The 72,089-nt window shown below is 39.1% G+C and overlaps 1 protein-coding gene and 1 non-coding gene across 2 annotated transcripts; both read right to left on the minus strand.

The window, feature by feature from the left end:
* Window positions 1–27,244: 27,244 nt before the first annotated feature.
* LOC133792743 (uncharacterized) lies at window positions 27,245–30,875 on the minus strand. Its single transcript, XM_062230655.1, has 5 exons — window positions 30,760–30,875; window positions 29,070–29,927; window positions 28,175–28,990; window positions 27,552–28,069; window positions 27,245–27,463 (listed from the first exon to the last, which is right to left on the minus strand). The coding sequence occupies exons 2-5, from the start codon at window positions 29,925–29,927 to the stop codon at window positions 27,322–27,324; spliced, it is 2,334 nt and encodes a 777-aa protein (XP_062086639.1). The 5' UTR covers window positions 30,760–30,875; the 3' UTR covers window positions 27,245–27,321.
* Window positions 30,876–40,861: 9,986 nt separating this feature from the next.
* Window positions 40,862–40,968, minus strand: LOC133793271 (small nucleolar RNA R71). The gene has a single exon (XR_009874723.1). It is a non-coding gene; the product is annotated as a small nucleolar RNA R71 (small nucleolar RNA).
* Between the last annotated feature and the right edge of the window lie 31,121 nt (window positions 40,969–72,089).

A 72,089-nucleotide genomic window follows, 5' to 3' on the forward strand; every position in this document is an offset into this window, starting at 1 on the left:
TCCACTGAGGCCACTCAACCAACTGAGGCGACTCCAGCTACTGAAATGGCCCAGGCATAGGGTTCCTTGAGTGTAGAACCGATCATTGTACTGGTGGAGAAGGTCCCGAAGGACTGTTCCTAATTTTCATACTTAGGACTGCATGCCATAATGTGTTAGGGTATAGACAAACAACGCTCGAGTAGTTGTAATTACTTTCCCATTTTATGAATTATGCAGCTTGCCTTGCTTTTTATTTTGGTTTGGTTCTATGAATTCAACGTAACCTACCTACCACAAGAATAAGCACTCAAACCATTTTAAACAATTGGTTTCATAAATTCAACGTAACACAAAATGCCATGAGAACAAGAACTCAAAACCATTTTAAACACCTGGTTCTATAAATTCAACGTAACATGATTGTCACGAGAATAAGAACTCAAACCATTTTAAACATCTGGTTCTATAAATTCAAGGCAACATGACTGCCACGAAAACAAGAACTCAAACCACTTTAAGTACTTGGTTCTATAAATTCAACATAACACAACTGCCACAAGAACAAGAACTCAACATGTTTTAAACGTCTGGTTCTATATATTCAATGTAACGTGATTATCATGAGAATAAGAACTCAAATCGTTTTAAACATCTGGTTCTATAAATTCAACTTGACATAACTGCAACTCAAACTACTTTAAACACTTGGTTCTATAAATTCAACATAACATAACTGCCACGAGAACAAGAACTCAAACCATTTTTAAGGTGGTTCCAGCGTTTAGTCTTTTGTAGGCCCATAGTCCTAGAAGTAACTTTAATGTGAAATTTACCATTGGCCCTAACTTGGCATCCTATGCCTCTGCCATCCAAAGGTTCGGGCTTTTAGAGGTCCTTGCACATGAAACTGCTTGCCCCCCGAGTACACACTACTTGGGAGGTTGGCTGGGGGTTTCGACACTACTCTCTGAGTGCATATTTCATCACTTCTAGATCATCTCACACCTCATTTGGAGGTGAAGTTAATGAGGTGCCCAAGCGTGAACGGCTCGGGCATCCGTCCATATCTTGCAGACTAGGATTTGGTTATTACTTCCTGGGCACGCGCTGTCCTCAGGAGGTAACCTGAATTCCTAAGTCTGCGTTTTACTGGGTTTTCTAGATATGGGATACCATGAAACTAGGGGTGCTTTGCTCATCGACTAGCCAAGCTCCCCATGTCATGGATTTCCCGGGGCCAAGTATGGGGTACTCAGCCCTCCGTTCGCATCTCGAGATCAAGAGACTTGGTCAAAGCTCCTCGGGCTCGGTGTCCACGATAAGTGACAAAAGTCTATTCTCGAGCTACTTGGGTTATCTAGCTCATAGGCTAGACTTGAATAGTTTCCTAGGATCTTCTATTCTTGGGATGGCAACACTAGGCTTACTCCTCTTGACAAGCTTAGTTTCCTAGGTCGTTCGCTGTGAAGCGTAATGTTGCCCCAACTCCATGCCCCCAAGTTATCGGAGACTAGTTTGCGATCACTTGTACATGCGAGTGGGTGATTTTACATAGCATTAATTGAATATAAAGGAAACCAAAGAATATAAGCAAACAATAAATTTTTACCATGTTTTACATAAACGGTTTCCATTACATGTCCCCGAAGGCTACTTGGGGTATTACAGATGTAGACAATGTTTGTTGCTCATATTACAAGTAATACCGACAAAGATGCTTGGCATTCCAGGCCTGAGGAATCAACTCCCCACTTAGTCAGGCTAACTTGTATGTTCCTAGACACACAACACTCTCGACTTAGTATGGGCCCTCCAACACTCCTGCACCGAGGTCTCGGGTGGCTAAGAAGACTCTTCGCAACACCAGATCTCCGACCCCAAATTTTTTATCTTTCACTTTGGAGTTAAAATATCTGGCTACCTTCTGTTGGTAGGATTCTACTCGAAGCTGAGAAGCTTTGCGTAGCTCCTCCATGAGTTCTAGGAATTCCTGAAGTAAAGCATGGTTTGGGTCGGGTCATACGTATCCCGTCGATGTATGGAGATTGCTGCTTCTACTGGGAGCATAGCCTCATACTCGTATTCCATCGAGAAGGGAGAATGGTTAGTGGAGGTCCTGGCAGTGGTGCCGTAGCTCCACAATGCCCTAGGCAACTCCTCAGGCCAAGCTCATTTTGCCTGCACTAGTCTCTTCTTCAAAGTGGACTTGAGTGTCTTGTTAACTGCTTCTACATGGCCATTGGCCTGTGAATGGGCCATGGAAGAAAAGCTCTTGATGAAACCATGTTGTTGACAGAAGACCGTGAAAACTTCAGTGTCGAACTGCAATCTGTTGTCGAAGACTATCTTCCGAGAACCTGGTTCACAACGAGTTGGGAATCGCTAAAGATCTTGAGACCCTCGGCATTGAGCTCAAGGGCCACACGGAGCCCAACGATTAAGGCTTCGTACTTCGCTTCATTGTTAGAGGCGCTAAACCCAAAACAGATGGCACTATGAACCGTATGCCCCTCGGGGGAAACCAAAATAAGTCCCACCCAGTGCCATTTTTTTTCGAAGACCCATCCACGAAAAAATTCCAGGCTAGTCCAAACACTGGGGTACCCTCAGTCCTCTCTTGATTCCCTGTGCACTTAGTGATGAAATCGGCGAGTGCCTGACCTTTTATGGTTGTCCTCGAATGGTAGGTGATGTCAAACTGACTTAACTCCACCGACCATGTCAAGCGTCTTCCTAATGATTCAGGTTTCTGAAGGACTTGTCTGAGGGGATGGTTTGTGAGGACCTTAATCGAATGCACCTGGAAGTAGGGTCTTAGCTTTCGAGAGGCCACCATTAAGAAAAAGGTTAACTTCTCCATTAGCGGGTACCTAGACTTTACCCTAAGGAGTCTTTTGCTAACATAACAGATGGGGTGCTGAACACGGCTTTCTTCCCTTACCAATGTGACACTGATGGAATCCTCCGAGACAGCCATGTAGAGGCTCTCCGTATACTGACTTGGACAAAATTGGAGGATTTTCCATGTGCCCCTTGAGCTATTGGAATGCATGCTCGCACTCTCCCGTCCATTCAAACCTCTGACTCCCTTGGAGGACATTGAAGAAAGGGACGCACTTATCTGTTTTCTTGGCGACAAAACGACTCAGAGTTGCGATCCTCCCTGTGAGGCTCTAAACGTCATTATGTTTCCGAGGAGATGGAATCTCGATTTGGGCCTTGATCTTCTTGGGGTTTGCCTCAATTTCTTGAGCACTGACAATGAAGCATAGGAACTTACCGGAGGCGACCCCAAATGTGCACTTTTGGGTGTTTAATTTAATTCCAAACAAGCAGAGCACCGTGAAAACCTCAGTCAAGTTGCCCACATGGTTAGGGGTGGTCTTGGACTTGACCAACATATCATCCACATAGACCTCCATGTTCCACCCCTACTGGTTCTTAAACATCTTGTTAACTAGCCTTTGGTAGGTGGCGACAACATTTTTCAGCCCGAAAGGCATCACAATGTAACAATAGACACCCTTTTGATTCAAAAGCTATTGTGCTCCTGATCTGCGACGTTCATGGATATCTAGTTATATCCAGAGTACGCATCCATGAATGACAACAACTTGTAACCAGAGGTTGCGTCGACCATCTAATCTATTTTGGGGAGTGGAAAGCAATCCTTCGGACAAGCCTTGTTAAGGTCCAAGAAATCGATGCATGTACTCCAAGTTCCATTTGGCTTGGGCATGGGACTAGGAATGGATAGCCACCTGGGGTATTGGGCTTCTCGAATAAACCTGTTGGAGAAGAGCATGTCCACTTCGGCCTTGAGAGCCTCTTTCCAAGTTTGATCAAATGTCCATTGCTTCTGTTGGATGGAAGCAAAGCTAGGATCAATATTCAAGGTGTGGCATATGATATTTGGATCAATATCAGTCATGTCGGAATATGACCATGCGAACACATCTTAGTTTTCTCAAAGGAAACCCACCAATGCCTCATGGACTTCTATTTTTAAGCTTCCCCCAACTTTTTTTTTGTCGGGGGTGGAGTTATCAAGAACTATCTCCTCCACGTCCTCTATCAGTTAAATGGACCTCTCTTTTGAACCCTTGGGTGTAACTCATCGGGCCCAGTCTCCTAGACAACTTGTACCTCTGAGGCCTCGGACTTCTCAGGGCCTACCTCCCTTACCATCATCGTGGGAGCCTTGAGGGAGACATTGTAACATTGTCTTGCCTCTTTCTGGTCTCCACGAACCGTACCAATTCCTGCATCCATGGGGAAATTCATGCACATATGACAGATGGAGGTGAGGGCTCCGAACTCTACCAGTGCAGGTCGTCCCAAGATGGTGTTGTACGCCGAGCAATAGTCCACCACCATAAAGGTGCAGTATTTAAAGTCCTGGCGAGGCACCTCTCCAAGCGTCACACAAAGCTTTATCTGTCCCATCAGGATGAGGGCCTCTCCCGAGAATCCGTAGAGTGTCGAGGCGCATGGGGACAAGTCTATCGTGGTCTGCCCTATCTTCTCGAAGGCCGACTTAAATAAGATGTTCATTGAACTCTTGTTGTCTACTAGAATCTATGCCACCATTTTTTTTGGAGATTTGGCTCTCAATCACCAACGGGTCATGATGTGGGAAATGCACTCTCCGAGCATCATCTTCAAAGAATGTTATGACTTGGTCAGTCATTCGTGGCATTTGGGCAGGTGGCTGGGCCAAAGCCATTACGTCATCATCGTGATTCAAAGCTCGCACATACCTGTTCTGCAAGATTCGTGAAGTGCCCCCAAAGTGAGGCCCTCCTGAGATGGTTCCGACCCACCCGTTCATCGGAGGAATTCCTTGGGCCACTGGATGTTGGGGAACTTTAGGAGCTACTGGAGGGACCTGTGGTGCAATAGGTGGGACCACCAGTCCTGCCACGAGAGGCTGTGCTTGACGCGCTTCACCCTAAGCATATTGATGGAGGTGTCCCAGTTTGATGAGATTCTCAATCTCGTCCTTGAGTTGGCGTCACTCATTGGTGTGGTGCCCTATGTCGTTGTGGAAACGAAAAAATTTGTCAAGTTCCTGCCTATCCCTCTCTCTTCGGATGAGTTGCGGCTTCGTGTAGTGAACGTGTTGTGCCGTGGCCACGAAGATATTCTATCGAGAGTCTACCATGTTGGTGTACTCAAAATACTGGGAGACATACTCTCGCCAGATGTGACTCCCTGCTCCTGTACAGTTCCGCTTTATGTGGGCTTCCGGCGCTTACCTTTCCCTCTGCGCCTATTGTTGTTGGGATCTCGACTGGATTCAGCGGGCTAGGAAGGGGTAACAACTCCAGCACTAAATTTAGGCTAAAAAGCACTGTCTCAAGTGGACATTGCCCCGTACCCAGCTGGAGCCATGCTAAATCCAGGATTGGGTACGATGCTATAACCGGAAGGTAGAGCACTTTGGCTAGGTTGGACTCCCCCCGAAACCGGTTGGACAGGAGTGAAAGGGGAATATTAGAGTCCCGTAGCAATGAGACTAGGCGTGGCTGAAGTAGGGAAAACAGATGATGCTCCAAATACTCCAATCTGAGCATCCTCCTAGCTGATATATTCTTGCGCTAGATGAATGATGTCGTCGATTCATCGACATCCCCTCCGTTGGAGGTCATCCCAAAGTAGGGATCCCGTGCGGATGCCAGCTTGTAATGCCATCAATTGCTAGCCATCATCAACCCTTTTGGTTCTTGCCGCTTCCTCCTTGAAGCATTTTATATATGCCTTGAGAGTCTCAAAGGGCCCTTGCTTTATATTGGCCAAGGCATTGACCTCAAATCCTACCTTCCAAACTTCTAATTACCTTTGGAGGGCAGACGATAATTGATGCCATGATTGAATGGATTCTAGTCAGAGCTTTTTGAACCATTCATCTTCTGGTCCTATCAGGATGATCGGGAACACATGGAACTTAGCATCATTGGAGACGCGATGCATCGACATCAACCTGTTGAACTTAGATAGGTGGTCTTTGGGGTCCCAGCCACCATCAAAAGGTGGTATGGTTGGCATTTTGATGCCTGGTGGTAGAGGAGACTCAACAATGTGAGGAGCACATGGCTCCACTTCTTAATCTTCTGAGTCAGACTCGTGGCCTTCTCACCTGGCCATTCTGAGCATTATCCGCTTAATAATTTCTACCTCTGCATGGAGGGGGTCACAATTTTGGTTGATACTCTCATCTGGGTTATCCCTTCTCTGAGCATTGAGATTATCCTAGAGGTCTGACATGCCTCTTCCAGTGGGCCCATGACCTCTTGCCTTATTACACCTTCTGGCATTGAGGTTGTCCCTTAAGTCATCATGTCCTCGGAACGCACTGTTATCCTCGGGACGAGTAACTTCGGTCTCTCTGTCGGACTCAAAATTTTCGTTTACCAAGATACTGACATTGCATTCTTAGCTTTGCGGGGCATTCCTCGGGCAGATCTCTGGGCTGTTATTCCTACAGGGTTGGTTAGGTCCCGAGAGGACACCAACTCCAGGCCTCGCACAATCCGTATGGGCATGGTTGGGCGGAGGCTGACTGCTTGGCTGTGTCCTCGGGCCCCTAGGCCATTACCTCTACTGGCCTGCTGAGGAACCTAGTAGCCTTTGGGTTCTTGATGAGCCCTATATTTTCTTTGGAGCAAGAATATCATCAGCCTTTCCCTTACGACGATCCTCGGGTGGCATCAGGTTTCCAACTCCTGTTGGGTGCCTGGTAGGCACCCCAGCTGGCAGATCTTGCACCTCTGTAACCGGGTGCTCCGAGGGCACTCCAGCTACATTGATAGGTGGCACTCCAACGGGGTGCGTAGGTGGCACACTAGTTGGGTGCCCAAATGGTGCATTTCCATTGAGGTTCACTCGCACCCCTTGGGCTGCAAGAGTGGCCTTTATGCCCAGCACCATCTCCTGTAGGGCAGCAATGTTACCCTCTTTCACATCGATCTTTTTTTGTTGGGTGGCCACCTGCTCACGGAGCCTCGCCACCTCTGGCGTCTCCTCCGGATCCATGGGCCGAGGGTATTCTTCCTCGTAGTACCCCTGGTCGACGCCGTCATCTTCGCCGTCGTACTCGGCGTCTTCATCGTAATTCTCTACAATCTCAGGTACATCCTGAGGTGGCTTCTGACCGGGCTCACCTCCCTCGGCTCCAGCAGGAGGGAATACATCCTTTGTAACATTTCTTCGAGTAATTACCATAATTGTAAATGTTCCAAATGCTTTCTTCAAGCTGTCAATGAAAGCGCCAAAATATTGACTGCCTTTTTCGCTATCAACCTTAAGAAAAGAGATTAAAGAAACAAGCAATACAAACACAAGGATTTTTACATGGTTCAGGTTATGAAAGAACCCTAGTCCATTAGTCTCTTGTATTAAGAGGATTGGAAGCTTCTGATGACAAGCTCCAATGGTGTATTTATAGGAAGTGTTTAGATTGCTCTGAATACAAGGTGTTTTCTCTCTAAAAAAAACCGAACCATTTACAATGAGACTCCCAACTCTATTTATAGAGGTTGGGGTAATTAATACTAATCTTTTTTAATTAACATACATTCTTCCCGTTATTGGGGGATTAATACCAATTCAATGCATTGGGCTGCATTGAATAGAGACCACGACCCAAGCGAGATTCACGGGGCCCACTACAAAAAAAGGTACCTACTTTATGGGGAACATGCCCTAGGTGTTGTCAGGGCATGTTGTACATTTTTCTGTGTTAGACGGTGTAGTGGGAATGTGAATTTTCGAATCGTACAATCGATAACACTATAGGCAAATCGCCGAAAAGGTTGTCAGGTGCTCCTTTGATGCTGTAAACCTGCGCTAACTGACACTTGGTGCCTCATCTTAGGTCCAAGAACTGGAACCTCAGACCTGGGAGACGTCTGGGGGGAGGAGATCCTTCGCTTTAATTTCCTGAGTTGGAGAACCTCCGGCTCTGAGGGCAAGCCTCGGAGAGTAATCTACCTTACTGACAGAGACAGGCAACCTCACCTAAAAGGATCGTTGCCTCAAATAGAGCCCTCAGGGGGTAACATACTCTGAAGACATCTAAGACCATTTGAGCCAGTCATTGTGAGTTGCCACGTGTTGGAGGAGAAAATATGGACAACAAACTCTATCATAGATTTGCTCGAAGAATGCAATGTGGGATAGCTGGCATTGCTGAAGCCTGAGCCTTGCTTTTAAGAAGAAATACAGGTATTCATTTTCATATTCCTAGTATTACTCGTGCGGGTCAGTGTACATGGTGGCACTGTCGTTGGTGGGTAAGGACTTGTATGCATTTCTTAGGAAGATCTATCAAGAATCTTCATTTAGAGCTCTCGAAGCAACCTTATGAAGAAGAGGATCCTAAGTATGTCATTAAGGGCATTCGAGAGATTTATTCCACTCTTGATGAAGTCTTTATAAAGTGTACTCCCAATGATACTGAATTTTATAATGCCAACTATGTCAATGTTGGGTCAGATAGTGACAATACCTCAGAAGTACATTTGAAAAGGAAAAAGCGTACAAAAACCCTTTAAATTAATCAAGTTAAAAATACAACTTTCTCAATTACACAGGATTCAAGAATTGCACCCCTTGACATTTATATTGATGCCTCGAGTTCGAGAGTAGATGAGCTTGTTGGTTTTAATGACTTTGATGACTATCCTGATGTTGAATTTTATGATGAAGTGTTGTCTCGAAAGAATATTGTTCCACCAAAGCAAATCTCATCTACGTTTGTTTCAGAAATTACCAAATCTCATCTATCTCATCTATGTCTATGTCGTGTGGAAGTAATTAAGAAGCTTGACTTACTGGACGATGTTTGTAGGACGAATAATGTTGAAACTCCAGTGATTGCATGGTTTATCAGTTCAGTCAATGATTCATTTGCCCTGAATGAAAAATCTGCAGCTGCTATCTAAGTAGTTGAAAGTGCCATAGATATTGATATCTTTCTCATCCATGATATAATTAATCGCGGTGAAGAAAATTTTACTGCTATGGATAGCTTATTTATATTGGTATCAAACAAGAAAAAGGCTTTGGAGGCTCTTAAGACTAAAGAGGCAGATATTATCGCAGCAGAATTGGCTCTACAACAAAGGCGAACTGATTACGAGATTGAAAAAGCATCACTCGAAAAAGATCTTATTAGTCTTGAAGACTCTTTGAAAATGCATCAATAGATTGATGAGATGATAAAGCAATAAAAGCTTGTAGCGGGTGTGGAAAAATTCTATGAAGTCGAAAAAGCTAAAGCTGCAATTGACGCTCAAGAGAAAGAATTTCAGACAATCCACAATTCCTTGACTTCATTCCTCAAGATAGACTGAAGATCTCATCAATCATTTTCTGTTAGTTTCAAAATTTTTAGTATATATATATATTAGCATTAGAGACTGATAGTTAATTTGTCATTTAGATTTTTATGAAGATTAACTCCGTTGTTTGGAGAGATTGTTTTGTTTTTGATTTTGCAGTTGTATCTAGATTAATAATAATCATTTTTAGATTGCCTATGTACCCTTTATGGGATCAAGCCATTCGTAGTTATTTTTTTTTTAATTTTTGTGGTTGGGCCTAGTTATAAACTAGATTTCTTACATACCGAAAGTGGGATCAAGCCTTCGTAGTTCAGTGCACACCTTTTTTTTGTTTTGTTTTTAAGTGTGTGATCAACACATTATGTGAAAACCTATTTGTTTAAGTATACAACTTCTTGATGAACTTTCCGTTTACACACAGGTAAATGCATTGGCCTTTTGAATCAAAAAGTTCATATGCCCCTCTTAGGAAGACCTTAGTAATAACATATGGTCCTTCCCATTTAGCTTCAAATCTTCCTTTAGTCCTTCTAGGTATAACAACCGGTCTTTTTACAGTCAGCACCAAATCTCCAATTGCAAATGATCTGAATTTGACTTTCTTGTTGAATGCCCCAGCTACTTGTGCTTGGTATATTCCGAGCTTTTGTTGGACAGCAGGTCGTTTATCATCTAATGCCTCGAGCTCAACGAAACTAACTTTCACATTCTCAACTGGAGTCTTTAATTGAGTAGCAATTCTTAATGAAGGTATTTGAACCTCCAAAGGTAATACTGCTTCAAATCCAAACACCAAGCTATAAGGTGTACACCGAGTGGCAGTTCTTATAGCGGTCTTGTTAGCCCATAAAGCTTCTGGGAGGCATTCGTGCCAGTCCTTTTTTTTTTCTTGGTTACTATCTTCTTCAAGATTTTTCATAACACTTTATTAAATGCTTTTGCTTGCCCATTTGAAGTCGGATTAAACCAGCTGAAAAACAATGCTTGAATTTGTACTTCTCCATTAGTTTGGAAAATGTCTTACATTTGAAGTAAAGAGTGTTGTCTAATATAATTTTTGATGGAACCCCATAACGATAAATTATGTAAATTCTTATGAAGTTGGAGACATCTTCTGACGTACTTCTTTTAAGTGCACATCTTCAGCCCACTTGGAGAAGAAATCTACAACGACCAGAATGTAACCGTATATGAAAATTTCATCTCGTAAGGCTCAAACATAAAGAACAAAATAGTGGCGTGAAAGGACCAATGACATCCATTCCCCAGGTTTTGAAAGGCCATGACAATACAGAAGGATAAAGTGGTTGAGGGGGTTGATGGATAAAATCTCCATGTAGTTGACACAACTTGCAACATTTGGCAAAATTAATCGCTTCTTGAACCATAGTAGACCAATAGTAACCCAACCGTTTTAATTGAGCTAATAATTTGGGGCCAGCTTGGTGGACGCCACATGTACCGGCATGAGTTTCTGGAAGAGCATGTGACACCCTTCTTTTGAAAGACATCTTAGCAACATCCCATCAAAAGAATGCTTATACAGTGTGTTATTGAGAAAAAAAATTAGGAGAGCTCTTCTTTTGACATCCACTATTCTTTTCAAGTCTTCTGGAAAGATTCCTTTTTGGATATAGTTAATAATTGGTTGGCGCCAGTCATTGTTGTTTGTATTTTCAAGGAAAGATACCAAAATTATGGTACTTATTTCTTCTGTCCTCTCCATAATTTAGGGTAACAAATGGCATTCTCCTATTATGATTTGAATATCCCTTACACCAGGAAGCGTTAGTGATGCAGATAAGTTATCTAAAGCATCAACTTTGCCGTTTTTGACCTAGGATTATGATTTAAGGTGATAGTTTGGAATTGAGAAATCAAATGCTTAGCCTTCTCATGATAAGGAATTAAAGCCTCATGATTTACTGCAAATTCACCATTAATTTGTTTGATAATCAAAAGTAAATCTCCATATACCTCTAGTGATTGTATTTGCATTTCTAGTGCAATTTCGAGGCCGATTATTAACGCTTTATATTTTGCTATATTATTGGGACATATTAGCCAGAATGTGAAAATACTAAGGTATCAGTCCTCCTGAAGGTGTCACAAAAACATTGCGAGAACCTGCCCCACACTTCTTTGCTTCCCCATCAAAGTAAAGTTGCCAAGATGAGGTTTCAATTGTGAAAACTTCCTCGTCTGGAACGTCCTCATGTAACTCCATATTGTGTGGAATCGAGTGTACTACCAGAAAATTAGCTAATGTTTGTCCTTTCATTATTTTTTTGCATAACAAAGTTGATTTCAAACTCTGAAAAAATCATGGAGCATTTTTCCAATCATCCAGACAACACGAGTTTTGATAGAATGTACCTTAAATGGTCAGCTTTTGACACTAATGTCACAGTGTGTGAGAGTAAGTAATGTTGTAATTTTGTCACAGAAAAAATTAAAGCCAAGCATACCTTTTCAATTGAAGGATTATTATTTTTTTCCCTACCAAAGTTATACTTAAATAGTAAAGGGTGACTTCTTTTCCATCCTCGTTATTTTGTGCCAGCAATGCTCCTAAAGAGCGATCTATTGCTGGGATAGACAATATCAATGACTTTCCTAATATTGGAGCTTTCAACACTAGTGGGTGTAATAAGTATCGCTTGATACTTTCAAAAGCACTTTGGCATGCCTCATCCCATATGATTGGTACATTTTTTTGTATTACTCTTGTCAAAAGGTTGGCATCTACCAAATAGGTTTGATATGAACCTTCAGATAGAAGCAAGTCTTCCTTGTAGTCCTCGTAATTGACGCAAGTTGCATAGGCGAGGCATTTCCAAAATTGCTTTTATTTTTGTGGGGTCAATTTCAATTCCTTTATATCTAACAACAAATCTGAGGAACTTTCCTGACATTACCCCAAATGCACATTTTAAAGGATTCTTCTTGAGCTGATGTTTTCTAAGTCTATCAAAGACTCGCATTAAGTATCAAGTTGATTTTTCCTTTCTTTATTTTTCGCCACCAAATCATCGACATAACATTCGATAGTATTGTGAAGCATGTCTTCAAAGATAGTGCCCATTGCCCTTTGGTAGGTTTCCCCTGCATTTTTAAGCCAAAATGGCATAATTGTGTAACAATAAGTGCCCTTTGGTGTTCGAAAAGTGGTGAGTTCTTCATCTTCAAGTGCCATTTTGATTCTATTATACCCACAAAACCCATCCATGAATGATAATGCATTAAATCCAGTCATAGCATCCACCAACAATTTAGTAATGGGAAGTGGGAATTCATCTTTTGGGTAGGCACGATCGAGATCTCGATAATCCATGCATTAATATAGTGACATTAGCTAGCTTGTAAAATTTTGCATCAGCGTAATTCACTTGTTCCCCATAAAAGGGATTTGGGTCTGCATTGTTTGTTTTAACTTTTCCTCTGCAAAACTTGAAGCAATGGTGAAGAGTAGAAGGAATGAATCCATATTCATGAAGTCAGGGTTGCCGTAACAACATGCTACAGGATGTGTCAGAGTCAATAACATGAAAGAGGGCCTCAGATTTTAATTCGCCTATTTCAATTTTTAATGTGATACTTCCCCTTACTTTTTCTCCAACTTGATTGAATCCTTGGATTGTTAATGATGATTGAGATAATTGACCTGGTTGTAAACCAACATCTTTCAAAGTTTTTACTGGAAGTACATTAACAACTGACCCACAATCCAACATGATGCGACTTACGCGAATATTGGCTATCATACCTATCAAAAAAAGGTGTCGACTATGTAAGGCGACTCCCAATCGACGATCTTCATCATCAAAAGTAATGCATGCCATACAAGAAGCATTTCCCTAAAGTGACATAAGTTTAATTGGCTCTATTTACTCCGTATAAAATTCAGGACTTGTTAATGCAACAACAAGAGCATTTCTATGCTCATGGGATATTTGTAAAGCATCGTAGACACTCAAAAGAGTAGGGGTGTGTTTTTTATGAGCCAATATGTCATGTTTTTCTCACGTCATCTCGTGTTCACCATTACTTTTGCTTTGGCGATTATCATTGCATATTTCCTTATTGATCGAGGATGAAGGTTTTCTAAATTGAATGTCATGCTTAGCTTTTTCAAGCTCTTTTTCTTATTTTTCCTTCTTTGAAACGATTTTCCTACGCATGTCTTGCAAAGTAATTTCATCTACCTCAGTTTCATTTTCTAATAAGGCATAATTATGATTTTCTTCTGCAAGTATAGCCATGCATCAACTCAACACTTCATCATCATTATCAGTGAGAGTCGTTTTACGCAGCTTCTCTGGCATGAACTCTTCTAGAGTTATGAAATTTCTTTTTTGCTCACGTTCATCCTCTTTATGGACAAGTCTTTGTTTTTTGGCCTTTTTCTTTTTGTTGTTCTTCTTTGGTCTTGCTTTGCCCCATAATTTGACTCCAAAACTTTAAGACGAACTATTTTTTGTTAAGGATGAACCTTGAATTTTTGTGTATTTTTTCCGAAAACATGTCTGCCATGTACTTTTTAAATCTTCTTCTCTATCGGACCAATTATCCAACAACTCCAGATTTGGTTCCATCATAAGTTCCTACAAAGTAGGAATATTTGGATTTCCTGACTTTGGCATCTCAAAATGAGCTTGAACTATTGTAACTTCTTTATCAACTTCAAATGCTACAGAAATTACATCCTTGTGTGACGCTGGTCATTTTCAATTAATGATGTTTCATTCGTAGTTGCTTTCGTAAAAAAATAAGGGTCTATCTTAATCTCATTTCTTTTAATCATGCCTTCAATCATGTTTTTGAGGACATAACAATCCTTCATCGAATGGTTGACAATTCTGTGATACCGACAATAATTTGGATCACTAGTCAACTTCATTAGGTCTTTTAGGCTTGGGGAGCTAAATAGCTTTGGAATTTATTAACTCATCAAAATTTTGTTCAACATCTTCATCATCAAATGAATATTTGACTTATTTTCTTTCTTTGAGAGTTAATTTCTTTGGTGGCTCTCACATTTTTCCCCTACCCTTATTATTGTCAGCATTAACAAAGGTGGCCATTGACTCCCCTTTCTTCGGTGCCCTTTGGTTATCAATTTTTGGGTAGGACTTTTATAAGCCACCTTTTTGCCGAGAAATTTGAATCTCCACATTACATGCTTTTGACACCAACTCATTATAGGTTTTAGGTTCTATTGTTCCAACAAAAGTGGCCACCTCGGGGTTGAGGTTCCTAGCACACATCGAAACTGCAACCTATTTTGATAGCCTTTCCGAACATTGGAGATTGAGACTTCTCCATCTTGTAATGAATTAGTTTGAATTTTCATTAGGCCTTTGTTTTGTTTCCACCAAATCATGGATGTTTATCGCCTTTCTCGAACTGACAAATTGTGCTAAAAAGGTCTTTTGCATATCATCTCAAGTATATATGGACCCTGATGGAAGTTGGGTATACCATGTAAAAGTTGCTCCCTTTAGTACATATTGTTTTATCAAAAGTGCATCTAACTGAATAGATTCACCGCACGCAGAGGTGAAATATGTCAGATGTTCATGGGGAGATCCATCAATTCCATCAAACTTTTCAAAATTTTGTGTAATGAATTTCTTGGAAACAGAATTTGATCATAGTAGTCCGCATAAGGTTTGTGATATCCAAGAATAGGCATGCTTGTTGCAGCATGATACTCTCGAATACTTTCCATTATCAAAGTTTTCATATCTGATGATGGTTGCGTACTAGCTGGTGGTGATTGCACACTGACTGGCGGAGGTTGCATACTGGTTGGCGGAGGTATTGAGGATGAAGAATTTTTCCCAACTTCAGCTTTTTTGTTTTGTTTTGATGCATTAACATTAGCTTGTTGGGATAATTGTGTAGAAAGTTGAGCACTTTCTTCGTCTATTTCAGCTAATAGCTTGCGAAGCTCTTGCACCTCCTCTTCTGGACTCATTTCTCCAGTTACTAATATTGGCGTATTTTTATCACTACCAATTGTTAGTGCTTCAAACTGAGAAATAAGATTATTGGGAACTACCTCATCTTGATCACTGAGGTAAGTATCATTTATGGAGGCTTCTGACATACTACTTCCCACCTCTTGAGTCGAGGATTTTAAAAAAAAATTCAGTACCCGTTTTGCTGATAGTACGAGCTCTTGAATGAGTTATAGGTCCCGTGTAGGGTGTAGATTCGTTATTTAATTCAACTCATTTGGGCCAGTATTCTGGAAGAAATACCCATTCACTTAGTCCCTTCTGAGTTGTTGACCATCCTTCTCTTTAGTTGAAGCATGAGCAAGGGTTTTCTTTAGGCACTCGCGAATGTGAACTTATAGCCCTCTTTGGGAAAGAGGAAAATGTCTTTAATCCTCCATCTAATCTCAGGTGGTCCAATGGATGCCAGTCTCCTCCATGAGTGGTTGTTGCTATTTTTGATGACTAGATGAGCTTTTTGTTGGAATTTCTTACTGTGAAGATTTTTCCAATATTCCAACTTTAAGCATAATAGAATAACCTTTTACTAGCTTTGACATTTTCGGAGTACATGGTGTAGATGAAGATTTTTTTTTCCTTGGTGATCCTCAATGTTTGGGGAGTTGGTGAAAATTCTTCATCCGTAACTGAAGTGACCATCACAAATGCCACTATGGGCAAGTTGGTAGGGATAGAACCAATCATAATTTGAATAGATTGTTGGTTCAGTTTCGTTTGATTGTTAACTGAGTAACCCCTTATTGGTTTTGGTGATTTTTCTTCGGTAGTCTTAACTACCTCAGAAAGCAATGATGCAGAAGCTTTCACGATTTTGGAGATGTTTCTTTTGATGGAGTGATTTTACCTCTTTTTGAAACCCTTAGCTACCTTGCCTTTCAAGGCTTCCTGAGTTTTGGTGGTAGTAACCTTGCCTTTAAAGGCTTCCCGAGCTTCGATGGGGGCTTTCAAGTTCAACATTGGTTTGGGTACACTGTAAGTGATAGACACCCTGCCAATAGAGAATGAGGCCAAAATTTGATTCCTCTTAGGATTTTGTCCATTGCTAGTGCCGATAGTTGGTAACTGATGGAAATAAACAGTGACTTGTGGTGTCATTTTCCTCTGTAATATAAATAACAAGGTTAGCACTAAAATTTTGAATTTGTAAAATCATCATATTTGGAGATGAAAAGGATAATGGGTCCCACCAGGCATGCCAAAAATCATGTTAGACAAAAAAATTCAAATTTAATATATTAAAATTTATGTCAAACACAATTTCACCTATGCCGATTTTACAGCATAATAGTTTATGAATTTGAGTTTGATCCATCCAAGATTATAAGAATAACCTCTTAATTACTACCCTTTTTGTAGCACACCAAACTTTTTTTATTTTATTAATTTTAGTGCTTTGTTTTATTTTTTAATTGTTAAGTGTTATGAATTATTATTTTTATTGTTGTTTGAATTGTTTGGTAGAAATTCTGTGTATTTAATTGTTAATTATTTTATTGATTTATTAATTTAATTTGTGAATAAAATGAGTTTTGATTGAATGCACCAAGGTACATGGTAAGTAGAGATGTACCTTAGCAATTTGGTGTGTGCATATGCATGATTGCATGGTGAGCATGCAAGGATTTTCCCATGCTTTATTATAGATTATTCCCTTATGAATTAATTAGTTTTGTTTTATTATTATTTTATTAAATTAAAAATAGGATTAATGGGAAAAGTAAATAGGGTAAGCTTTTGTGTTCACAGAAATAAGAATTGGGAAACAATTGTAGAAAAAAGAGTTGCCTTTTCTAATTTCCCGTAATCCTGGACTCAACCTCAATAAAACGGGCATACATTGGGCTGTAGATATCTCATTTAGACACAATTGGTATCGTTAGAAACCTAATGAAATTATCTACATTTTTTGTGAAATAGCATTTTTTCTAAAACGCAATAAAAACAGGTTAAAACCAATCCCCAAGTCGCAGGACCCTAGAGTTACGAGGATAACATAATTTCCTTTATTAGCCATGGACAGCCAAGGGTAAAAGGGGATTAAGAAATAAATCAATTACATAAAATTAGGTCCAAGGGCATTATGGTTTGGGTAGACTGCATAAGTAGGATTCCTTTTCTTTTATTTCCACATTTTCTCTTCTCTTCCTCTCAACACCCTAGTGGCCGCCAAACACTATAGAGAAAAGATTGTCTCTCATTTAGCTCTTGCCATCAACACTAGGGAAGCTAGAATTTTCAAGTCTCAAGGAGGTAGTGGTAAGGGTTATTCTTATTTTTTCATTGTCTCTATTTCTCCTTCTATGTTCTAAGCCAAAGTTGTTAGGGGTTCTATGAACTAGGATCTTTGGGGTGGTACTAACAAAAGGTTCAAGAGTTTGCCCTCATAGAAAAGTCAACCACCAAGCCAAGATGATTGTGGGCTTTCGAAAATTTGGAAGAAGTATGATGATATCCCTTAATTTTTTTTCTCTTCTTTTCCATTTTCAAGATTTCTAAGATATGCATATTTGGGGTGTTTCGCGTATAGGTCCTTGTGATAAGTAGTGAGGGTCTCAAGAGACACGATTCTAGAGTCTTGGCTAAGAAAGGTTATCAAGAGGTATTGGGTATTGTTTGTCTTGACGTGCTGGTCCTTGTTTGTGGTTTGAAATATTGGTTGATGTTGGCATGAAATGTTATGTTTAAATCTTTAGCTTGGAAAGAGTTGTTGTTTAAATTCTAGAGATTGTTTATTGTTTATTGATTTTATCTTGTCCTTAGAAAGCATGTTAGTATTATTTGATGTTGTATCTTTGTTTTGGGTTCATATGGATTTTAAAGAGAATTTGGATTTGATTTTTGGTTTAATATTGGTACATGATTTGTTTTTTCAAGATCTATTAAAAAGGCTTATTGTTATTTTGAAAATGAGGGTTTATATGTAAGAAATCTTGGTATGGTAATAATGAAAGAACACAAATTGACCATAGATATAATATAGGGGTTCGACCATGCCTTGTCATAAAATTAGGGCTTTTTTTTTTTTATTTGTGCATTTATAAGCATGATGAGTTAAGGTATTCTATTATGAGAGAAAAGAAGCATGACTAGTTGTATTTTATGTTTAATGATACATTTGGTTAAAGCGTTATATTGGAGTTTATGTCTTGAAAATAGTCTAAATTATTGGTGTAAGCTAATTGGATTTTTGAATGCATTGAAGCTATAGAAACATGCTAGTGTAATTGGTTAAAATGAATATAAGCATATTTGACTTTCATGTTAATAATGCTTGCTGATTTTTGTATATAATTGGTAAGTGAACTGGTGAAACATTATTTTAAATGCACATGTGATGTCTCTAATGGTGTTTTATTTCTCACTTAAAATTATATTTTTACTCAACTAATACCTACAATTTTTTTTATATATTTTATGAAGAAAATATAATTTTTAATCCAAGTTTATGATTTTTGACTGATTAAATAATTGCAGGGAGTTTTGGTTAAAAATAAAAAATATATATTTTAAATGAAATAAATAATGTGAGTATATTGAATAAATTATTACCCTAAGTTATGTATATGTTAAATTAATATTTTTAAAATGTAACCATGAATTTTCACATTATTATAAAGAGAAGTTTTTCTTTATTTTTAATGAAAAAATGTTTGAATTTAAATTCGCTTATGATTTTTTTAAACAAAATAAATAGTTGCTGAAAGTTTATCTTATTAAGTTAAAAATAATTATTTTTTCTAAAGGTAATGGGTTTACACTACATAATTTAAGTCTTAAATAATACAAGTGAAAATATATTTTTCCCACACTTAAAATTATATTTTCTCACACTTAATCTTGTAATTTTGTTAATTTAGAAGAAAATGCTATTTTCTAAAGGAAACATGAAATTTTATAAGTACTTCTAAATAATTTCAAGTTTTATTGTTTCTAAGCAATTTAAAATAATAAATGAAGATATTATTTTATGAGAAATTTAAAGAGGTTAAATGAAATAGTTTAATCAACTTTGAGACTGAAATAAATAATGTTAAAAAGAATATGTTGCTGAATTTTTACTTTAAGAGGTTAGAAATGAGCATGTAGAAATTATCGTTGTAAGCGTTACTTTTTAACAACACTCCCACGTATGCATGTCGCATGCAAATGCACTTTTACGTTCAAATAAATGCATATTATTCAAACATATAATTTTTACTTTGTAACCATGAATGGATAATAGGTAAAATTGACATTATTCTTTTGTGATTTTATGTGAAAATGTGCATGTTTAAAATTAATGATAGAAATCTCATATGATTCAAAAGAGAAATATTTTATTATGACTATAGGCTCGTTGTGAAGTTTTTCTCATTTTGCTTTGCTCGGACTTGAGGTAAGGAAGTTTGATAGAATTTTTATGTTTATGCTATTAAATGGTAAGAATGGTCTATTATGAGAATAATGATATGTTATGTATGATGAAGGACCATGAAATGTGAAGTATTGAAATCTATCATAAAATGCTACGATGAATGTGTGTTCAACATGTGTTTTCCTTTGTGTTGTTTGAAATGGATTTCATGTGTTTGTATGTTGTACGAAAAAGCAAATGGTTGTTAGCGTGTTGAAAGCGACACAACAAAGAGATTACCAAGGATATAAGATGTAACCCGAGTTACTAAGGTATGACATAACTCATAGGGTGAACGCGCCGAGGTTATTCAAGGACCAGAGTCTCCTGTTTACCTCACAGAGGAGATCTTTTCAGTTTTATGCTTTTTATTGGTTACCTCAAGATGTGACATGGACAATAGAGCGCCATGTTCATAAAGAATATGATGATGATGTTTGACTATGATGATGATGTTTGATAATGATGATGACATTTAATTACAATGTATGATGATGACGTTAAATTACGATGTATGATGATGACGTTTATTTATGATGTATGATGATGATGTTTAATTACGATGTATGACGATGACGTTTAATTACGATGTGTGATGATTTATGGATATGATGTATGTTATGAGCTTTACGATATGATTATATTCTTATTGTGTTTTCTTTGTATGTTGCTTATACTTCCTTACTATGCTTTTAGCTCACCCCCTTACCTCCCTTCTTTTAGTTAATAAATAGGGTTTCTCTTTGGCACGTGCTGTGATGTGAGGAGTTCCGACGTCAGAGTGTGTATAGCCTGGGGGTATCCTATGGACAACTAAACGATCAACTTAATCGCCAGATTTTAAAGAATGATGTTATGGACTTAAATTTTAAAACTATCAGTGGGACTTAAACTTTATTTATTTTAAACGTTGCATAAGTACTCTTATTTTTATTTTAAACTATTGGGCCAAACTTGCATGTTATCAAGGCCCCGCTGGATTTCATATTTGAAGTGGTTTTCTTCTACAATTTTATGAGTATGGAGACGTTTTGCAAAGTAGTAGTTTAGGACGTTTTACGCTTATTATTTAAAGGAAAACTTTTTTATTCCAATTATGATGATATTATTTACTTGTGTAATTTTGGGAAAATTTTGAGGAATTTGGAATTGTGATTGCACTTAGAAAATTTGACTGACTGAGCTGCCTACATACTCTCTTTATGAAGGATCAAGTCACTTGTAGTTCTAGACATGATATTTTAGAAAATGAGTGGAAGAGTTCCGGTGAATGACCATTTAGGATTCCACAATAATTTTATAAATTTATGAAATTCTAGTAGATGACTATATCATGGAATTTTGAGAGTTGTGTTTGATTTTTGAGAATTTTGGGAATATGTGGTATTTGTGAGTACACTTAGCTTTAGCAACTAAGTTGCCTACGTATCCTTTAAAGAAATCAAGTCAAATGTAGTTCAAAGATTTTTGTATATTTTAGAATTTTGTGAAGAATTATCTCACTTTGAAATTCTTACCATTTGAGGTGGGGATTGAGGTGAATGACCTCACTTGGGATTTTTGAGGTGAATGACCTCAATGAAAACTTGGGGAGTTTGTGACTGTACCTAACCTTAGCAATTAGGTTTCCTACGTATCCTTTGAAGGAATCAAGTTAAATGTAGTTCAAACTGCATTCTTTGTGATGTTTTGAAAAAATATAGGTGAAAATTTTCTTATTTAGAATTCTTTTCATCATTTGATATGATTTTATAATTTTTTTTGTACATTGAATCTCTTTATTTAGAGAAAATTATCTTCATAAAATAATGAGATCAAAACTAATTTTGACAAATTCTAGAATCTGATAATTTAATTATTCCAAAATTTGGTAGTGAATAATTAAATTTTATATTAAATAATATCTTTATACTAAAATTGACATTTAATTTTAGAATTTGTGATAAGAACTGATATAAATATCTATAAGATAATATCATTATTTATATTATGAAATTCAATGTGAGTTTGAAATTGAATTTGAATTTAGAATTTAAAAATATCATCTTCTAATTATTTAATCCTTCTACCATACTCAACATAATGCATTCTTCAAAGTTCTCCAAATTTGAGAGACATGATTTAACTTTAAGAAAAAAGTGAAGCAGATATTTGGGTATGTATGTTTGTTCTCTTTGATTGTTTATATTATAAACAATTCTTTATATATAAATATATAGTTTTAATCTCTTATGTATATTTTTCTTAAGAGACGACAAATATTTATTTGCAGCAATTATATGTCTTCAATTGTCATATATTTCTTGATTTAAGGAATCATCTTCAACAAACATTGTTTCTTCAGTTTTTGTAAACAAAATTTTCATTCACATATATAATATGGAGAATTCTGGCGTCCCTCACATGACTTAGTCCTTCATGTGGGGCCCAGATTTTTGCCAAGTGTCAATATTAGATTGGTGTTAAAATGTTGACTTTTTAACATTTTACTTGGTGTAACCGGTTGTGTCAACCGACTGTGTTTTTTGAGCTGACGCAACTTAAATAAGTGAGGGTAGAAGCGTAATTTTAGGTCCAATAAACAGTATAGTTGAGGGTTTTATAGTAAATTTAGATAGGAGTTGGGACTTATTTACGATTGTGGACACGTAAATATTTGACTGCTGCTAAGTAACTATTATAATTGACTTACATAAATGTATAATAAAATAACGTAACAAAAACTGAAGCTTTTTTATTTTTTTTAATGCGGTATAAAAAATGAATAAAATGTGGTGGAAAGTTTTTAATATTAATAATAATTTTTTAAATGTAGGGATTACTGAATGACACACCACATTACCATTTAGTAGTTAATTTTTGCATGGACTTTTTATTTTGCATGAATATTGAGCATATTAGTATAGGTATTAGCTACATAAGAAGTTTCGTTGTGCTAAGTGACTTTTGAGGGTTTGTTAAGTGAGAAAATTAAAGTACAACATAACGAGAACATATATTTTAGTGTAAGCTTGTATAGTTTTTTTTTTCAATTAAGTTTCAATGCTTTGGTTTTTTTTTTTTTTTTTGAAGTCATTTTCTCTTCTAGTATTGGATGACTTCATAATCGACGTATAATCATGTGTGGCAATATTTAAAGAAAATAATACTAGTATTATAGCACTTTGTTTGTGTTTTTTTTTATTGGAAACAGAGAATAGTGATAACATTTGGAGAGATAATAGTTGTAAAAATAATAACTAATGCACTCTTTTTGGTTCACCTCAAATGCATAGTGAGATATGTGAGTTAAAGTGCACATCACATTTGGTGGCTTAGCTGATGAGGAAATTATTAAAAAAATATGAAGAACCCACGAATGGGTGTAAAGAAATGGTAGCTAGTTAAAGAGTAAAATATTAGGGTATTTTTTGTCTTTTTGTACCACTAGCCTTTAATTGAAATCTAGTCATTAAACCCAAAAAGTATACACATTGGACGATCCAAAAATATTGAAGGACTAAGTCATTCACTACTAAGTGAGGGACGCCAGAAGGCCTCATATAATATATATGCATATGAGTAAACGTTTTTGTTTTTATCTTTATATTTTATTTTATTTTTCTCTTATTTTTTTTATATCATACCATATATATATTTATATAGGGAAATTTGACTTTTTATGCTTAATAGCATGGTGTAATACAAAATAATGCTAGGGATTTTTAACATTACAAAATAATGCCAAATTTTTTGCTAGTACCCAAAATACCCCTAAAAACAACTATCTCATCTCTTCCCTCCCCCTCTCTTCCTTCCTCATCTCTTCCTTCTTCTTGTTTCTTCCTCATTCTCACTCTCACTCACCTCACCTCACCTCACACCACCACTAAGAGCACCACGGTAGAGCTTGGGACCGCCACTAAGAAAGCCATTTGTAGACTAAAGTAAGGGTTGAGAAATCTTGGAGAAAAATTTAATGGGTAAGCAATTTTTTCTTAAATACTTGGATTAGTGATGTTTCCTTTAAACTTTTTGAGCATTTCGTATAGATCTAAGCAATATTTGTACATTTTTTTGGGTTTTTTCTGGTTTTTTGTCGATCTGCGTTTTCTGGGAATTTTCTGGGTTAGTGTTGTGCTCGATGGGTGCTCGATGCCTGCTCGATGCAGGCTCGATGACACACCAATTTTAGCGTTGCATGTTCTGCTCGATGGGTACTCGATACCTACTCGATGGGTACTCGATGGTAATGTTCATTCTCACTTTTTCATGCATGCTCGATAGATGCTCGATGCCTGCTCGATGCAGGCTCGATGACACACCAATTTTAGCGTTGCATGTTCTGCTCGATGGGTACTCGATACCTACTCGATGGGTACTCGATGGTAATGTTCATTCTCACTTTTTCATGCATGCTCGATAAATGCTCGATGCCTGCTCGATGCAAGCTCGATGGCACATCATTTTTTACGTTGCATGTTGTACTCGATGGGTACTCGATACCTACTCGATGGGTACTCGATGGTAATGTGCATTCTCACTTTTTCATGCATGCTCGATAAATGCTCGATGCCTGCTCGATGCAAGCTCGATGGTACATCATTTTTTATGTTGCATGTTGTACTCGATGGGTACTCGATACCTACTCGATGGGTACTCGATGGTAATGTGCATTCTCACTTTTCATGCATGCTCGATAGATGCTCGATGCAAGCTCGATTGCACATATTTTTTTACGTTGCATGTGCTCGATGGTTACTCGGTAGCTACTCGATGCAAGCTCGATGGTCATGTTTTTCAACATCATTAAAATACCATTTGTGTTTGTGTTTTTTTATTTCAGGTTCTACTGTTTACGTATTTGTTTCTTACAACGGTGTTTGGGAAATGCATGGTAGGAAATGGTATTTTAAGGATGCTGAAGGTGAAGTGATACCAGTAGAGAATGATGTCACTTACTTGCAACTACTTGACATACTGCACGAGACATTTCAGGTGGATAGAGAGGTGTATGAATTGAAACTCGAGGTGCCATACGTATGCGGCGAGCAACCATTTGCACCGGTTCAATTGAAGAATGATCGTCAAGTTCGTGTATTCTTAGGAATAAGCTTGAATGAACGGGTAGTCTTATGTGTGACTCCACTTAAGAAGAATTTCATATCAGATCCTTCTCCTAGTGTGAACAAAAAAGACACGACTAGTATCGATCCATCTCTTGCAGGTAGCAGTTACAAGCATCTTAGCGAGGTGGGCACTTTTGTTCCAGTTACTGATCCGATGGCTACTATTCAGCTTGATATACCACAAGGAGGTCCCACAGGTGTGCTTGAGGCATATGAGTACGATCCCTATGTGAATGATGATCCAGTTGGTAATTGCTTTGAAGATAATGATGATGGTTCCGAGGATGACTCGTATTATAGTGCAGATGTTTCAAATGAGGAGTTAAACATTTCCCAAGCCCAACAAGTAGAAGAAGAGTCAGGACTGCCTCTTGCACAGGCACCTCTCCCAACTCAAGGACGCCGAGCACCTGCTCGAAGCAGTAATCAACCTGCTAGGACAGAAGATAACACTGGGTGGAGGGAGACAATTGTATCAAGAGAAGATCACACCAGATGGAGTGCCCCAATGTTTACAAAAGAAGATATTGAGGCATCTGCTAAAACCCATTCCTCATCATCTGGTGGACCAATGGGAGAAATATATGTTGGGAAGACTTTTGAGGACAAGAATGATTTAAAAACCAAAGCTGCTCTATTTGCAATGAAGAATAACTTTGAGTATATGGTGAAAAAGTCTGGTACTGACGTGTGGTATATCACATGCAAAGATCCTGACTGTTGTTGGAGATTGAGAGGGAAAAAACAACCAATGTCCCCCATGTTTGAGATCACGGTATACAAGAGCGTACACACATGCTCACTAGAAGTGCGACAAAAAGGTCATCGTCAAGCTGCACCGTGGGTCGTTGGACACCTCATAAAGAACAAATACGCAGTTGATGGGACCAGTTACATGGCAAACAACATAAAGGAGGATATGAAGAAAAATTTTGGTATTGATATGAGTTATGAAAAGGCATGGAGATGTAGAGAGAAGGCACTTACGTATGTTAGGGGGACATATGAGGATTCGTATTGCAAGTTGCCATCCTACTTGCACATGTTGCAGCAAAAGAATCCAGGTACAATTACTGATTTTGTCACTGAAGATGGTCGTTTCCTATATTGCTTCTTTGCCCTTGGAGTTTGTAGGAGAGGATTCAGATTTTGTCGTCCTGTGATATGTGTGGATGGCACGTTCTTGAAGAATAAGTACGGTGGCCACATGCTATGTGCCGTTGCTTTGGATGCGAATAGTCATTTATATCCAATTGCCTTCGGGTTGGTGGATAGTGAGAACCACAACTCGTGGAAATATTTCATGACGAAGTTGAAGGAAGCCATTGGGGACGTTGATGACTTGGCTTTCGTGTCAGATAGGCATGCGAGTATTATTCATGCTCTAGAGGTTGTCTTTCCTGATGCCTACCACGGCGCATGCTACCATCACATCAGTATGAATGTGAAAGCCAAGTTCAAGACTGATCACTGTCACAGTGAGATGTGGGCAGCAGCCTATGCATGGAAGAAGACGGAATTTCTAAAGCATTATGAAAATATTAAGCGAATGGATCCTCCTATAGCTGCCTATTTGGAGGGAATTGGTTTCGATAAGTGGTCTCGTCCTTTCTTTCCTGGAAAACGATACAATATAATGACTAGCAACTACGCTGAAAGCTTCAACAACAAGACCAAGGATGCAAGAACCTTTCCAGTTACAATTTTTTTAGAATTCATTCGGTTCACACTACAGTCTTGGTTTTCTGAACGACGTAGTGTGACAGAGAAGACTACCACCAAATTATCCACCCTGATGGAGGCAGATGTATCGAACAATGCTGACAAAGGAAGGTTCATGAATGTCTATGCCCTTGGTCAATTCGAGTTTCATGTAACTGGTGCAGACAGCGATGCTGAGGTGAATTTGATGACGAAATCATGCTCATGTGGGGTATTCCAGCTCATAGGCACACCTTGTCCCCATGCAGCTGCAGCAGCTATAGAGCGTGGAGTGAACCTTTACTCCTTGTGTTCACCGTTTTACACCATTGAGTCATGGAGGAATTCGTACAAAGAAACCATTTACCCAACTGGGAACGAGGATGACTGGATACTTCCAGATGACATTAAGAATATGGTAGTTGGTGTACCCATAGAGAAACAACAAGTTGGTCGCCCAAAAAAACCAAAGCTAGGAAGACCAAGGACAAATCGTTGGCCATCTGGCGGGGAAAAACCAGTTACAATGCGTAAGTGTAGTAGATGTGGTGGTCGTGGCCACAACAAATCCTCATGCAAAGCTCGGCTTTGAGTTTATTTTTTGTTGTATTTTATTTAAACTTGAAGTTGAAGGTTATTTTTCGTTTTCTTTTTTTATTGTCGTTAATGAATTTTGGTTGTTAATTGTCGTTAATAAAAAGATACTCGACTCAAAAAAATTTCTTAAAAATCTACATTTTAAGCAAATAAATATAACATGAGAATGTTCAATGTCTAACATTCTGATACCATAAGTCAACTGTCCATTTGTTTCTGAACAACTCCATGTTGTCATCGCAAATCGTGTCAAGTGGTAGCCTACCCAATAAGTGTTCGATGTGCTTGATGGCGTACACACCACAATCTCCACTGTAACCAAAACATAAATTGCATTAGTAACAAAATCAACATGGAATTTAATTTAAAAAACTTGAATAAAAACTAGACTTTTGTTTACCTGACTTTGGTTTGGGGTACTGAATCAACTGGCATGCGGTGCACATTGAACTCTTTGCATCTTTTAGCTCCAGGTGGAATCGTCAACCGAGGGTCGTCCTTGAAAAGTTGTGACTGTAATAACAACGATGGGAACAAAGTAGACCATGACTTCATAAAAGATTGCAGTTGTTTATCACTTATCACGGTCACGCCCGAATCATAAACATTCAGAGTCCAAGTAGAAATGGAGGCTTCAACTGCAAACCAATGCGCTTGAAGGTAGTTCTGGCACCAATATACAGTGTCTACTCCCTTCCACGATGCCATAAATTGATTGTCAATTCCCGTAATCATTGATATCACATCTGAATCCCACAAAAACCTTTTCTTATCCGCTTCCTTAGCAGTCTGATATGCATCATAACGAGCCGGTACCACTTGTGAGAACATAATATTCATCACAACACCATCTTGCCGATACGCCCCGGGATAGAACTGTCGACGCCTACGTAGCATATGCATGGCCGCATCAATATGCTGCAAAAATGATTGGAAAGTAATTAATCAGCCTATCGAAACCCCTATTGAACCCACTGCTTATACCAGATAACAAATATTAATAAATTTAATAAAATTACTTACCCCATCATCGATCCAAAACTGTGGTGTCTTCATCGTCAGAAACCAACTCGGACCATACACACCAGATTGGACATCCCTCTTCGTCTTGTTCGGAATATCTCCAAGCAACCACTTGCCGACCGTTCTGTACTGTGTAGCAAGTGGCTTCTTTAGAGGGTCGAGGACTAATGGCACGTCATCAATCGCATCCAAACGAGCTTTCTTTCTGGTTGGGTCGGTGTAGTCTTCAAATTTCTTAGGTTTGCGTCTTTTCCTCTTGGCCAATTGAAACTCTACACCAGCAACATCCCCAGGTTCTATAATAGCAACACCTGGGGTCTCAGGATTTGCTGTGAGTACTATCGGGGGAGGAGTGCCTATGTCATGTGAGACAAAATCATCTGGGAGGTCAAGTGAGTCGGAATCAGAATCAGAATCATTTGGAAGATCTTGTACGAATGTCAAGATCTTATTGACAACATCCATGATGACCGCCTGGTTCTCTAGGATGGTATCCTGACGACTCTCGACTCGCTCCAACCTCTCCAACACCTCCCGTAAATCAGGTTGATCAGGACTGGGGTGTACCGATGGGGCTGGGGCCGAGGGTGTGGGGTCGATGGGGGCTGGGGTATCCTCATCATCAGGGCCATCAACAAAAATATTTGCTGCCTTCGCAACCTCAGCAGCTATCTCCGCCACCTTCTCAAAATCAGTGGGAGTTTCTACCTCTTCTTCTTGGCCCAACCCGGGATACAAGGGAGCATCACCCTCCGTCAGAGCGCTATAATAATCTATCTCCGAAGGCCGGGGCTTCAACATGGACAACACAATCAACTGCATCAAATACAAAGCATTAAGTCAGTTTGAAACCACCAAAGAATACTCTATTTTGACATAATATAGCAGAACTTACACTCGTCTTCTTGAACATCGGTGCAAGGTCGGCCTTCGAAATAGGACGCTCCTTATTGCTCGACCAACTAAGCATCCTCGGAAACTGGTTTCCATGGTTAATACCATACTCACGTGCAAACTGCTGGATGGCTTCATATGCCCAATACTGCAATGCAGGGACATAACCATACAAACTGTATTTTGCTTCTTTCTGTTTCCCCTTAACTTCCTTTTTCTTCTCATAGTTCCTTTTCTGATGATGCATGTCTTTCTTACATGAATCCATAAGCTTGTTAAAAGACACCTTCCCCCATGGGTAAGTAAAGAAGTACTCAGTGTCCTCCACCATCTTCAGCGAATCTATCCAGACATTTAACTTGCCCTCTCGTGCAAGTAAAACCCCCTCAACAAAGAAACATAGGCCCAACTTGTAGGCATCTTCAACTATAGTGCAGTTTTTTAAAGCAGCCTCCAAATGCATTAACTTCACTGTTTCTTCATCATTAAAGTACTCCTTGATTAAGCGGTCACTAGTCAAGTGTTTCTTCAAATCAGTCTCAGATGGCCCGGAACTGAAGTTCAACCCCGTAACCAAAGCAAACTCGCCTCTACCAAATCTGCAGGGTCTAGATCCCAAATGTAAATGCAACTCATCCTCTTTGAAGCACTGGATCTTGCGCAACATTAATTGATGCATGAGAGATGCAGAGAAGTCCAATTTCTCAGCCATGAAAAATAGTTTGAATGGGGATTCCTTCACCCTTTCTATCAACCCGAGCTCCTCAAACTTGTCCTTGATTGTTTTAAAGTAACCATTGCCCCTATATGTGACTCGTCCAGGAAAGTGATCTGTCAAGGGTAAAAGATACTTCGGCATCTGCAAAAAATAAAGATAACAATAATACAGTTAAATAAAGTCGCATGAAAAATCCATAAATAAACATACATGCAACCATCGAACCCATCTCGAACACCCATCGAACCCCAACCCGAGTACCCATCGAACCCCCTATCGAACCCCTAGAGCATGCATCGAACCACCATCGAACCCAACATAAGACCCAATCCATCGAGCATGCATCGAACCCCCATCGAGCATGCATCTAATTTCTTAGTTTTAAACCCGGAACCCATAATGGGCCTACCCCATCGAACCCCTAAGGCCTATCCTATCGAACCAACATCGACAAGCATCGAACCCAACAAATACCAAACCCATCGAGCATGAATCGAACCCAAAAAATACACAACCCATCGAGCATGCATCGATCCCCCATCGAGCATCGAACCTAAACTTGGAACCCTTAACGGCTTAACCTATCGAACCCCCATCGAGCATGCATCGAACCCCCCCATCGAGCATCGAACCTAAACTTGGAACCCTTAACGGCTTAACCTATCAAACCCCCATCGAGCATGCATCGAACCCCCATCGAGCATCGAACCTAAACTTGGAACCCTTAATGTCTTAACCTATCGAACCCCCATCGAGCATGCATCGAACCCCCATCGAGCATGCATCGAACCTCCCATCGAGCAACCTTACAGACCCACAAAAATCCCAGGCTTCACTAAAACATACCCACACTATTCCATACCCAAAACAAACCAGATTAATCCATACACACAAACAATCCCACACTAATCCATACACAAACAATTCCACACTAATCCATACACATACACACAAACACAAACAATAAGCTTACCTTTGTTTTGGGTATGGAGAAACTTGAACCGTGGGTTTTGGATGACAGACGGCGAGAGGCAAGACGGAGGCGCGGGGTTTCGACGGGGGCTGTGACGGGGGGCAGCGCGGCTTCGACGGGGGGCAGTGCGGCTTCGACGGGGGGCAACGCGACTTCGACGGGGGCTGCGACGGGGACTCGAACCGAGAGTTTGAGAGAGAAAGCTTGAGAGAGAGAGAAAGCTTGAGAAAGCTTGAGAAACCGATGGGGAGATTTGGGTAGTTCAATGGTCGGGGGGTTGGGAGTTTGTGATCAAGAGTTTGAGAGAGAGAGGGAGAATCAAAACTGGGATTGGGGGGAATTGTGACAGGGGTATTTTGGGTACTAGCAAAAATTTTGGCATTATTTTGTAATGTTAAAAATGTCTAGCATTATTTTGTATTACACTACACTATTAAGCATAAAAAGTCAAATTTCCCTTTATATATCTTTCTACATGTCGTAATTATCTAGCATGACACGTATGACCCCTATTTTTAGTTTCTCAAAATACATATATACATTCTCATAAATCTATTTCTTTACTTATAACTACGTCACGAATGCATATATATATATATTTATATAAATATATAATAAGGATGAAAAATATATATATTGATAGCCAATGTTTGACTTTTAAAATAACCAAAAGAAACAACGTCCCATTTTTTTCGGCTTCAGTTTTGGCTATTGCACTTGGAATCATCAAGTCGTGGCTCTGACCTTTTTTTGAGATACATATATACATATGGTTTTGTATAATTCTTCTCGGTTGGCCATAATTGTAAATATTGAAAATAGATTTTTTTTTGAACCTATGAATATATCATTTTTCTTGTTGGCAGTTTTGAGTATGAGTTCTTTTTATCGCCCATATTATTATTATTATTATTATTATTATTATTATTATTATTATTACATATATGTTGATTTCAAACTCTGTTTTTTCAAGACAGGATGAGGAATTTTCCCGATACATTTGGCATTTGCCTAGCATAGAGACTAATTGAATTCCAATACAGTATTGGATATTGGGAAATTTTATTGCCTTGATTTTATTGTTTAATCAAAATTTACATTTTAAGAAATTTTGATAGCATATTAGGATATGAATTTTATGATTTATCTTATCTTTCATGACTATATCTCACTTTTGGAATTCTTTTATAGCTAATGAAGCCTAGGTCAAAGTGGACTACGAAAGATATGAAAAATCAATTTTAATTTTACAAGAATTTGAGCAGCATAATGACGAGGAGAAATTAGATTTTCTTCTTTCCCCTTTGGCTATATCTCACTTTTGGAGATTTTTTGTGGCTTATAAAACTTTGGTTAAAGTGGACAAAAGACAAAAAAAGATAATCACTAAAGAGGAAAATGTACTTGTAATACTGAAAAGAGAATAGGGAATAACGCTAAGAAAATAGAGGCAAGCCTTAGTAGTCACTTTGTAGAAATCCCTAAAAAATAAAAACTTTTCTCTGTATTTTTTTGGTAGTGTTTAACGTTGAGTGGAAAAGAGAGTGGATAATGTGAAGAGTGATGAGTGTGGAACATGGGAAAGTGGAGATAATTATCCACTTTAATTTGACTGATATCACTTTTTTATATATAATAATATATTTTTATTTTTTATTTTTTTATATTATTTTTTTTCGTTCAACAAATACATTTTCCATTCTACTAACAAACTTAAAAAAAACTCATAGTTAGCAACTAAGCTAATAACTTCAGCATAACTACTACTGCTAGTCCAGTCATGAGCCGCAGCTGAGGACTTCAAAGCATTAACCAAAACCAAGCAGCCAAAAAAAAACACTGCTATTTGTCTCCAACCTCTCCCTCTTGCCCACTTTAGTGCCAAACAGATTGCCAAAAGCTCACCATGTGTTGCATTTATAGCTTCAGAATCAGAACTTGTTATCTTTGCAGTCCATTCTGATTTGTTACATTCAATATCAACTGCTGCAAAACCTGCCCAAGTGTCCTTGACAGATGCATCTACAAATATTTCCGCTTCTACTGGATGATGCAGAACAAGTTCACTTGATTTCCTCCACTCATTATAGATGAGATTGCTTTCCACTACCACATGCTTCGAAAATTTTCTTAATATTTCCTGTAGTTTTTCCAAAGCCGAACCTATACAGGGCACTCTGAGATATATATACACAGTGTTCTTGATCTTCCAAATATTGATGCTTTTATCAGCCAGATTTCGCGAGGCAATACTCATAGTAAAGCGTAATATAATTTTATTATTATTGTTGTGTTATTATTTTTTGTGTTTTATTTGAAATTCTATGTTTTATTAAATATAATTTTAGTACCATTTTTTCTGATATTACTCATCAAGTATCTGAATTTAAAAATTTTGAATAAAATTGTAACCTAAACTCAAATTTAGTCAACAAATGACCAAATTGTCATTAATTATTATTGACATTGTTTTTCGTCAACTTAGATAAAAAGAGCACTAAAAAATGATGCAGAAAAAATAAAATGATGCACATGCTTTTTACGTGGTTCAGCAGTTAAAATATACATAGTCCACGAGTCACTATTATTACTCTCGCTACTCTCTCAAAGCTTCTTCAGAAAGCAAATTGGTAGAGTATTCTCCAGTACAATTTTGTTCATGAATACAAATGAATCAGACCACGCTATTTATAGGCCTGGTCATGAGAATATCTTCCTCTGATTCAGGGAAGTTATAATTAATCATATTAATTTGAAATAAATATAATAAATACATTGATTACATAATATCCCATGACAATAAGAATTTAATATATGATAATAACGAATCCCTGCGAAATAGGGATTTCCTAACAGCATTTATGCGTGCCAAAAGCATCACTGAGCTCGATTGTTGTGCTAAAGTGCTTACGAGATTGGTCCAGGCTTCAAGCTCATCGTTACGGTTATATCCTCTTCCTCATCCAATGATTTTGTCGAACTCATTCCTCGAAGAGGGTCGATGCCTTCGAGCCTGCAACTCAGGCTCGAACAATGAGACTCATGCTCAAGTGCTACTAACAGATATGTAAGTAGACTAGAGTGGTTATAGCGGATCTGGAACCATTTAACAATTAGTATAAGTATGCTGCTAACATCTGTATACCCGAGCTTAGCTATTTTGAGCTTAACTATTGAGCCGACATTTTGAGGTCATTTATTTTATTCTCGAAATTTGGGTGTAACATTTTGCCCCCTCAAAAGTGTTGGTTCGAATCCTCTGAGAAGGAAACTTTTGAACTTCACCTTTAGAAAACATGCCTATCTACCACACTCGAGTGTGGACACGTGTCGTTGGGGTATTGCTCGCTAAGAGTACTTGAGTACTTTCCTACTAGCGCACGTCCTTTCCTATTACCTTTTTGTTGCTAGTTTTTTGGAATCAAACGTGATCCTTTGGATCCCTTTTTAACTCAAATCAAGGGCTCATATTCATCCGACCCTTACTATTCCCTTTGGCATACATATATACCCTTTCTTCTTCATTCATCCATTCGTATTTCAACTTTCAGAAAAGAAAAAGCGAACAAGAGAAAACACGAACCAGAGTTTTTCTTTGCATGTTCTCCAAAATGAAGAAACAACACAATCTTTCTACTTTCGGCTCAGTGCGATCATTTCTGCTTTCCCTTCTTCAGTCGACAATTTCCATTTTTCAAAGATCATCATTATGTAAGTTTCCTAATCTTTATCTCGTAAAAAATTTTGTTTACATTTCCTCTATACGTAAGAATATTTTTATGGTTTCTACTAGATTCTTGAAATCCCCTTTGCAATAGGTAAGTTTTGATTGTGTAGACTTTTACTGATCAGAAACATGATTTAGGAAAATTATTTTTGGAAAAAACAGTTAAAAATGGAACCTTTTTAGGATATGGGGTATTAGGATACAAGTTTCGTGTAGTTTAAGAAATAAGGTTTTGGTCAAGGATTTTAATGAACGCATCCCAACAGCATCTCCTTTTTGGGGTAATAGCCCACTCTTTTCCTAGAAATCTGGGATACTCTTAAACGGACAATAACCGCCCCACTATCGCGTGGTTATATCCTCGATGCCCCAAACTTTATAACAGTTCGGTGATGGCATTTGTAGCGTCTCAGAATTTTACTTGGCTAGATATTAGTAGCTTGTGCTGTAGTATTTTATCTTGAGGGTTTAGATCTTCTCCTCATCTTATTTTCTTTAGGAAACTTATGGTCTTTACTGTTTGGTTATAGGAGTTTCCAATCCCGCTCTTGTCTCCAATATTCCAGTTGTTGGTAAGGAAAATAAGTTAGACTTTATGTGTTATGATTATGTTTATATCATATGTGTATGTATGTATATGTTTTATGTTTTTAGTCCCTTGGGAAATATGGTTGCTTAGATAGCAAATCCCAAGATTGTTTTATCATTATCGTCAACTATAGTTGTGGTTAAACCTACCTGTAAATAGTTGCAAGAAGACCTAGATGGTTTCTATCATATACTATGTGTGTTTAAACCTACCTCTAAATAATAGCAAGAGGATCTAGATGGTTTCTATCACATACTACGGTAATGAGTTAATGGCCATTAATTTGTAGTCTTATGTTTTATGATTTACGTTTTTACGTCATACGTTTTATGATATATGTTTTTACATCTTATGTTTTATGATATCCTTTAGTAGCTTTTCCTTGCTGGGCATTAGGCTCGTTCCTTTTTATTTAGATGGTATAGGAAAATGAGTATGGAAGGGGAATGGGTTCATGGCTGCTTTGGCCTATGTATTGGGCGAGGACTAAATGAATGGACTGATGGGAAAGATCGAGGATGACGTTTATGTTTTGAGTCATTTTTATTATGTATTATGATTTTTCACATTTAGTATTTGATCGATTAATAATAAAGGTTTAAGTTTTCTTTATGACTTTATGTAATAACAATGGGATCCCGTATTTTGCATTTTTATAATAAAGTTGTATTATTTTATGCATGTATTCTAAAGAGTAGTTATGTCTTAGTAGTTTTTAATGCTCCGAGGTCTTTAAGTTAGTCGGGTCATTACAGTTGGTAATAGAGTCACGGTTCATATGCATGAAGTTCTCCTTGATACACACGCAAAAGCTCCGGATCTAGCCGCCAATGTAAGTGTTTATGTTATTAGTATTATGTTTATGTTAATAGCTAACGTTTAGTCATTATGTTTTCAATCAAAATGAATCGAGCTTTGACCTATCAAGATATCCAAGCCATTAAGGCATTGGAAAGGGATAGGGAGCAAAGGGATACAATAGGAGTGCTAGAAAGAATCACTCAGAGAATGGTCAAATTTCACAAAGAGATAGTTCACCTTCAAATCAATAGGCAAATTATGATGAGAGCCATGGAACAATATATGTAATGACCCAAATTTCCTAATAAGGCTTAGGTCAACCTTAAGAAGCTATAGAAGGCTGTAGAAAACAGAGCATCATCTTCTTCTTCTCCCGATAATTTTTCTTCCTCTTTTCCTTTTGAATTTTTAAGCTCCATTTGAGGAACCAAGCTAGGGAGTTGAACATTGATGTTCTAGGGTTATGTTATACCATTGAAGAGGGTGTGATTCTGAGGTTGTGGTAAGTTTCTAGCCATTGAAACTCTGGTTTTCTGGTATGTTTTCATTTGGTTTTCAGTTGGGATTTTAAGTGGGATAGTTGAGAATTGATGAGAGTTTTTGGCAAAGGTTGATTGGGTTATGATGCCTAGGACTTGTATAGTGGATATTTGGGTTCATTTGGATGTTTGGATGATGTTTGGGATCAATTCTTAAAGGTTGAAATTGGAAAACTCGAAGGAGGAAGAACCAAGGCTGTTTCAGCATGGTCCTAGCGTTATAGCGCCCAAGGGAGGGCGCTACAGCACTGTCCAGGGCTAGACAACTCTGGTTGTAGCACTGGGGCGCTAAGGGGAAGCGCTGTAACGATACCCTATTCTTCCTGATTCATATTTTGGGCACTTTTGAGGGTTTTTGGCTCGGGGTTTCAATTCCTAAGGCTCGGGATCGAATCTACTAACTGTTTGAGTATGATTCGAGGTTTCGGGAGTCAGGTTTAGGTCAAGAACCTTTTATTGTTGATTTCATTAATTGGAAGTTATATTTGGTTATGACTAGGTGACCACTAAGGGATCAAAGGATCGATCATTCTCAAGGGTCGTTCATTTATTATTTCTTGCTGGAACTAGTGGTAAGAAGACTGCACGTAGTATGTGATGCATGAGAAACATGTGATTAGGGCATGACATGAATATTGAAAATGAGATTGATCAGAGCCTGAGTGTCTATAAGTGTGCATTATGCTAGTGATTGTTAAGGAAGCATGTTGAATGCCCTACATTTGGATATTTGACATATGATATATGCCTGGTTGCATTGCTTACTTGTGTATGCACTGACCCATGAGTCAAAAATTGGCACGAGCCGTATCGTATTGGCTTAAGAGTCAAGAATGACATTAATGTGTTCAACACCAACCGAAATGATTAGATCTAATCGACGTAAACATTGAATGACTCATCATGAGCATTAATGCTTGACCGACCTCAAGTTCGATGAAAACTAAAAGTGCTTGTCTAGCCTGATGGCTAATTACTTAGAGCCAGGGCCAGAAGGCCCAGGTCACTGCATCATCACATGGCTAAGGGTGCGGAGCCCAAGTTTGTGACTCACTCATCAGTCACTCATTTGGTTTAAGTTAGTGACTCACTCATCAGTCACTCATCTGGTTTAAGTTAGTGACTTACTCATCAGTCACTCATCTGGTTTAGGTTAGTGACTTACTCATCAGTCACACATCTGATTAGGGCTACACACCCTAGTATGATTATCAGAATCTCAAAGTGTTAATCACTTATCTGATTAGGGCTACACGCCCCAGCATGATTATCAGAATCTCAAAGTGTGAATCCACACAGGAGGGCAAGATCTACCATCATTATTTGGACTTATTTGCATGCTTGAATAGGGCTATAATTGTTAGGCATCCATACTATGATTTAGAAACATGTTATTACTGTTCATGAGCATATTGAGTTTTCTTGCTAAGCTTCGGCTCACGGGTGCTATGTGGTGCAGGTAAAGGAAAGAGAAAGCTGAACCATCCTCGAGTTGGAGAGCTTAGGTGACGATGTGTACATATGCGGCTGCTCAACCGCCACAGCCGAGGGTTGAAGAGGAACTAGGGTTAAACCCTATTTTGCTGCTTAGGTCGGCTAATTATAAATCTTTTGTTGTAATTTAACCTTTAAATTTATTTTTTTGGGATCCCAACGTATACAGTAAACATTTTAGTGAAACGTTATATCTTAACCAAATTTTTAACCCTAAACCACTAATCATACTTAGTTACACGATTATGGCCAAATGACTCGATTAGCGAGTTTAGCACTGTCTAAAAAGCACACTGTAATGGTCCCTGGGTAGTAGGGCGTTACAATATGTCCTAGTAATTAGGCTTTTTAAGGATTTACCTTCTATAGTTTCAAAATTGGAAGAATTATGGGAGACTATGGATGATGAAGATGATTTACCAGTAGCCATGAGATATTATTTTCTTATACTTAGGTTTACCTATAGGTTTGAGTTTCAATTCACCAATGAACAAAAGCATAATATCCTAATTAATATTCCCCATGGTAGTTTTGAGGCTTATGATACTGGTGATTATGAGAAAATAACTGATGATATGCTAGATGAAGGGTCAGATGTAAAAGATCCTGATTTTTAGAGATTTTCCCTAGTTATTATTAGTATAGTCTCTTTATTTATTTTGAATTTATGAAGTTTGATTTTTTTTTACAATCATAATACATTTAGAATAAATTCAATAAATAATGACTGAGTTCAGTGAGGGTGGATACAAATCAATGGACCGGGTTCTGTATTGAGAGTTTACGGGGCCTGATAACTCTTGAATAAAGAGTTATTTCATGTACTTTTGAACTTATAATTGTGGAAAAACCGTGGGTGATGTTAGTTTATTTTTACCTTTTGTAGCTAACTTTGGTGTTTTTATTATCTTAATTAAGTTTAATTATTTTTGTAGATTTTAATAACTAATGGGTTAAAGGTAGTAGTTTCATGGATAAATATTTGCACAAAGAATGAACTAACAAGTGAAACTATCTAAATTGAATTTTTGATGGCTGAATTATCAGGTTTTGCTGTTGCAAATTAGATTTTGCTGAAGCAATTTGATCAGGCAGTTTTTGGGCACCTAGAACACGTGGCAAGTCAATGGGTGAGCTGGAATAGTGGCTGAGGTGGCAAGTACAGAAAGAATGAGTCATAAATTGGGAGAAAATGACAAAAGAAAGGAGACCCACATTTTTTACCAAGAAGAGGGGCAATATGGTACTTTGTGGACCAATTTGGAAAACCTAGCATACACATAAAGAGGTTTCAACCGTAATATTGAAGAAGCAGCCATTTTTGGAAAGGAAAACCAGCAAAAGAAAAGAGAGTAACTCAGAAATCAACAAGGAAGAAGGAGGAAAAACAAAGAAAGCTCAAGCATCATTTTGGATTTGTTCTTTCTTCTATTCCTAAACTTTATTTTTATATTTTCTGAGTTGATTTATAAATCTGAATATTATGGGCTGTTTTGATTGTGGATTAATGTTTATGAACTCAGCCATGAGCTAATTTTTAGGTGGCTTGAATTGTTGACGAACCCTATGTTATAGTCTATCAATTTCTTGCACTATATTTTTGTAAAATCTCCCTTGTTCATTCAAGTGTGCTTATATTGATTTCTTGTTGTTGTTTGGCCAGCAATGGCAAGTTTTTTTTAATTATGTTTAATGCTGGAAAGACTAAATGTAATGGGAAGAACTTGGATGACATAAGTCATAATCTAGGTTAGGTTATGTTAGTAAGTAACATAGGGATATGTTATTTGCCTTGTGTAACTTTTGAGAATTAAACTTTGAATTGCATTCTTAAATCTGATCTTTCATAGGAATATGTTTAGTTAGGTAGAAGAATTAATGTCATAAAATTTGGGAAAGTTTTATGAGTGTTTAAATGAATTCTTGTTAACCTGGGAGTTTTGCTAGAATATTGCTGCCGCAATCTATCCGCAATTTGTTCAGGATGATTAATATAGGGGAATTCAATAATTCAAGTCCATTTTGCAATCCATATATTTCTCTCAATTTTCTTGATCAGTTCAGTTTTTAATTTCAGTATTTCAATCTTTTAAATATTTTGTTTAGCCTAAAAACAATCCATTTGATTTTTAGTACTTATAAGTTGTTTAGTAATTTTTTTGCTTATTTTTCTATTTTGCAATCCTTGTGGAGACGATTTACTTATCATTGTATTACTTGTGTGACTACGTGGACTTGCATATTTAAAATCAAATATTAAATCTATCACAACAAGTTTTTGGCACCGTTGCCGGGGGTTGGAATTAGAAATTTTTGCAATATCAATTACTTGCAATTTATTTATTTTTTCTTTCTTTGTTTAGCTGACTTTGTTTGCTTGCTCTTGTGTTTTCTCAGGTGATTTACTATATGAATGAGCAAGAAGACATTGAACTAGCACCTATTGACCCTGAAATTGAAAGAACAATTAGAAGAAGACTAAGGGAACAACGGGCTCAGAATCACATTAATATGGCTAAAGAGGTTGAAGGAGTTGAGGGTGCTAATAATGTCACTAACACAATTGCTATGGATGATGATAGAGAGAGAGCCATAAGGGAGTATGCTGCCCCCATGTTTAATGAGCTCAATCTGGGTATTGTTAAGCCTGAAATTCAAGCACCCCAATTCGAGTTAAAGCCCGTTATATTCCAAATGTTGCAAACAATGGGTCAATTTAGTGGGCTGCCTACTGAGAATCCTCATCTTCATCTTTATTCATTTTTTGGAGGTGAGCGATTCTTTCAAGCTACAAGGAGTGAGTGACGAGGCCCTAAGGTTGAAATTATTCCCTTTCTCTTTGAGGGATCGAGCTAGAGCTTGGCTCCACACCCTACCTCCCGACTCGGTGACTACATGGAAGAGTTGGCTGAAAAATTCTTGATGAAGTACTTCCCTCCTACCAAAAATGCCAACTTTCGCAATGAAATTATGTCATTTCAGCAGCTGGAAGATGAATCATTCTGTGAAGCTTGGGAGAGATTCAATGAGTTATTGAGGAAATTCCCACACCATGGGATTCCGCATTGTATACAAATGGAAACTTTCTATAATGGGCTCAATTCTTCCACTCGTATGGTGCTAGATGCTTAAGCTAATGGGGCTATTTTCTCTAAGTCCTACAATGAAGCCTATGAGATTTTGGAGAAGATAGCTAGCAACAATTATCAATGGTCCAATGTTAGAGCCTCAACAAGTCGAAAAGTGGTTGGTATACTTGAAGTGGATGCATTGACAACTTTGACCGCTCAAGTTTCTTCAATGACTAATCTTCTCAAGAACATGAGTTTGGGGGGAATGGTACAACCAGATGCTATGGGACAAGTTGCCGATGTATCTTGTGTTTATTGTGGAGATGGGCACGCATTTGAGAGTTGTCCTTCGAATCCCGCTTCAATTTGTATGTGGGAAATCAAAATGCCAACTGTAATAACCCCTATTCTAACTCTTATAATCTGGGGTGGAGGCAACATCCAAACTTCTCAGGGGGGGGGGGGGGGGGTCAAGGAGCTAGTTCAAGCGGTGCACCAATGCAAAACAAGCCTACATATCCACCGGGGTTTTCTCATCAACAACCAAGAGCTCAACCACCTCCTCCTCAAGGGTCTTAATCAAGCTCTTTGGAGAGTTTGATGAAAGAATATATGGCCAAGAATGATGTTGTGATTTAGAGCCAAGTGGCATCCTTGAGGAACCTAGAGATTCAATTGGGGCAGCTAGCTGATGAGCTAAGGAATAGACCACAAGGCACTTTGCCTAGCAATACCGAAAACCCAAGGAAAGATGGTAAGGAGCATTGCAAGGCGGTTACCTTGAGGAGTGGTAAAAATCTGGAATTGACTAAGGAGAATTGTAAGAGAAATAACGAGCCCACTTCAATCCAAAGTAGTGTGGACAAGGGAGACAAAGCTGTGAATTCAAAAAATTTAAATGTTGATCCTGAAGCAATTGCTGCAGCAATTCCTCATAAAAATGCTACGGAGAAGCCTATGAGCAAGCCACCTCCACCATTTCCTCAGTGCTTTCAAAAGCAGCAACAAGATGGTCAATTCCGGAGATTTTTAGATGTTTTGAAACAACTTCACATCAATATACCGTTGGTGGAAGCTTTGGAGAAAATGCCCAACTATGTGAAGTTTTTTAAGGATATTTTAACTAAGAAGATGAGGCTTGGAGAATTTGAAATGGTGGTTTTGACTGAAGGTTGTAGTGCCATAGTGAGAAATAAAATTCCTCCTAAATTGAAAGATCCGGGCAGCTTCACAATTCCAATTTCTATTGGGGGAGGAGAAGTTGGTAAAGCTCTTTGTGATTTGGGAGCTAGTATTAATTTGATGCCCATGTCCATTTTTAAAAAGTTGGGAATTGGAGAAGCAAGGCCAACTACACTCACCTTGCAATTGGCTGACTGTTCTATGGTGCATTTAGAGGGAAAGATTGATGACGTCCTAGTACAAGTTGACAAGTTCATTTTTCCGGAGGATTTCATTATTCTTGACTATGAGGAAGATAAAGATGTACCGATCATTTTGGGGAGACCATTTCTTGCCACTGGGAGGACATTGATAGATGTTGAAAAAGGAGAGCTCACCATTCAAGTTCAAGACGAACAAGTCACATTCAAGGTTTTGCCATAATTGAAGTTCAAGAGCTCTCCTAATGAAGTTGAAGCTTGTTTGGCCATAATTGCTTCTAACTTCAAGTTGATTGAAAAGATGCATGGAAAGTATAGCAATGGAGTCAAGAAAAAGGTCCCTTTTGAAGAAATTAAGATAGGTGGGGGCCACGGATAAGTAAGGAAGAAGAACTATCTCATTCTCCAAAGCTACCGAAGAAAAAGAAACATATTAGAAAGCCTTAATCACAAATGTTGGAAGTTGGGAATAGAGTGTTTTTCTCAAACTCTCTCGTGAAATCAAGGTGTGATGGTGGGTTCTTAGTGAGCAAGGTGTTTCCTAATGGTGTAGTGGAATTATATGATGAGCATGTGAGAAGAGCATTTAAGGTAACAAGGAAAGGAGCAAAGTTTGGGGGAAGCGAGGTTGAGCAATACCAAACCTCAGTTTCTTTGAAAGATCCTTAGAAAAAAAATGAAGTTTGGGTTGCTATGGTTTTTGGAGGATTCATTTGTAAAGCAACTCAAAGAAAGAAAGAATAAAAATGCACTGAAAAAAAAAAAGAAAAAAAAGCAATCAATAAAAGAAAAGATAAGACTAAAATATATGTATAAATATATATATATGAGTGTTTTTAATTATTTTAATTTTTAGAATTTTAATTCCATGTTATTGTGATGTGTTTGGAGTGGTTTTATGTGTATTTTGGTGCTTCAGGTGTCAAGAAAGCAAGAAAATTGTGTTTTGGTAGTAACTTTGGGGGTCTGATAGTTTTGCGAAAGTTTTGCTTCAGCAAACTACACACAAATATTTCTGAAAAAAAAAGAGTTACGTCAAATATGGGCTGCTGAAGCAAAACTTAGGCAAAATGGTGGCAATCTGGGTAGGCAAAAGTTCTGGGTTGTGGGTTCATTCGAAAAATATATATTTATATATAATACTATATATTTATATATAAAACAAAAAAAGAAGAATTTTTTTTATAATACTATATTTATATATATATTACTACATATATATATACAAAAAAACATACAATATATATTACTACATTTATATATACAAATATATATATAATATCTATTATACGAAATATATATATAGATATATATTCTATAACAAATACGAAAAATATATATGTTGACGGTGAGAACTCGTCAACTAAGTTAAGTTAGAAGAATTGCAACGCATAGATTATCAAAAGAAAAGCTCTAGAAATCTAAGTAGAAACTTCAAGAACAATTGTAGAAGAAAAATGGTGAAATCAGCTTGTATTGATTATGGTGCAATGCTACAGTAATTTTTCCAACCCCCTTCCTTGTGGAAGTGGGATTCATTTTATAGCAGGCTCTAATGGCCTTGGATACATGGTGGTCCAGGGGACCAGGTGGTACACGGGTACACTGTCAGGAGAGTGGTCTCAGGGGTAGTGGTGTTGGTTCCAGTACACGGCCAGGTACCATGAGAATGTCTCCACTACATGATTCGTACGAATGTCAGAGGAGTGATGACAGGCATAGTGGTGCAGGTGGTGGTGGTGTCGACTCTGACATCTGGCCATAGACACACAGACCATGTCCCTTCTCCCAGCACTCCCACTACTCGACTGGTATGGGTGTCTGTACTCGACATACGGGGTCTTAAAGGTCGTACCCCGTACAAGATTGTACTAGCATGATCCTTTGAATCATACTTGTGCTTTTACCTCCAAATGCTGGAGTTTCGATAGGCCTTCGTAAGAGATACCACATCGAAGAGTAGAGGGTGAGACACTTGATGTATGTAAGGGTCGTGGCGTGAGATGGGGCTCTTGGACCCTTGGCGTGAGATGCCCGAAGCACTTTGAGGCCGCTCACGAGATATGAGTGACAGGCACGCGAAATGGATCTCGCAAGAGGCCCTCGGTGCGAGGTGCGAAGCGTGGCCTTGCTGGGTGCATGAGGCGCGAGACGCCTCTTCTCGCGAGGCCGTCCGGAGAGCGCGCACGAAGTGCTGCTTTGCTGAGCGCGTGAGGCATGGGGCGCCTCCTCTCACGGGGCCATCAGGCGCACGCACACGAGGTGCAAGATGCCTCCTCTCGCGAGGCGATCAGGCGCACGCACGCGAGGCGTGAGACGACTCTTCTCGCGATGCTGTCTGGAGCGCACGCGCGAGGCGCGGGGTGCCTCCTCTCATGAGGCCATCAGGCGCACGCACGCGAGGTGCGAGATGCCTCCTCTCGCGAGGCCATCAGGCGCACGCACGCGAGGCGCGAGATGCCTCCTCTCTCGAGGCTGTCCAGAGCACGCGCGCGAGGCGCGAGACGCCTCTTGTCGCGAGGCCATCCGGGGCAGCCGCATGAGGCGCTGCCTTGCTGAGTGCGCGAGGTGAGAGACGCCTCCATTCGTGAGGCCATTAGGTGCACGCGAGGCATGGCCTCGCTAGGTGCGCTGAGAGGAAGCACAAATTGAGACAATGGTGGCCCGAGGGCATCGCGGCTCAACCATGTGATTAGGCGCTTATGGGACCTTGGCACTTGCTTTGGGTCTTCTACAAGCATGAAATTTTGAGCATCCACACTTGCCCCCCAGTTTAGGAGAGGACCTTTAGGTGCTTTGGTAGACTATTCTCTTTAATTCTTATAAATAGGCCTTCATGCAAGGCTTATTATTTGCACCTTACTTCCTTAGCTTAGTGGTTTTGAGATTCCTTCTTCTTTCAAGAGGTAAGGGGTTCAATCCCCCACATCCTCACTTTTGCTATAGTTTCCTCCATTTTTTTTTTATTTATTTTATTTTTTCTTGAGCTAATTTTTGGTCTATTTAGGTCCCTTCATATATTTGAATGCTAACACATCTTTTCTATTTATTTTTGCAGACGCGTACTTTCGACCACTTGCCTCTATTTGACCATGACGGCGCTTTTGGCCCTCGACCTCCTTTTGACCACGACAGCGCCCCATTTTACCTGCTTGAGGTATATTTTCTTTTTCCCTTATGCTCATTGGGTCCAAATTAGCATTACTCGGGATGGGGTACTTTGGCCTGAGCTTGCCGTGAGTTAACCCAGTTGCATGCCCCCTCATTTATAACCTGTAGTGGATCATTTAGGGCGTTTGCATATAGAGGTTTTAAGCCCATTCCTTTGTGTTTTGTAGCAATCCTCTCATTTATACGTGAACCCCTTTTTGCTTTCGGGACGAGGTCTCATGGCCAGTGACGGTCCGTTCGGCATACCTCCGGGGGTTTAGTTTGTTGACTTGTCTTCAGACTCAGAGTCCCCTGAGGAAAACCCTTACCAAGACTATGAATCCTTAAGGCAGGCCCGTATCCGTCATCTTGAGCATATGGCTGAACTTAGGCGTAAAATTTGGGTGGTGGAGAGTGAAATTGACTCGGCGTTGAGAGGAGATGGAACACATTTCCCCCCTGACCTTAGTGACCATGTAGCGAGCCTTAGGATGACCCTTTTAGATTTGCGGGGGGAGTTGGAGTTTATGGAGGGAAATCTTCCGCCTGAGCCCTCCAGCCCATCCTCGCCTGATGACTATCATGGGGCCGCTTCTGCTTCTCCTCAGCCCTTAGTTTCGATCTTCCCTAGCTTAGTGCTTCCGCAGTCAGTCCCCCGGTGGAAGACTCTAGCTAGGAGGAGAAAATGGAGGGTCAAGTGTTCTGTCTCTTCCTCACCTTTTTCTTTTGGTTTTGCAGATATGCCGAGGGCACGACGACAGGTATCTACCAATGAACCGGACGATGCTCCTTTAATGGCATCCCAACTGGTGTCACATGTGTCAGAAAATAAACTGAGGGAAATTGTGAAGCACTACCGCGTTCCTCCGGAGTACGCTTTATACACTCCTTTGGAGACATGTCGGGCTGATTGCCCTATCACCGGTTTCGTGGCCCTTAGTGAGCACATCCTGAAGGTGGGTGGTACCATCCCGTTACACTCGTTCTTTGTTGTGGTCCTCAGTTACTTTAACCTTGCTCCGCTTCAGCTGGCACCCAATAGTTGGCTGACTTTGAGCTGCCTTTTCATTGCATTTGCGGAACTGGTGGAACGTGCTCCTACAACGCTAGAGGTACATTTCCTCTACAATCTTATGCCCTCTCCCAAGTCAAAGGGCTTCTACTATTTACAAAAATCCAATAGCGAGGTCTCTTTGATAGAGGGCTCAGTGTCCAACCCGGGGTCCTGGAAGCAGGACTTTTTCTTTGTGCAAGGCCCCCTCTCTGTTCGCGAGCACTTCCGCGCCACTCCTAGTAAGTACCCTAAGCCACATTTTCTCTCTTCTTCTTTTTTGCAACTTATTTTTTCATGACTTATGTTTGTGTCGACCATGGTGTGGATTATGCAGAGCAATTTGCCGAACCCACAGTTGTTGGGTCGGAAGCGAAAGCTGTGAGGAAGTTCCTCAACGCTGACCCCGCTATGAAAAAGGTTGTGTACCTATTCACCGTGGAAAATATGAACCTCCACAAACTGTCCCCAGTCTCAGATCCCAGGTTGCTGTGGACCATCTCTGGGTCCAAGAAGATGAAATCAGTATCGGCCGAGCCTTGCCCAGATGAAGGTGAGGCTTAGGATGTGCCGGAGGAAGTCCCCCTTGAACGCGCGGGACCTCACCAACTGTCCTCGTCTCCTGGGGGATGCCCTCCCAATCTCAAGACCAGCATGCCATTCTGGGGTGTTTTGTTTGCCCCGACCCTGAGGACTATGACGCTTTCGCTCAGGCTCCCCTCGACCCTGGTCCATCGGGGGCTTACTTTGCCAATCTTCCAGCACCCCCTTCTGATCTACCGAGGCCTCACTTTTCCAACTTTCCTGCGCCCCCTCCCGTTTCGGCGAGCGGGTCGTCTGTCCTCATCCAGCCAGGTGCCCCTGGCCTGGATGGGGCGCCCTAGGTGAATCGTATGGCAACCTCTTACGGGCGGCGGTACGTCCAAATCGCCTCGGACCTCCCCGAATCTGACTGGAACGGTCTTGGGAGTTTTGTTCTGTCGGACCATGGGGAAACTCTAAGGCGCACCACTACTTGGGTGAGTTCATGCATCTTGTGTCGGCCCTATTATATATAGATGTACATACACTTTTTTTTTTTTTGTTACTTATTATTTCTGTTGTTAACTTTCTTGTGCAAGCCTATACTGTGGCTCAACGGTTCGCCCACTCGGCTAACAATCTCTCCGCGTCAAGTACTGAGAGGGACCGTCTCACGGCCCGGGTCCAGGAGCTTGAGAAAGAGCTTGAGGAAACCTAGACTAAGCTAAAAAGGGTTTGGTCCAAACTTTCTGTCTCGTCAAAAAGGAAGCAGAAGGCGGTTGCCAAAGCCACGATGCTGCGGGACAAAGTTACCAGCCTAGAGGGCAAACTCCAGGGGACCAAGGCTATCGCGACTGTGTCGCAGGAGAGAGTCACTTTTTTAGAGGCTGAACTCGAGGCTGCTAGGGGCAAACTCCAGGCTGCTAGGGCTGATGTAGCCACGTCGCAGGAGAGAATTGCTTCCTTAGAGGCAGAGAGGACAGCTATCGAGTACAGGTCCATAGACCGCACCCTTTACGGTGTGTGGAGGCAGGATCCCAACTTTGATTTTTCTTCTTTCGGCGAGCACGCCGTTGCTCGAGCAGCCGTGTGGAGTGCCCGTGGCAGGAGGCCCTGAGGTCGTCATATCATCATTTCTATCTGTTATCCCACTGTGGGCGTATGCTCATATTGAGCCTTTGTAATATTATTACTATTATTTTTATTTTGTAAATCTTTCCATGTTACCCAGACTCCTTTTTCAATATATATATATATACATGTGTGGTTATTTATCTCTTATTCCTCTGTGTTTGAGGTCTTTTTGAGCCTGTATGATGGGGTTTGGTAGGTTCCCCTCTTTTATTTACCAGGATAGAGGTCCTTTGGAGCCCATGTGAAAGGGTTCAATGGGACCTTTTTTGGTGCCTCTTGATTACTTCGATAAGGATATTTTGACCCCTTGGGTTCTAGCTATTCTTTTATATATTCTTGCGCGCGCTTATTATTTTTTGCGAGAAGCGTCCTTCTCGTCATTATTCATAGTACTATTTTTGAAAGGGTCTCTTTTAGGACCCTTTTTGGCTAGACAGCTTGGTGGCCGCTCTAGGCTTATTGGTGGGTGCTCTCTCTAAGGTCTTTCCTCTTGTGGGAGCATCTGCCTTTATTTGGAAGTGTGTTTTTTTTTTTTTTTTGTAAGACCTTTTGGCCTCCTTGATGTTCATAAGGGTAGCTAATCCTTGTGAACCCAAGAGATGCCTTGCAAGGTCCTCTCCCTGTTTGCTAGGGTTCACCGCGAAGTGCATTCCTCTTTTAAAGAATTTTTTTTAAGGCTTTGATGTAAGGGGTCCTTTTTAGGATCCTCCTATTAGAGGGCCCTTTTTAGGATCCTCCTGACAGAGGGTCCCTTTTAGGGTCCTCCTGATAGAGGGTCCTTTTTAGGATCTTGGTGCAAGGGGTCCTTTTTTAGGATCCTCCTGTTAGAGGGTCCTTTTTAGGATCCTCCTTTTTAGGAGTTCTTTTTAGGTTCCTCTTGCTAGAGGATCCTTTATTGCTTGCCGTATGTTTTTGCCTCATGTCCTAGCCCCCAAGTGTTTGGTGAAATTTATTTTGGCAGGCACTTTGGCTGATGCTCGCATAGAGAAGAAAAATAACACGTGAAGTTGTGAACAGTTTCATTCATAGCATGTGGTTTACAACGACATATTTTTTTTTTAAAAAGGCTACATCTAATTGGGAGGTTACCTAGGTAGCCTCTTTGATTCCTACTCACTAAGCTAACATAACAAGGAACAAACTAAACATAGGTCCTCTTTGCACCGGGTGCCGAAGCCTCACTGGTAGCATTTCTCGAGGTGTTCCGTAACTCGTGGGTCCAACTTGTGTGGGTCGCGCCTTCATACACAACCATTTCCATCGGCACCGATGGCTTTGTGGTTGTGCGGAGGGACATGTTATAGCATTCCCTCGCTTCCTTCTGCTCTCCTTTCACGCATGCTACTCCCCCAGGGGTTGGGAATTTCATAGCTAGGTGATACACAGAAGTTATCGCCTTCAATTTTCTCAGAGAGGGTCTCCCTAATATCGCGTTGAAGGTTAAGGCGCAATCCACCACGATAAAGTTTGCCATTATGGTGGTTTGCCTGGGTTGTTCCCCCATGGTGAGGGCTAATTCAATTGCACCTAGGGGCTGTATCGAGTCCCCTGTGAACCCGTAAAGGGAGGAATTGCAGGGTTTCAGGTGCCAGATGCTCAGTCCCATCTTCTCCAAAGCGGGGTGATGCAGGATATCCACAGAGCTTCCTTTATCCACTAGGACCCGATGTACTCTCATGTTCGCAAGCTGGACAGTTAGCACCAGGGGGGCGTTGCTCCAAACTTAAGACGCACGGTGGTGGACTTCTCTGGCCTCCTTGGCATATTTGTCTCGTCCCTTCCTTGAATTGCCTCCAAACCCTGGTCCTCCAAAGATGGTCTTGACCTCTCCCTGTACTTCTGGGGCCACCTCTCGCGCCCGTGGCGGGGACGCTCCTTCTTCTGACCTCTGGTTCTCCTTGTGCACATATTTTCCCAAATGTCCTCTGCGGATGAGCTCCTTGATTTCCACCTTCAAATGGTTGCATTCCATGGTGGTGTGGCCGATATCCTTGTGATACTGGCAATACTTGCTGGGGTCTCTTTTAGACCGGTCTATTTTCATTGGCAGGGGCCTTTTGAAAGGGACCTGGTTTTTGTTCGTAACGAAAATATGCTCTTTCGCATGGGTGAGGTCAGTGTAAAAGGTGTAGGGGCCCTGTAGGCGCTCATCAGAGCGTTGATGCTTCCGGGGTCGATCATCTCTCGTTCCCTCATAAACCCCCTTCTTCTTTGCACCGCTTTGGTTTTCTCGGAGTGAAGGTTTCAGGGGCGACGGGCCTTTTCCGACTTTGAGGTTCTCGTGACCATCCTCCACGCGAATGTATTTTTGTGCCCGCTCGTAGAAATCATCCAAGTCTATGACCTTCCTCTTGAGCATGTTATCCCATAACTTGCTTCCTGGGCGTACTCCAGCTGTGATGGCCATTTTCAGCTCTCGGCGGGTCAGACTCCCTACTTTAGCTGCCTCCATATTGAACCTGTGAATATAACTCTTTAGACTCTCGTTTTCTCCTTGCTTCACATTTGCGAGGCTGGTGCCTGGCATCGTGTAGTCTCACACGGCGTGGTGCTGCTGGAGGAACTCATCAGAAAGCTATTGCCAAGATCTGATGGACCCCGGTCTATGTCTTTTGAACCATTTGTACGCAGGTCCTTTTAATGTGACAGTGAAGCAATGACATCTCGCACCGCTGCCAATTCCCCTCAGCTTCATCAGGTCGTTAAATGTATCTAGATGGTATTTTGGATTTGTGCTTCCTTCGTAGGGGGTCATATGGGGCTCCTTAAAATTGGCAGGGAGTCGGATGGCTTGGATCTCCCTAACGAAGGGTGACTCATGGTCGAACTCTTCCTCAAAAGCTTGACCTCCAGAGGCAGTGACGATCTTGCTTCGTAGGCTCCTCATTTCTGTGTCCAGGTCCTGCCTCCTCTTGCTTAGGGAGTCCATTAAAGCGGACGGGTTAAGATCCCCCTTTCCTTTGCCCTCTTTAGGCGCCATAGGGGGCGTGGTTCTTTTACCCGCCCTCTTCTTGTTGAGCTCCTCCCGTAAATCTGAGGGTGCTCTCTTTGAGGTGACCTCGTCATCGTTGCGAGGGGTAGCATTGGTCTTCGGCTCTGGTCTCTAGGCCTGCTTCGGTGGTTCAGGATGTTCTCGTTGCCTCATTCGGGGGGTGTTATTAGTGGAATGTCGAGTCCTCCCATCGTCTACCGAAACGGTGGTCTTTGCCCCCTCCTGACCTTTCTCTTTTCTCTTGGGCAGGGTCACGCTTGACTTACCCTGCAACAGGCCATTCAACACCTCTTGCATATTCTCCAGGGTGGTCTTCAACCTTTGGTTCTAACGGTGCAGCTCACGTATTTCCTCTTCATAGAACCGAAATTTAGAACTCGAGCTCACGCCCGGGGATGTTTATCATGTCTATGCGTCGAGGGGCCCGGGTCTTGCCGGCCGGAGTTCGGTACTTGTGGTGGTTTAGGAGGCGGGAACTCGTTGGCATTCCCGGGTGGTGCGGTGGTTGTCTTTGGAGGATTCTCACCGGGCGGGATGGCCGGTGATGAGACCTCCCTATCACCCTCGTGAACCTCTGGGCCCCTTGAGGGCTCCATATCCCTGGGTGGAGGAGGACCCTTCATGGAGGCCTTCAGCTGAACTCCGTTAAGGTGGACTTCCACCTCTCGTGGCTCCCTGAGTCGCTTTGAACGTCTCGACATTTCTTCTCGCTGGGAGTAATGGTAGAACAGTAGCTTGGTACTTAGCTTCCCACAGACGGCGCCAAACTATTGACGGTGAGAACTCGTCAACTAAGTTAAGTTAGAAAAATTGCAACGCAGAGATTATCAAAAGAAAAGCTCTAGAAATCTAAGTAGAAACTTCAAGAAAAATTGCAAAAGAAAAATGGTGAAATTAGCTTGTATTGATTATGGTGCAATGCTAAAGTAATTTTTCCAACCCCCTTCCTTGTGGAAGTGGGATTCATTTTATAGCAGGCTCTAATGGCCTTGGATACATGGTGGTCCAGGGGACCAGGGTGTACACGGGTACACTGTCAGGAGAGTGGTCTCAGGGGTAGAGGTGTTGGTTCCAGGACACGGCCAGGTACCATGAGAATGTCTCCACTACATGATTCGTACGAATGTCAGAGGAGTGATGACAGGCATAGTGGTGCAGGTGGTGGTGGTGTCGACTCTGACATCTGGCCATAGACACACAGACCATGTCCCTTCTCTCAGCACTCCCACTACTCGACTGGTATGGGTGTCCATACTCAACATACGGGGTCTTAAAGGCCATACCCCGTACAAGATTGTACTAGCATGATCCTTTGAATCATACTTGGGCTTTTACCTCCAAATGCTGGCGTTTCGATAGGCCTTCGTAAGAGATACCACATCGAAGTGTAGGGGGTGAGACACTTGATGTATGTAAGGGTCATGGTGTGAGATGGGGCTCTTGGGCCCTTGGCACGAGATGCCCGAAGCACTTTGAGGCCGCTCACAAGATATGAGTGACAGGCACACGAAATGGGTCTCGCAAGAGGCCCCCGGTGCGAGGTGCGAAGCGTGGCCTTGCTGGGTGCATGAGGTGCGAGACGCCTCTTCTCTCGAGGCCGTCCGAAGCGCGCGCACGAGGCGTGGGGTGCCTCCTCTCGCGGGGCCATCAGGCGCACGCACACGAGGCGCGAGAAGCCTCCTCTCGCAAGGCCATCAGGCGCACGCACGCGAAGCGCGAGACGCCTCTTCTCGCGATGTCTTCCGGAGCGCGTGCGCGAGGCACTGCCTTGCTGAATGCGCGGGGTGCCTCCTCTCGTAAGGCCATCAGGCGCATTACCCTAACCCATTTTCTTTTTCCAATCCCTTCACCCTCTGCTCAGATCATCTTCATTCTTTCCATCACCCTCGCCGCCATCCACGTCCCTGAACCTCACCAGCCACAACCCCCTTCACGCGGCCCATTCTCTCATCACCACTGTCATTCAACCTTCACCCCATGACCACTAGCGAGAAGCAAACTCTTATCATTAAAATCGCCTCTTCCCAGACCCATTGCCTTGTAGGGACCCGAGCACACCACCACCAGACACCTTCGACCCTTCAACCCTTTCATCCCACGGCCACTCAATGGCAGGAGAGACAGTAAGCAAGCCTCCCATCACCAAACCACGACCCCACGCCACCGAAGGCCCATTTGGTCAGCCACAACTCCAAGTAGCAGCACCTTGGCACTAAGCAGTTCACACGCCATACAGAAGCTGGCTTTTCCAACCATCACCTCTCGCACCAACCTGAGCCCAACGTCTCCCAGCCTCACCCAAGCAGCGAGTGACCTAGCTGCGCATTCTTTGAGCAAAGCCTACATATTCATTGAATGAGCATTTCTGAACTCTACTCCCCAATTTGATTCTGTTTATGTCTGTTTCTTTGTATTCTCCATTTTAGGTGTAGTTCTTACTCATTGGTAATTTTTTTTTTGTGTTGTGTTATACTTTGGTTTCAAGCGTTGAGAACGAATTTTGTGTTTTGTGTACTGGGTGCTCTGTGTTGTACTTAGTTATGTTTCTTTGGTGATTTTTGTGTAGTGAGCATAGAAACTTGAGTCTTTTGCCTTGTGTTTTGTTGCTAGGAAGGTACTTTGTTAGTACAGTTATCTTTGTTCAGTTTTTAGTTTTTCTTTGTCTTGTTGTGTTGTCATTCTTTTGAGGATATTCTTTGCTTTTGTTAGTGTTTAACTAGGGGGCTCGATGACGACTTTACAAACTTAAAAAAAAAATTAATCAATCTAAGTTGCAGCTGAATGTCTTTCTTTCTTAAATTTTAAACTAAATTCTTTGGGTGTGAATGTTGCTAGCAATTGATTGATGAGAGTGTTTTTCTTTTTAGTTTGTGCATAGCTTGATTAAACAATTTTGAGACCTTAGAAAGAGCTAGTTTCTTGTGAGAGCTTAAGTTTCTAGAATTACTTAGTGATTTTCCTTGAGGCGAAATCCTAGACAATACCACACCAATGAAATAATTTAGGCCATCTTTGGACCGTTTGAGCCTTTGAAGCCTACCTTGTATGCATTTTTATCCCTAGCCACCCCATTGAGCTTAAGTGTCACTTTTCTTTCTTAGCCACTCATTAGCCTAGCCTTACATATATATAATCACCTCTTTTCACCACACCCTTTTAACACCTTAATATTTATAGGATTTATTTGTTGTGCATTTTGGGGGGTTGAGAGGAGTTGAGTGTGAGAGAGAAAATTGGGTGAGCATTTTCCTTTTCTTCTTTTGCTTGTTTTCACCATTGGGGACAATGTTGTTTTTAAGTTTGGGGGGAGACTATATTCTCATTTTTATTGTTCTCTTGCCATCTAGTTGTTTATTTTCATTAAAAAAAATAGTAGAACAACAAAAAAGAAAAGAAAAAAAATTATGTATGTTTGTAAATAAGTTTGGGGGTGTAACTCTTCAAATAAAAGAAAATTTTGTTTTAGTTTTTATCGTTATATGTTAGTAATAAAGGCTAGTGGCAAGATTTATATTGTGTTGTGGCGTTTTCTTTGGGAAACTTAATGTGTGTATTTATGTAATTAGGTCTTAGAAAGATTGAGGTGCTTAGGGTGATTTGAGCCAAAATTTATCTCTCTTATCCTACCTTCACCCTAGCCTATCATTATAAGCTTGATAAAGTCCTATTGATCTTTGGTGTGGTGTTTGTCTACATTAGTGGAGAGGGAATCACTAAGTAACTTATGGAGACATTATTTAAGCTTGAGGACCAAGGTCTAGCTTGATTTTTGGTGATTGAAATTGTTTAGGAAAAGCTTGCATGCACTAAAGGGTGAAACACTTGATTCATATTTTGGCAGCAACATTAATGCTTGAAGAATTTGGTTTAAAACTTGTGAAAGATTGAAATTCAGCTCCTCTTATTCAAAATAAAATTTTCCGAGAGCTTTCCCTTTTTTTTACCATTGGCATAGCAAAGTTTGTCCACTGTTGTTGTGTTTTGTCTTTGTTGTTTCCTTATCTTTTGTTTTTTAGTTTGTGTCTTTTGTATCTTTTTGCTATTTGTGTTTTGTTTTTAGAGTCATCACTCAAGGACGAGTAATGTCGTAAGTTTGGGGTGTGATAACTCTTGAATAAAGAGTTATTTCATGTGCTTTTGAACTTATAATTGTGAAAAAATTGTGGGTGATGTTAGTTTATTTTTATATCATGGAAAAATCAATGGACCGGGTTCTATATTGAGAGTTTACGGGGTCATAGTAGTGGGAATGATTTTACTGATCCCAGCCTTCCCTCAATATGGTTAACTTTGGAACAACGACGAGTTTTGAGCCTGAGAATTAATTCATATAGGGTGGTTAGAAACAAACTTAGAAAATAATAATGGTGGCTTAATAGTCTAAGTATAGAAACACACCCTAATTTATAAAGATGGCTTACAAAAAATTTCATAAGAAATCATAACTGATCGGTCTGAGTTATGTTTGCTTGGACTAACTTTTTCCTTAGAAACTATTAGGGAAAGTTCTAACGTGTTTTTCTCGACTATTAGAACTTTGCTGAAGAAGTCGCTCTGAAGGTCTACACGCACAAACGACAATGCCCCCAGCACCGCCAACGAGACTCACGAAGCCCCTCCAGTCCAAAGAAGGGGAACTGATGCTACTACTGCTGCTGCTAATAGAAATGCACCACCACCAGTTCACAACACCGCTGAGATTATCCGGTTACGGTAAGAAGTAGAAGAACTATTGTAGCAACAACGACAACAGTCTCAGCTGCAGCCTCAGCTCTAGCTTCAGCCACAACCTCAGCTACAGCCTCAGCCAATGGCTCAAGCACCCTAGCAAAGGCAGAATGTAGGATATTCGTATGGGGGATGGGCAGTGGTAAACTATGCGCCTTATCTAGCTCAGAACATAGTGCCAGTCTACGAGAGTTTCCGTAAGAAGCACACTCCAATTTTTGAAGGGACAACCGACCCCTTTGAGGCTGAAGAGTGGCTCAAGAATGTAGAGCCTATTCTGACACACATGAACCTCAGCAACGCGGATCGCATATCCTGTGTTTCCTCTCTACTGTAAAAGGATGCTAGAATCTGGTGGGATTTGGTACAACAGACTCATGATGTCACCACCATGACTTGGGCCAGATTTATGGAACTGAATCACAAAAGGTACTATAACTCAGCAGTCATCGCAATGAGGGTGGAATAGTTTTCCAATCTGAGGCAAAGAAATTTGACGGTAGTCGAGTACGCTCGATAATTTGATCGTCTAGCCAAGTTTGCCCCAAAGTTAGTCCCAACCGACTATTTGAGGGTTACCAAGTTCACCAGAGGACTCAAACCCAAGATTGAGTTAGGATTCAGGCCTGCAATTCCTGGAACCACTTCTTATGCTGATGTTCTGGAAACAGAAATACAGGTGGAAAGGCTCCAAGAAAATTTTAGTAAGGATGAGGCAAGCAAGTCTGAACCCAAGCAGCAAAACCTGAATCAAAATGGTCAAAACCACAATAACAACTAGCATAACAATAATGGGTAGAAAAGAAAGCATCTTGATAATAAGCAAGTCGGTGATGACAAAAGAGAACGAACCAATAATGGTAATAATAGGGCGGATTATGTTGAATACCTTCAATGCTCCAAGTGTGAGAAAAGACATCCTAGGGAGAGTCGTGCAATTACCAATGGTTGTTAGAATTGTGTCTAGGAAGGCCATCAGAAAAAGGATTGTCCGTAGTTCAAACAAGAAGAAAAGCAAGACAACAAGATGGTTCCAACTAGAGTCTTTGCCTTGACCCAGGGAGAAGCCGAAGCCAGTAATAAGGTGGTCATAGGTCAACTTCCTTTCCCCAATAATATATGTTTTGTATTTTTTGATTTGGGAGCAACACACTCGTACATCTCATTAGGAATGATAGAGAAATTAGACAAACCTTGTGAAAGATTTAGAACTAGGTTTGTTATGGAACTGCCTTCGGGCAAGGTTGTTCTATCATCACGAATAGTACGAGGAGTAGCGATCAAATACGAGAGCATGCAGCGAGAAGGAGACCTGATAGAGCTAGAGATCAATTACTTCGACGTAATACAGGGCATGGACTGCCTAGCAAGACATAGCGCAACCATCGACTATAAACGCAAGCAAGTGACGTTCGAAACTCCTGACGGTCAGAAACTATGTTTTATGCGAAAGTTTTCAGGACTACAGACACTTCTTTTCTCATCTCTCAAGGCTCAAAGGATGATAGAGAAAGGATGTCATGCATTCTTAGCAAGCGTCATGGATGTGGCACTGGAAACACCCTAAAGGTTGAAGACGTCCGCATCATAAAGGAATTTCCAAACGACTTACCACGGTTACCCCTACTCGGGAAATTGACTTCACAATCGAACTAGTAATGGGAACTGAGCCGAACTCAAGGAGATGAAAATGCAGTTACAAGAGCTCTTAGACATGGGTTTCATCAAACCGAGCCATTCGCCATGGGGAGCAACTGTTTTATTTGTGATCGATGACTTATTTGATCAACTTCGAGGAGTGACTGTATTAATAAAGATTGATCTACAGTCCAGTTATCGCTAGCTCATGGTAAGGGAAGAGGATATACCAAAGACAACTTTTAGGAATCGATACAGACATTACGAGTTCCTAGTTATGTCTTTTGCTCTTACCAATGCTCCAGCCGCATTTATGGACTTAATGAATCAATTCTACATGGACTACTTGGATAAATTCGTCATAGTGTTCATTGACGATATTTTGGTGTACTCCAAGGACGAAGTCAAGCACGAGGAACATTTGAGATTGACCATTCTACGACTAAAGGAGCATCAACTTTATGCCAAGTTCAAGAAATGTGAATTTTCGCTATCAGAAGTAGCGTTCCTCGGCCACATAGTATCCAAGGACAGAGTCGCTGTAGACCCAACTAAGGTATAGGCTGTGAAGGATTGGCCAAGACCTAAGAATGAATCAGAGGTTAGAAGTTTTCTCGGGCTAGCAGACTATTATAGGAGATTTGTAGAAGGCTATTCTAAGATAGCCACTATGCTTACCAACCTGACCCGGAAACAGCAAAAGTTCAACTGGATGGATAAATGTCAAGAAAGCTTCCAGTTGCTCAATGATAAATAATGCTTAGCGCCAGTACTTTGCGTACCGACACCCAATGACAAGTTTGTAGTATATTGTGATGCCTCCAAGCAAGGTTTAGGCTGTGTTGTGATGCAAAATGACAAAGTGATAGCCTATGCCTCAAGGTAGCTGAAGGAATACGAGCAACGCTATCATCACACGATATGGAGTTGGCAGCGGTGGTCTTTGCACTAAAAATTTGGCGCCACTATCTTTATGGAGAATAGTGTGAGATTTATACGGACCACAAGAGCTTAAAATATTTCTTCACACAAAAGGAGCTCAATATGAGGTAGCACAGGTGGTTGGAACTAGTAAAGGATTATGACTACGAAATCCTATACAACCCAAGAAAGGCAAATGTTGTTGCAGATGCATTGAGTCAGAAGAGTTACAGAAATCTGGCAGCATTATCCAGAATTGAAAAGTCTCTTCAACAAGAGCTGATTAATGCCAGAATAGAAATAGTCATGGGTCAACTTGCTAACTTGTCCATCTAGTCGAGTCTATTAGATGATATACGGATCAGGAAAGTGCATGATGACACGTCAGTATCGCATATGGCTGCAGTCAAAGAAGGCAAGACTACAGATTTCTCTATATTAGGACAAGGGTTCTTGAGATATAAAGGTCAAGTGTGCGTGTCGAATGACTATGGAATTAAGATGAAGATTTTAGAAGTGGCACACACTACCCCATACTAAGTTCACCCGAGGTCTACCAAGATTGACTCACGACCTTAAGGCACTATATTGGTGGCCGGGAATGAAGAAAGACGTAGCAAAGTATGTGTCCAAATGCCTAACATGCCAGCAAGTAAAGGCGGAACATCAACGACCCAGGCTTATTGCAACCGCTTAGTATTCCGGAATGGAAGTGAGAAGACATAGCCATGAAATTCGTGACAGGATTACCACGAACAAATAAGCAACACGACTCGACTTGGGTTGTGGTATATAGACTCACAAAGTCAGCTTACTTCCTAACTGTCAAGACTACGTACACTGCTTAGCAGTACGGAGACATTTATATTCGAGAAATTGTACGACTACATAGAATCCCTAATACCATAGTTTCTGATAGAGGATAGGTGTTTACATCGAGATTTTGGGGAAGCTTGCAGCAAGCCATGGATACCAAGCTAAGTCTCAGTACGACATTTCATCCTCAGACTAACGGACATTCTGAGTGTACCATACAGATTTTAGAAGATATGTTGCGTGCTTGTGTACTAGACTTCGAAGGATCATGGAGTAAGTATTTTCCACTTATTGACTTCTCCTACAATAATAGCTACCAGGCAACAATCGATATGGCACCCTATGAGCTACTTTATGGAAGGAAATGTCGGTCGCCGTTACATTGGGATGAGGTAGAAGAAAGACAACTTCTTGGACCCGAAGCTGTTAGAGGGGCTCAAGACGCAATGGAGCTAATTAGAAAGCGTATGCTCACTGCTCAGAGTCGACAAAAGAGTTATGCAGATTCCAAGCGACGAGATGTGTAATTCAATGTCGGAGATCATGTCTTCTTAAGAATATCTCCTATGAATGAAGTGAAGCAGTTTGGAAAGAAAGGCAAACTTAGTCCCCAGTTTATGGGTCCTTTTGAGATATTGGACAAAGTGGGACCGGTAGCATATAGATTAGCCCTACCGCCAGCTCTAGCAGATAGCCACAATGTGTTTCACATCTCGATGCTGCGTAGATATGTGTTAGACCCATCCCACATTCTCAAGTATGATACGTTAGCTATCAGAAAGACTTGAGTTACGAGGAACAATCACTTAGCTTCCTAGAGAAGGGGATGAAGGAATTACGGTCTAATAGTATTCCGATAGTCAAGGTCTTATGGAGTAAAAGTACAGAATGGGAGGAAACGTGGGAGTTGGAGGAAGACATCCGAGCACGGTATCCGAAATTTTTTGGTAAGTTAATTTCAAGGACGAAATTCTTTTAAGTAGGGGAGAATTGTAGCATCTCGAAATTTTACTTGGCTAGTTATTAGTAGCTTGTGTTGTAGGATTTTAGTTTTTGTGGTTATTGGTTCAAGTCAGGATTTAGTTGGAAACTCATAGAGATAGTTATGGATTTTATAAGTTTAGCCTATAGTTTAGAAATATTAATTTTTACAGAAAGTTTGATTAATATAGCTGGTCCTAGAAATGATATTTACTATAACCTAAGGGTTAGATAGAATAATTAAGAACGTGACACTTGTCACATGTATGTGTATTAAGGATTTTAGATGAATAAATTAATGAAAGATAAACCTACGAAGTCTAGAACCTTCCCTCAGCTATTAGGATCACGTTTTACTTAGTCAAAGTGGTTTAAAAAATTTCAATTGTGCTGAAAGTGTGCACAAACGTGTTTGATATATCAGCGTAAGACGATATATCGCAGCTATAGGGGCTGATATATAGCCTATGACTGATACAGAAAACACATCGACTTTGCATGAACGAAACCGGAGGCTCAGGATTATGGGGCAAGCGATATCACCTAAAGGGGGAAATATATCAACTCCCTCATGCATTTTTGAAAATCAATGGAATCCAAGCTAGAAATAGCCCTCAACAACATGGACTTGCTCTTGAACGATTTTGACCGAGTTCTAGGCATCTGTTGAGTCGAAAATTCAATTTTTATTCATTTTAAAAGGAGTTAGTTTCACTCCTTGAACTCTATAAATAGGACCCTTTACTCATCCATATTCATCATCATTCAAGCACTTCTCAGAGCCTCCAAGCTGCTAAGTTCGTTCTAGAGAGAAACACTAGGGTTTTGGGGTTAAAAGCTTTCAAATCTAATCTTTTCTAAACACTAGGGAAGTAAGATAGAGTGTTATTTCGGTATTGAAGTGTAGATCAAAGTTATAATCTATCTAAGGTATTTTACCCTCGAGTTTAGTTCATTATATTTCCACTTATTCTTTTCATTTTCTTCAAAATCCTAACTTGTTATAATGGCTTTTGGTTAGGTTTTTGATGTTGGGAAACTCATACAGGATCTTTATTTATTTTCATGTAGATCTAATATTAAATAAATTAATATGACATAACCTAGAACATATTTTTAAAATTGAATTCAAAGAGAAACAATGATAAGAATACTTACAGTATACGCAGTGGAATGAATGAGTCCTTCCTTCAGTTTCTCTAACCCTTGTATCATTTCTATCGCAGAGTATTACCAAGAAACTGAACCGATCTTCTATAATCTTCACAGTCTTCCAAAATATCCTTAGAATCACCTATACTAGGGTGGGCAATTCTCAACACATGAGATAGATACAGAGAGAAGAAGACAAAATAACAAAGAGGCCTAGAAAATGACTTGTGTTTAGACAAAATCTAAAAACTATCAGAAAACCAGTGTTTGTCGTCTTGTGACTTATGTATTCTTCTCTCACTTAGCACTCCTTTTATAGACTCAATTAGGTCATTTAATTTAATTAAAAAATCAATAAAATAATAGCCAATTAACAGTCCTAGCTCGAAATTATCATGGGCTTTAGGCCCGTGAAATTTCTCATTTTATTATCAGCCCATTGGACTTAAAATCAGGGCTTGTATTATTCTCTATTGATTTAATTAATTAAATAATTATTTAAATCCTTTATCACATTAATTATTTATAATTTGAACCTTGATTTAAACTTATTTATTAATTTGGATACCAATTTATCTTAATTAATAAATCACCCATAATTTATCTTTTCTTCTCTAAATTACATAACTCTATGAAACTATCCAAAATTGACCTAGTCAACTTTGATAATTCTAATTGATAATTAAATAAATTAAATGAGACTATCTAGATGATTTTATCCAAGGTACAGTGGGGACCATGGGCCTATGAAATCAAGCTCCAATATGTTATCATAAATCTAACAAATAAATTTGCTAACTTATTAATTCCTCGTGACACTACTCAAGACTCGGAATTGTACTCTTGAATTCATAGAACGCTCTATAACAAATATAGATACGTTATTAATTATCCATTGTTACAGCCATAATTTTCACTCAATCCTCTATAGACGGTCTACAACGAGATGGGACTAAAATACCGTTTTACCCCTCGTTGTATTTTATCCTTAAAACACTTAGTTCCTTGTAAATGATATTTCAGTAAACTAATTTAATTACTGAAATGAGATATCTATCATTTAACACCTTGAACCAAACTAAAAGGAAACCATTGTTTCACTTCTTCAATTGAAGCTATAGATGTTAATTTCTATGATTAACACTCCCACTCAATTATACTACCGAGTTCCCAAGATGAAAGTATGGGCTAGTCCGTAGGGTAAGCTGGTAACGAACAAGTTAATGAACTCAAATAATACAATCAGTTAGAATACTAACCACTCATAATTGAGATTGAATTGACCTATGGTCAACTATATGATATGACGAGAATAGATAATAATGGTATGTTTACTTATCCTAACAACTGTCAATATCGGTCCAGTCCAATGTAACAAATACATCCGATCTTATCTACTTTGATAATGTTCTGGAAAGAACATAACACCACAATGTGTAAGTACATCATATCGTAGATTGGCAAGTCAATGTAAATCTTGTGCACTGACTCTTCTTAGGACTAACTTATTTTGAACATATAATCATATTTATATTCCACTGTGATTACATCACTATAAATATGATTAGCTATATGCTCGGGATTTAATAGAAGTTTATAATAAACAAATAATCATGAAAATAAAACATGTGAGCAAAGTGATTGACCAAGTCAAAAAATGATTTCTATTCTTTTATTGATAATAAAATGAGATTACAAAGAAATTGGGTTTTAATTAGGGCATAAAACCCTAACAAACTCCCACTTGTACTAATTGAAATTAATGCCTTAATTCTACTAATCTCATTTCCTTGATATGCTTATCTAATGTAGCTTCTGGTAGTGTCTCTGTAAATGGATCTGCAAGATTGTCTTCATAAGCAATCTTAATAACCTTCACATCTCCCTTGTCCACATATTCTTGTATAATGTGATACTTCCTTTCTATATGCTTACTCCTATTGTGACTACAAGGTTCTTTCGAGTTGGCCATCGCTACTATATTGTCACCAAGCGATTTATCCATGTCTAGAATAACACCAAGATCTAAATAGAACTTCTTTAGCCAAACTATTTCCTTAGCTACTTCTGATGCAGCTATGTACTCAGCCTCCATGGTAGAATATGAGATTGCAGATTGTTTTACGCTTGTCCATATCACAGCTCCACCCCAAGAGTAAACACCATTGCAGAAGTAGACTTCCCGTCATCGACATCAGTCTGAAAATTTGAATCGGTGTAGCCTATAGGGTTCAGAACACCACCCTTCTAGACTAACATATAATCCCTAGTCCACCTTAAATACTTCAGGATATGCTTAACTGATATCCAATGTTCTGGTCCTGGGTTTGACTAATACCTACTCACTACTCCCACTACATAGCAGATATATGGTCTAGTACACAACATGGCATACATCAGACTTCCAACTGCAGATGCGTAAGGAACTTTTCTCATTGCATCTTCCTCTTCAAGAATTTGGGGAGACTGCTTCTTTGAAAGATGAATTCCATGGCGGGATGGTAAATGTCCTTTCTTGGAATTTTTCATTGAGAAACGTTCAAGCACTTTATCTATGTAAGCTGCTTGAGATAGAGCTAAGAGTCTGTTCTTTCTATCCCTAATGATCTGGATACCTAGAACATAACTTGCTTCACTGAAATCCTTCATCTGGAAATGAGTGCTCAGCCAATTCTTCACATCTGATAATTTCTTAACATTGTTTCCAATGAGTAAGATATCGTCTACATAAAGAACCAGGAATACCACTATTTGATTTTCCTTTAGTTGGTAAACACAAGGCTCATCAATATTTTGTTCAAAGCCATAGGTTTTGATTATTTCATCAAACCTAAGATTCCATGAATGAAAAGCTTGCTTAAGTCCATAAATAGACCTATTCAACTTGCAAACTTTTCTTTCTTGTCGAGCTACTTTAAATCCTTCTGGTTGATCCATATAAATGACTTCGTCAAGCTTTCCATTAAGAATAGTTGTCTTGACGTCCATTTGCTATATCTCATAGTCGAGAGCGACTGCTGTGGATAGGAGGATGCGAATGGACTTGAGCATGACTATCGGACTAAAAGTTTCCTCATAGTCCACGTCTTCTCTTTGGGTATAACCCTTTGCCACTAATCAAGCTTTATAAGTCTCAATGTTTCCATCAACACCTCGTTTCTTCTTATAGGTCCACTTGCACCCAATGGCCCTAAAGTCACTAGGTGCTTCCACAAGATCCCAGACGGAATTTGAGTACATGGACTCAATTTCCTGTTTCATGGCTTCGAGCCATAGTTCCTTTTCATGGCTAGCCATTGCCTGTTTAAAAGACAACGGATCATCATCACTAGTGTCACCAACAACCATATTGGTTTCACCATCCAAACCATAGCAAACTGGATTTCTAGAAACCCTTCCACTACGAAGAGGCTCTATGACTGTTTGCTCAGGAACAGTGGTACTTTCTTCATTTAAATCGACTTGCGTCTGTTGGACATGAAGAGTGGGAATTTCATCTTCAACTTGCGTTGATGACGATGGAACATTAGTTGGAGTCCATTCTTTAACCATCTCCTCTAAAACTACTTTGTTGTGTGGTTTGAAGTTTTGGACATAGTCATTTTCCAGAAAAGTAGCATTCATAGAAGTAAACACTTTCTTTTCTTAATGAATATAGAAAAGTCCACCTCGAGTACCTTTAGGATAGCCAACAAACAAGCAAACTTCAGTTCGCAGTTCTAGCTTTCCTTCCTTTTTCCTCAGGACGTGGGCGGGACACCCCCAGATTCTATAATGGTGTAAACTAGGTTCACGACCATTCCAGCGTTGTAAAGGTGTTTTGGTGATTGATTTAGATGGCACGACATTGAGAATGTCGTTCGCGGTTTCAATTGCATGTCCCCAGAACGAAGTTGGCAGAGTTGAGTAACTAAGCATGCATCTAACCATTTCCAATAAAGTTCTCCTCTAGTGTTCCGCCACACCATTTTTTTTCGAAGTACCCGGGGCAGTAAGTTGTGATAAAATCCCAAGTTCAGTTAAATGATCTTGGAAATGCATATCCAAATATTCTCCACCCCTATCAGATCGCAAGATCTTTAACATTTTACCTAATTGGTTCTGAGCCATCACAAGGAATTCCTAAAACACTGAAAATGTTAATGATTTCTGATGCATTAGGTAAAGACATGAGTATCTAGAGTAATCGTCAATGAAAGTGACAAAATACTCAAAACCACCTCTGGCTTGTACATTCAAAGGTCCACAAACATCTGAATGAACAAGTCCAAGTGGTTCTTTGGCCCTATCACCCTTTGCAGAGAATGGACGCTTACTCAGTTTTCCTTCTAGACAAGATTCACAGACAGGTAATTCACCTAAGGTTAGTTTCCTCAAAGGTTCGTCCTTTGTAAGTCTTTGAATCCTATCATAGCCAATGTGACCTAGTCTCAAGTGCCATAAATACGTCATATTATTGTTATCGATCTTTTAACGTTTATTGGTCCTAGGTTTAGCTACTTTGAATAAATCATTGTAAAGAGCGAGGGGTTCGTTAGGTCGTAGAATATAAAGCTCGTTTTCCAAACATGCAATACACAATTGTGATCCGTTGAAAGAAATAGATATTTTAGAACTTGTGAAAGTCATAACAAATTGTTCTAATTGCAACATGGAAACTGAAATTAAATTTCTACTAAAATCTGGAATAAAAAATATATCATTTAAAATTAAAAAATTATTTACGAACTTCAGACGGGCTCTTCCTCTAGCTTGGACCGCAATGAACGCTCCGTTCCCAACTCTAAGCTTTAAGCCGCCTTTGTCCACTTCCTCCCACGATTCAAGAAGCTGTAAAGAGTTGCAAACATTGTTGGTAGATCCAAAATCAATAATCCAAACAGATTTATCATTCTCTAAAACACATGTTTCCAAGATATGAAAAATAATCATTACCTTTTTTTCGCTGCTAGAAACTCGGGGCAATCTCGTTTCCAATGCCCATTCTCTTTGCAGTGAAAACACTTACCATTACCCTTTTTGTTTTTCTTGTTCTTCCCCTTAGGCGTCTGTGCATTTGGTTGTGCACTCGTCTTTGCATCCTTTGAAGGCTTGGGGTTGTTGTTTTGTCCATCTTTCCTCTTGTTTCCAGCTTTCGAAGACGAAGCTTGGTTAGCTTCAGCCTTAGCTGGATCAGCTGCAACAAGAGTAGTCTTATTTTCTCCTCCCTTTACTAGGTCCACCCATGATAGGCTCAATAATTCGAAGCTCATTCATGAGCTGCGTCAGACCATAGTTGAGTTGATGACTGACGTGCAGACACGGTGCCATTCGAGCATTCACGGTGTCATCACATATGTGTGGAGACGGTGCTATCCAAGCATTTATGGTGCCATCACGAACGTGCAAACACAGTGCTCATTCTGGGGATTCCTCAATCATGATTAACTTGGAGTTGTCACCAATCAACTCTATGTTGATATTCAGCTTCCACTTAAGGAAGTTTTCTCCAGTGAGTTTCTCCATCAAAATTTGAGAAAGGATGGGAGTAGGCACAGACACTAATTAACTTAAAACTACAAATTATCAATAAAATAAAAATCAATCACATTTTCTCAATAAAACTTCTATTCACAAAATTTCAAGAAATAGCACAACATATACCAAAAATATGTAAGATATGAGAAAAAAAATACCAAAAACAATCATATCTCTATTTCTTTAGGTTTTTAACTAATCTATGATATCCTTGTCTCAGTTGGCGAGAGTAAAAAATACCACTAGTTAAAAAAAGTTGTAAACTAATTTAATAATTAACACCATTATTAACAACCTACTATTCGATCAAAATAAGAAAACAAAATCTCTTATTTTATGAGCTAGACCCACGATTTCGATAATCATAGATTTAGTCCTTGTAGTCACTGTAGGGGTGAGTCTAGTAGAATTTGACCTATAATTATCTATCTTTCGGAATCTAACCTTGTCAAAATAACTAATGAACACCTTCCGTAGGGGGGCGAATTAAAGCGTTTCGAGGGCCCATTAAGTTATAGACTGTGTTAAACCAACGGTGGAGATCGAATATAAATTTTAAAATTAAAAAAAAAATTATTTTTATTATTTATGTTTAGAAAATTAATGACTATGGTTCTTCAAAAAAAATTTAAGATTAGAATTTTTAAAACCAAAGTCCTATAATTTCCTATTAAATCTAAAGTGTCACATTGAAACAAATTCAATTAATTTAGAATTAATTTGTTGCTAATCAATATTTAGGTTTAGCTAATATAATGAACATATACAATTAAGCCCAACTCAGTTAAATGGGCCTTAATAATTGGGCTTGTATGGAGGAGGGTTGGATCCAGTATGTCGTTCCCAATACTAAGGCTCCCAATCTTCCATACAAGGTCCAAAAGACAGGAATTTAAACATTCATTTTATTAATTGATTAGACCCATTATAGTCATGTAAAGCAAATGGGCCTTCAGAAGTAGAATCACCCACAAGAGAGGAATTTAAACTTTAAATTTTCTAATGGGCCCAAATAAAACCTATCATTTTATGAATATTTTATTTGGCAAAAACCATATATCTAACAAACATATGGGCCCCTATATGCATCTAAGCCCAATTACAAAAATATCAAATATAGTGCAAACAGACGTGTTATAAATGGATGAGCCTAATCATGTTACTATATGAGCAATTCTATAAATTTATGCAAAAATACCAAAATTTATTTCATTTGCAAAAATACCACAATTAATTATCTAGAATTTATCAAAAAAATTAAAATTAAATACATTTTTACAAAAATAAGTCAATTTAAATGGAATTTATCAACAATTAACAATAGTTAATTTAAATTTCATTTATCAACAATCAACTTGGTTTAGGTTAATTTGAAAAAAAATATTAATTTTATTTAAATAGGATTTATCAACAATTAACCACGGTTAATTTAAATCTCATTTATTAAAAAAAATATATTTTATTAATTGGTTTTAAAAAATGATATTTTTCAAAATTTAACCAATTTTAAATTTTAAAATCAATATCATAACCATTTTTCAAAAAATATTTTATGTTGTTACAACAATAAGCTAATATTTTAACCATTTAAAAATATATAATATTAATAGTTATAACAATCCTAAAATATCTTAAAACAGTTAAACAAATTCAAATATCTATGAAAATATCTAACTAACGAATTTCAAATTTCAAATATTTTAAATATTAAAAAAACTATAGAATAAACAGATATTTATATTTCCAAATAAAGATTTAATAAAAATATCAAGTATTTAAAAGAAAATATCTTAAATATCTCATATCTTAATTCTAATATTTTAATATATTAAAAGATTTTAAATTAAGTTGTTAGTCTAATTTTAAATTTGAATTTGAATCTCTGTAAAAATATCTAATTATTTAAATCTCAACCAACAAAAATATCTTATTTTAAAAAAAAAATTAATACAAAAACAAATTTGATATTTTTGGCTTTGATTATAATTAATCAATTTTCACATTTTTTTTATTTTCTTTTTAAAAAAATTAAATTTTTTTTTTTAAAATTTGGATGATCAATACCCGTGACGGGTACTGTTCACCGCGCTGATGGTTGGGCGTTGCGCGCGGTTGGGCGTTGCGCGGCTGTGCGCGCAGGTGGGCACATGCAATGGTAGCAAAGCCAAAAAATTTCTTGAAAATTTTTTGTGCAATTTTTCAAACCAAAACCATTTTCTAATTAATTTTTAACATGTTTTACACAAAATAAAGAATATATAAAAATTAATGGCATAGAAAACATAACAAAATAACCTAAAAATTGCTAATAATCACATAAAACCAATATGCTTCATAAAAACATGAAAATCCATCTAATTATTCAAACACATAAAATAATCCAATTGTTAACATGTTCATGCATGAAAATAAAGATTACCAAAGGCTCTGAGGCCAGTCGTTAGGAAATTCATACAAGATCTTTATTTATATTCATGTAGATCTAATATTAAACAAATTAATATCATATAACCTAGAACATGTTTCTAAAATTGAATTCAAAGAGAAACAATGATAAGAATACTTACAGTATACGCAGTGGAATGAATGAGTCCTTCATTCAGTTTCTCTAACCCTTGTATCCTTTCTGTCGCATAGTATTACCAAGAAACTGAACCGATCTTCTATAATCTTCATATTCTTCCGAAGTATCCCTAAAATCACTTAGACTAGGGTGGGAAATTTTCATCACATGAGATAGATACAGAGAGAAGAAGAGAAAATAACAAAGAGGTTTAGAAAAGGACTTGTGTTTAGAGGGAATCTAAAATCTATCAGAAAACCAGTGTATGTCATCTTGTGACTTATGTTTTCTTCTCTCACTTAGCACTCCTTTTATAGATTCAATTAGGACATTTAATTTAATTAAAAAATCAATAAAATAATAGCCAATTAACAGCCCTAGCTCGAAATTATCATGGGCTTTAGGCCTGTAAAATTTCCCATTTCATTATAAGCCCATTGGACTTAAAATCAAGGCTTGTATTATTTTCTATTGATTTAATTAATTAAATAATTATTTAAATCCTTTATCAAATTAATTATTTATAATTTGAACCTTGATTTAAACTTATTTATTAATTTGGATACCAATTTATCTTAATTAATAAATCTGCCATAATTTCTCTTTTGTTCTCTAAATTACATAACTATATGAAACTATCCAAAATTGACCTAGTCAACTTTGGTAATTCTAATTGATAATTAAATCAATTAATTGAGACTTTCTAGATGATTTTATCCAAGGTACAGTAGGGACCATGGGCCTATAAAATCAAGCTCCAATAAGTTATCATAAATCTAACAAATAAATTTACTAACTTATTAATTCCTCGTGACTCCATTAAAGACTCGGAATTGTACTCTTGAATTCATACAACACTCTATAACAAATATAGATATGCTATTAATTATCCATTGTTAGAACCATAATTGTCAATCAATCCTCTCTAGACGGTCTACAATGAGATGGGACTAAAATACTGTTTTACCCCTCATTGTATTTTATCCTTAAAACACTTAGTTCCTTGTAAATGATATTTCAGTAAACTAATTTAATTATTGAAATGAGATCTCTATCATTTAACACCTTGAACCAAACTAAAAGGACATCATCGTTTGTAAGGAAAATAAGTTAAACTTTATGTGTTATGATTATGTTTACATGCTATGTGTATGTATGTATGTATGTATGTATGTATGTATGTATGTATGTATGTATGTATGTATGTATGTATGTATGTATGTATGTATGTATATGTTTTATGTTTTTAGTCGCTTTGGAAATATGGGTGCTTAGATAGCAAATCCCGAGATTGGTTTATCATTATCGTCGACTATAGTTGTGGTTAAACCTACCTCTAAATAGTAGCAAGAGGACCAAGATGGTTTCTATCATATACTATATTTGTGTTTAAACCTACCTCTAAATAGTAGCAAGAGAACGTAGATGGTTTTTATCACATACTACGATAATGAGTTAATGGCAATTAATTTGTAGTCTTGTGTTTTATGATTTACGTTTTTACATCATACGTTTTATGTAACGACCCAAATTCACTAATAAGGCTTAAGGGCCTTGATTAGTGTGCCAGGAGGGCATGATGGGAATTATGTGTGATTATTATGACTTGAGCATGTTATATGATTACTTGAGTACTTGAGATGCATGATTATGTGTGTTAGTGTGCATATAGGCCCAGATTAGGTTAGAAGGGCATAATCGTAATTTTAGCCATTATGGGCATAACTGCTTTGATATATGTGATAGTTGTTGAGACCACATTATTATGTGGATATATCTGTAATCTGTGACTCGAGACGATCCTAGTGAGCAAAGTAGCGTAAAAGTCATAGCGGGGATTTATACCCGGCTCGGGGTGAGCTCAGGGGTGTAAATGGGAATTTAGTGGATAAGCTGGATATTATTATGATATTGAGGAAGGCTATTGGTGATTAGTAAGGTATTGGGAACTAAGCGGGAAATAATAGGGACACTCGAGGAAGTAGCGGGAATTGGGTAAAAAGACTAAAATGCCTTAAGAGGACTAAAGGATTAGAGATAACTGTGAGGGCATAAAGGTCATTTGACTTTTAAGGAAGGGTATTACTGAGGTTTTAAGATAGTGGGATTTATAGAATATCAAAAGGGTCTGAAAAAGAAGGGAAAAGAAGGAGGGAAAACAGAGAGAGTTTCTTGAGTCGGTTTACACTTTCCTTCACCTATTTCTGGAGAATTTCTGGAGCAAAGCTTAGAGGAGAGCTGGGATAACTAAACCTCAAGGACTTTGATCTAAGGCTAAGGAATTGACAGAGGTTTAACAGGGTTTCACCAACACTTGAGGTAAGATTCTAGAGTTCATCCATTTCTGTTTCTGGTTTTTAAGTTGTGGTACACTTGTGTTGAATTGAATGGAATTGAATGGAACTTTAGGGAATTCAGGCTTAGGGCTGAGGAGCAGCAAGCCAAGGGGAGCCTAGGGTTAGCTTGTGGGCGAAATTCTATCAAAGGTATGAATTCTAAACTCTAGTTCTGATGTTCAGCTGGTTTATGTTAGGTTCTGAAGTTTGGAGGTGGCTATGGTGA

The sequence above is a fragment of the Humulus lupulus genome, chromosome 7, assembly GCF_963169125.1.
Source record: "Humulus lupulus chromosome 7, drHumLupu1.1, whole genome shotgun sequence".
Lineage (NCBI taxonomy): Eukaryota > Viridiplantae > Streptophyta > Magnoliopsida > Rosales > Cannabaceae > Humulus > Humulus lupulus.

What these genes read in the sequence shown, in the direction of transcription:
- LOC133792743 (XM_062230655.1), bottom strand. Translation starts at nt 29,927, where the DNA reads ATGCCGAAGTATCTTTTACCCTTGACAGATCACTTTCCTGGACGAGTC. An exon ending in CGATGTTCAAGAAGACGAGT is followed by an intron (nt 28,991 to 29,069) that starts GTAAGTTCTGCT and finishes TATTTGATGCAG; the next exon opens with TTGATTGTGTTGTCCATGTT. An exon ending in AGTTTTGGATCGATGATGGG is followed by an intron (nt 28,070 to 28,174) that starts GTAAGTAATTTT and finishes TCATTTTTGCAG; the next exon opens with CATATTGATGCGGCCATGCA.